This window comes from Hibiscus syriacus, unplaced genomic scaffold (assembly GCF_006381635.1).
Source record: "Hibiscus syriacus cultivar Baekdansim isolate YM2019G1 unplaced genomic scaffold, ASM638163v2 tig00111088_pilon, whole genome shotgun sequence".
Taxonomy (NCBI): Eukaryota; Viridiplantae; Streptophyta; class Magnoliopsida; order Malvales; family Malvaceae; genus Hibiscus; species Hibiscus syriacus.
The window spans coordinates 654,550-724,253 of record NW_024062978.1 but is presented as its reverse complement, the minus strand read 5'-3'; the positions used below and the strand labels follow the sequence as shown (position 1 = coordinate 724,253).

Below are 69,704 nucleotides of genomic sequence, written 5' to 3'. Positions count from 1 at the left end.
CATGTTACATGGCATGAGTTTGAGGCAGACCTATGTCATAGGTTCTGTGATAAGGTCTTTGCTGATATAGTGGAAGAGTTTACTAAGCTGGTACAGAAAGGGTTTGTGAAGGAGTATCAGGATAGATTTGAAGAACTACAACCTCATATGCTTTTACAGAATCCTACACTAGGTGAGGAATTCTTTGTCCCTCTGTTTATTATTGGACTAAGGGATGATATTAAACATAGAGTCAAGGCACTAGACCCTAAGACACTATCTGAAGCATGCAGGCAAGCTAAACTGTATGAATTGTCTGTTGAATTTGAAAACAAGAGAATGAGGCCAGTTTTTAGAAACCCACCCTACCTAAATTCCCTACCTGTTTCTAAGCCAACTCAGTTACCAATTCCACAAAAGAATTCAACCACTTTGCCACCAAAACAGAATTTAATGGAGTACAGAAGACAAAACAATTTGTGCTTTAAATGTGGTGAGAAATTTGTTCCAGGCCATCAATGTAAAACAAAACAACTGAACATGATGATTGAAGATGATATTATTCTGCCTTCAGATATTCTACCTACTGATTCATAACAGCAAGTTATACAAGAGGAAGAGAGCCTAGAAATATCTATGAATGTTATCACTGGGTGTATTGGTCATAACACCTTAAGAATTCAGGGCAGTATCCTAGGCAAACCATTGAATATTCTAATTGACAGTGGTAGTACTCACAGTTTTTTAACGCCACAGTGGGCTGAGGCTGGTATACAGGTAAATACACCTTATCCTTTGGCTATTACAGTAGCTAATGGTCAACAACTATATAGTACAGCAAGGTGTAATAGAGTTGAATGGCAAATGCAATGACACTCTTTTGTTCATGATTTCAGACTTTTACAGTTGGGAGGGAGTGATATGGTATTGGGAGTAGATTGGATGAAATTATTTAGTCCAATCTTGATGGACTTCAACAAAATGACACTCAGTTTTGTTCACCAAGATGGACAAATTGTTATACAGGGTCAACAACCATCTTCATTTTTTGCAGCAAATTTTAGGAGCTTCTTTATTGAAAATGACAGTTTCAGATTCTGTTATTTTGGGACATATTGTATTATTCTCTATGACAGAAGCCTCTAAACCTATTCCTGCAGCCATTCAGTCTCTCCTAGAAAGCTACAAGGATATTTTTGAGGAGCCAAGAGGTCTTCCACCAGTAAGAAACCATGACCATGGTATTTCCCTTAAACCTGATTCAATTCCTGTCAATCTCAGGCCCTACAGATTTCCACACAACCAGAAGGCTGAGGTGGAAAGACAGATTGCTACTATGTTATCTTCTTCTATTATTCAGCCTAGTAAAAGTCCATTTGCTTCTCCATGCCTCCTAATTAAGAAGAAAGATGGCTCTTGGAGGTTCTGTGTGGATTACAGGCAACTAAACAACATGACTATTAAGTATAAATTTCCTATTCCTGTTGTGGAGGACTTATTAGATGAATTACATGGTGCTGTTTATTTTTCAAAGATTGACCTCAAATCAGGGTATTGGCAAATCAGAATTAAGGATGCATATATTCACAAAACTGCATTCAGAACTCATCAAGGCCACTATGAATTTAAGGTGATGTCTTTTGGCCTTACTAATGCCCCAGCTACTTTTCAGGCATTAATGAATGAACTATTTAGTTCATTCCTTAGAAAATTTATGTTGGTGTTTTTTGATGACATCTTAGTTTACAGCAGTTCTATGGCAGCTCATATTGCTCATTTACAACAAGTTTTAGAGGTGTTACAAGCTAATCAATTGTTTGCAAAGTTCTCTAAATGTTTTTTTGGACAAACCCAAGTAGAATACTTGGGACATATTATTTCAGCAGCAGGGGTTGCTATTGATCCAGTAAGGTGGAAGCAATGAAGAATTGGCCTCTCCCTAAATCTTTGAAGTCTTTGAGGGGATTTTTGGGATTAACAGGCTATTATAGAAGATTTATTAAAGATTATGGTGCTATAAGCAGGCCACTAACACAAATGTTTAAAGCAGACAATTTTAAGTGGACTACTGCAGCTTTGACTGCTTTTGAAAATCTTAAAAAAGCCATGTCTACTGCTCTTGTTTTGGCTCTTCCAGATTTTACTCAGAATTTTTACTTAGAGACAGATGCAAGCTCAGGAGGTATAGGTGCTATTTTATCTCAAAATGGCAAACCTATAGCATTTTTTAGTAAGGCCCTTAGTCCTAGAAATGATACTCTCTCTATTTATGAAAGAGAATATTTAGCTATTCTATTAGCAATATCTAAATGGAGACATTACTTAAAGGGTAATCCTTTTATCATTAAGACTGACCATGAACCTCTAAAGTATCTTTTGGAGCAGAAGTTGACCACTACAATTCAAAAGAGAGGATTGACCAAGCTTTTGGGGTTGGATTATACTATACAGTACAGAAAAGGGAAATCAAATGTGGTGGCAGATGCATTATCTAGACAATGGGAGGATCAGGGACAGTGTTTGGCCATGGGCACAACTCTAATTATTCCAAGTTAGGTGCAGGAGGTGGAGGCTAGTTATAAAGAAGATTTATTGGCTACTGAGTGGATCACTAAATTGGCTGTTCATTCTACTGCTGATAATAAGTGGAGATATTCAAAGGGAATCCTTAGATATAAGGATAGAGTTTATATTGGGGAGGCTGGATCTCTTAGACTACAAATTCTTCAGACATTACATGACTCACCTCATGGGGGTCATTCTGGAAGTCAAGCAACTTATCAGAGAATTAAATCTTACTTCTATTGGCCTAGACTTAAAGCTATGGTGGTCAATTATGTTAAAATTTGTGCCGTCTGTCAACAAACTAAGGTGGAACATGTTGCTAAACCAGGACTGCTACAGCCATTACCTATTCTTCAACAAGCTTGGGAAGTTATCACTATGGATTTTTTTGAAGGCTTGCCTACATCTTTAAGGAAGAATTGTATTCTTGTGGTGGTTGACAAGTTTACTAAATATAGTCACTTTTTAGATCTATCACACCCTTACTCAGCAGCTGAGGTGGCTAAATTGTATTTGGACCACATATATAAGCTTCATGGCCAGCCTAAAATGGCCATTTCAGACAGAGACAAGACCTTCACCAGCCTCTTTTGGAGAGAACTAATAAAGCTCTTAGGGACTAAGACCCTCTTTAGCACTGCTTACCATCCTAAAATGGATGGACAAACAGAAAGGGTAAATCGGTGCTTAGAACAGTACCTCCGAGGGCTTTGTTTTTACCAACCAAAGCAATGGGCTAAATTGTTGCCACATGTTGAGTGGTGGTACAATTCTACCTACCATAATACCTTAAAACTAACACCTTTTTAGGCTCTGTATGGCTACAAGCCCCCTACCATGGTTTGGTATACAGTGTAACATCCGCAATACCGGGTTAGTGACCAAATTGTAAAGTTTCAGAATTTGGTGACTAAAGTATAAGAATGAAATAGTTAAATGATTATTGAATATATATGATGAAGGTTATTTAGTAATTATTAAAAGAAGTTAAGGGTTAAATGGTCATTTGACCAGAAAGATTTTTTATCTTTCTTTTAAAGGTGATATAAACGTGGGAAATGAGAAACATCCAGAGTTCTCTTCTCATTTCTTCTTCTTCATACGTGGGAGAGCCAAGCTAAAGGTGAGTTTTCTTGTGGATCAAATTCTTGATGAATTTAAGGTTGCTTATTGATCCTTAGATAATAACTAAGCTTAAGGAAAGCTTAGATTATCTTAAAACCATAAGATGAGGAGTATATGAAGAATTAAAGAAAGGAAGTAAAAAAGTGAAATCTTGAAGTAGAGTTCATTTCTTAAATTGGAAGTTAAATTTGAATTGTCAATGGTTAAATTAAGAGATTTGGAGTGATAGAATTGGATTTAGAACATATAGAAAATTTGGTATGATTCTTGAATCTCATAAGGAAGATAGGATTTTGAGGTTAAATATGATTTACATGGATATAAGTTGGTTCAAGTAATGGTAGTTGAGTTTAATGTCATAAGAGAGGCTTAAAATAGAAGAATTAAGGGAAGAGTTGATGATTTACGTGCTAAAATGTCAGTTTTGGGCAATGTACATCGATGCACATTCATTGTGCACCGATGCATCGATGATAAATCCCAGAAATTGTTTAAGGTGCATCGATGCACATGCAGTGCATCGATGCATTAATTTAAAAAGAAAACATCGAATAGGATTTATGCATCGATGCATAAGGAGTGCATCGATGCATCCCCATTAAATATAAACATCGAATAGGATTTATGCATCGATGCATGGTGTAGTGCATCGATGCATACCTTCATTAAAAGATAAAAATGACTCTTCTTTTAGCCCAAGAAATGATAGTTAGAATATATTAATTAGTATACTGATTAGTATCAATGAATTATTATGTAGATACAGAGCCTAAACAAGTTCCGGAACTTATCAAGTAAGATCGATCAAGGAAAGATAACAGATCGATATTGACTAGTGAGGCCAGGTGAGTGCGTACTATTAGAATATACGTATTGTATATGGAAATTTGACTTGCGACAAGTCTGTTTCCAATATGTTGAATATATGATTGTATGATTATGTTTGATATTACATGAATATGTTTAGTTGTATTACATGTTAGGTGGTATGAATTTATATGATATGTGTTATATGGCAATGATTTATGTATTATAGGAATTAGATGAGTTATATGAACCTGAGATATAAATTATAGGAGCATGAACTATGTAAAATAGCAATAATTTATATGATAACAAGAGAAAAGATATAAATTACATGAGTTAGATATATATATAGGAATTTGTATAACCAACTTATGAGATTAGATGAAAAGTGAGATAAGTTAAATAACATTGATTTATAGGACAATATAAGAATAATATATAAATGAGGAGACATTGACAGAAGTGATTATATGAACATGTAAAATAAGTTATATGGAGAGGATATATGAGCTGAAATGAACATATAATACATGAGTCATATGGTAAAGATTTATGAATCTATAGGAAAATGTTATGGGAACTATGTGATGATAAGTTATGAGAAAATATTTATATAGGTAACAAGCTATGTGAAATTAAATTAAGTAATATATGAAACTAGAATATAATTAATGTGAAATAAGTGATTAGGTAAAACTGTGAGAAGTTATAGGGCATTGTTATTCGAAGTATATGAAAGTATGTATATGGATACCTGTATAAGTTTATATGTTATACTATGTGCTATGTGATATACTTGATGTATGAGAATCATATGAGAATAAGATATGACAATGAGTTACATGCCATATGAACACAAGAGAAGTGTTATAAGCTACGTGACAGATGATTATGAAATCATATGAAAAGTGAAATGTACATGTGAATATGTGAAGTGATATGAATATAATGCCCATGTTATATGATACGAGAGCTATAGGTATAGTTGGCATGCCAAGAGTCGAGGGTTTTACCTATGTCTTTCGAGATATATGGACAGTATACCTATGTTCTAAGGAACATATGGACAGTTTACCTAGGTTCTTTGGGACCTATGGATAGTTGCCGAGGTTCTTTATGACCTCTGGATAGTTACCGGGGTCTTTGTGACCTCTGGATAGGTCCTTCGGGACATTGATCGAGCTGTGGTGATAGTATATGTGTGTACAACCTCAATATACTCACATACCTCAAGTTCTCACTAGTGTATATGGGTTAATAAAGAGATTAAACAAACATATTGAATGTGATATGTATACGATGGGTTTATAGATGGTTATCAAAGGTAAATGGTTTGAAATGTGTTACATGAACCATATGATGTTATGTGTGTTTCTTAATGATAATGATAGAGATTATGATAATGATGGTATATGTTTATGTATGCTTTATGTTATATGAAATATTATATGTTCTATATGCCTCACTAAGTCAACGACTTAGCGTGTGATTGTTTCACACGTAGGTTACAGAAGTGAGAAGAGTAAAGAGCAACGTGGAGCAAGACAGGTCAGTTCTTCTTACCAAAATTCAGATTAGAAGAAAGATAAATAATATGTATTTGAATACATAAAGTTCTAGTTGGCATGTATTCAAGATAATATATTGTATAAGCTCTGAATAGTTCGATAAAGGTTTTGAATAAGTTATATGTAATAATAAATTTTAAATTACTCACTATTTTATACAAGTAAAGGTTTTTGAAAAGTCCATGTGGCACTTCGGACTCGGATCCGGGTCGGATACGGGTTGGGGTGTTACATTTAATGGTATCAGAGCTATGGTTTAGCCGATTCTCGGCATAAACTAAAGTCCAAAGTGTCATAAAATGTGTATATGCCAACACAGAGTGAAAATTTCTGATATGATAGGGTAAGGAGTATGTTGTCTTGCCAATAGAACAAGATTTGTATAATATAGTAGAAATTGATTATAGAAATTGTCGAAGTGAATCGATAGCTGACAAATATGATGGTGATAGCAATTCACTTGCCCTGGGCAGGCAGGATGAAGAGCAGAAACCTCAGAAAGTGTCTTATAAGATTAAAGGTTGATTTCATAAAGTTGAAATCATATTAGAATAGTGAAAGAAGATCTTTATTATTTTGAATCAGAAAAGCGATATGGATTAGTTTTGTTAGTATGTGGATAAGATAGAATATGGTGAACAAGTGTCACCATAAGAATGTTAAAAAGATCTAATGACGTGGTGAGTACTTATAGAAGAACTCAAGGATAAGTGCATCAGTGACAAGTGTATAAGATGTATAAAGTCAGAGCTTATGAGTTTGACGAAGTGATAGTATTGAGCATAAACAAGAGTATGTTTATGATAAGGGTTTGCAGTTAAGATGGAAAGAGTTAGCGTTGGCTAACCAGAGTATGTGATAAAAATGTACTGGAATTATAAGATTATAAGATATTGTCAGGATATGATAACCAAATCTGAAATGGATCTGGATATAGTTGCATATTTGGATCATAGTAATGTGGTATAGTAAAGGAAAAGGAAGTAAGAATTTGTATATTTGAGTAAAGCTGAGGATTGATAAGAAGAGTTTGAGAATGTGTATATCGATGATCAGATTATAGGACACAGGAAGTCAGAATGTTGAGTTTGAGCAAAAGAAATTTCAGGATGTATGAGAATAGAGGTGAAATTGATAAGTTGAGTAAGCGAATTTTGAGATAATTTAGATTGGAAATGATGTATATGATTGGTATAATAGGGCTTGTGCCCTAGATTGAATAAAAGTTATTATCTAGCTGTCAGAGTAAAGGTGCTAGAGTTATAAGATTGGAGGAAAGATAAAGTGGAGTTAAACAAATATGATATGAATCTGGATGTGGTTATGTATCTTGATCATACAGATATGATGTAGGCAAAGAGATAAGCATTGGTATGTTTTAAAAAGTGGTTTTAAAGAAGAAAATACAAATACAAGAGATGATAAAGAATAAAGCTCGATATAAGAAATAGGGATATCAAAGTTATGAGGATGCAATGAAGATTGTTACACAGAGATGAATATAGGTGATAAGACAAGATTATGTGAACATGAAAGGAAAGATATGATTTGTGTATAAGAAATAAATAAAGGAAGAATGGAATAAAGAAATGAAAAGGGATTGAGTTAAAGGAGCAAATACGATAAAGGTTATATGGAATGTAGATGATAATTTTGATATAGAAGTAAGAAAAGTGTGTAAGGTTATATGAATAGATTCTTTAAAAGGGTATGTTGAATCATATTTAAAGAAGATTTAAGGTGTTTTGGTTAAATGATGATGGAAAACGAATTTGGTTAGAGATGGATTTAGGTTGTTGATTGATGAAAATGGATTGAAGTTACTGGTTGTTGTTTAAATGATAAGTGACATGATATGAATATATATATATATATAAAGGAAAAAGGTAATTGAAAAGCTAAAGGATTGAAAAGTAAGTTTCTGATGATGACAAGAAAGATTAATTAAATGAAGCAACATGAGAACTTTAGAATATATGTTTCTATCAAGATGTCCAGTGAAAATTCGAGGACGAATTTTCTTAAAAAGGAGGGAAGATTTGTAACATCCGCAATACCGGGTTAGTGACCAAATTGTAAAGTTTCAGAATTTGGTGACTAAATTATAAGAATGAAATAGTTCAATGATTATTGAATATATATGATGAAGGTTATTTAGTAATTATTAAAAGAAGTTAAGGGTTAAATAGTCATTTGACCAGAAAGATTTTTTATCTTTCTTTTAAAGGTGATATAAACGTGGGAAATGAGAAACATCCAGAGTTCTCTTCTCCTTTCTTCTTCTTCATACGTGGGAGAGCCAAGCTAAAGGTGAGTTTTCTTGTGGATCAAATTCTTGATGAATTTAAGGTTGCTTATTGATCCTTAGATAATAACTAAGCTTAAGGAAAGCTTAGATTATCTTAAAACCATAAGATGAGGAGTATATGAAGAATTAAAGAAAGGAAGTAAAAAAGTGAAATCTTGAAGTAGAGTTCATTTCTTAAATTGGAAGTTAAATTTGACTTGTCAATGGTTAAATTAAGAGATTTGGAGTGATAGAATTGGATTTAGAACATATAGAAAATTTGGTATGATTCTTGAATCTCATAAGGAAGATAGGATTTTGAGGTTAAAGATGATTTACATGGATATAAGTTGGTTCAAGTAATGGTAGTTGAGTTTAATGTCATAAGAGGGGCTTAAAATAGAAGAATTAAGGGAATAGTTGATGATTTACGTGCTAAAATGTCAGTTTTGGGTAATGTGCATCGATGCACATTCATTGTGCACCGATGCATCGATGATAAATCCCAGAAATTGTTTAAGGTGCATCGATGCACATGCAGTGCATCGATGTATTAATTTAAAAAGAAAACATCGAATAGGATTTATGCATCGATGTATAATGAGTGCATCGATGCATCCCCATTAAATACAAACATCGAATAGGATTTATGCATCGATGCATGGTGTAGTGCATCGATGCATACCTTCATTAAAAGATAAAAATGACTCTTCTTTTAGCCCAAGAAATGATAGTTAGAATATATTAATTAGTATACTGATTAGTATCAATGAATTATTATGTAGATACAGAGCCTAAACAAGTTCCGGAACTTATCAAGTAAGATCGATCAAGGAAAGATAACAGATCGATATTGACTAGTGAGGCCAGGTGAGTGCGTACTATTAGAATATACGTATTGTATATGGAAATTTGACTTGCGACAAGTCTGTTTCCAATATGTTGAATATATGATTGTATGATTATGTTTGATATTACATGAATATGTTTAGTTGTATTACATGTTAGGTGGTATGAATTTATATGATATGTGTTATATGGCAATGATTTATGTATTATAGGAATTAGATGAGTTATATGAACCTGAGATATAAATTATAGGAGCATGAACTATATAAAATAGCAATGATTTATATGATAACAAGAGAAAGGATATAAATTACATGAGTTAGATATATATATATATATATAGGAATTTGTATAACCAACTTATGAGATTAGATGAAAAGTGAGATAAGTTAAATAACATTGATTTATAGGACAATATAAGAATAATATATAAATGAGGAGACATTGACAGAAGTGATTATATGAACATGTAAAATAAGTTATATGGAGAGGATATATGAGCTGAAATGAACATATAATACATGAGTCATATGGTAAAGATTTATGAATCTATAGGAAAATGTTATGGGAACTATGTGATGATAAGTTATGAGAAAATATTTATATAGGTAACAAGCTATGTGAAATTAAATTAAGTAATATATGAAACTAGAATATAATTAATGTGAAATAAGTGATTAGGTAAAACTGTGAGAAGTTATAGGGCATTGTTATTCGAAGTATATGAAAGTATGTATATGGATACCTATATAAGTTTATATGTTATACTATGTGCTATGTGATATACTTGATGTATGAGAATCATATGAGAATAAGAGATGACAATGAGTTACATGCCATATGAACACAAGAGAAGTGTTATAAGCTACGTGACAGATGACTATGAAATCATATGAAAAGTGAAATGTACATGTGAATATGTGAAGTGATATGAATATAATGCCCATGTTATATGATACGAGAGCTATAGGTATAGTTGGCATGCCAAGAGTCGAGGGTTTTACCTATGTCTTTCGAGATATATGGACAGTATACCTATGTTCTAAGGAACATATGAACAGTTTACCTAGGTTCTTTGGGACCTATGGACAGTTGCCGAGGTTCTTTATGACCTCTGGATAGTTACCGGGGTCTTTGTTACCTCTGGATAGGTCCTTCGGGACATTGATCGAGCTGTGGTGACAGCATATGTGTGCACAACCTCAATATACTCACATACCTCAAGTTCTCACTAGTGTACATGGGCTAATATAGAGATTAAACAAACATATTGAATGTGATATGTATACGATGGGTTTATAGATGGTTATCAAAGGTAAATGGTTTGAAATGTGTTACATGAACCATATGATGTTATGTGTGTTTCTTAATGATAATGATAGAGATTATGATAATGATGGTATATGTTTATGTATGCTTTATGTTATATGAAATATTATATGTTTTATATGCCTCACTAAGTCAACGACTTAGCGTGTGATTCTTTCACACGTAGGTTACAGAAGTGAGAAGAGTAAAGAGCAACGTGGAGCAAGACAGGTCAGTTCTTCTTACCAAAAGTCATATCAAAAGAAAGATAAATAATATGTATTTGAATACATAAAGTTCTAGTTGGCATGTATTCAAGATAATATATTGTGTAAGCTCTGAATAGTTCGATAAAGGTTTTGAATAAGTTATATGTAATAATAAATTTTAAATTACTCACTATTTTATACAAGTAAAGGTTTTTGAAAAGTCCATGTGGCACTTCGGACTCGGATCCGGGTCGGATACGGGTTGGGGGTGTTACATACAGACACTCAAGTACATGCAGTGGCAGAGTTAATGAGAAGCAGGGAAGACATTCGACAATTGGTGAAAATTCAATTACAGCAAGCAAGTAATAGAATGAAACAGAAAGCTGATAAAAACAGATCAGAAAAGAGTATTTTAGATTGGGGATTTCGTTTACCTGAAACTGCAGCCGTATCGACAGACTTCTATCGCCCTGAGGAAAAATTTGAAATTAGCAGCAAGGTTTTATGGCCCTTACAAGATTATTGAAAAAATTGGGGAAGCAGCCTACAAACTTGACTTACCAGATTCTTCGCGGTTGCACCCAGTCTTTCATGTCAGTTTATTGAAGAAGCATGTTGGGCCTGATGCAGCAACTTCCACAGATCCTCCTACGATTGATGATGAGGGTCAGTTTCGGATAAAACCCAACAAAATATTAGGCAGAAGAATTGTTAATCGACACAATAAATCGATTACACAGTTGTTGGTTCGGTGGACTAACCTGGACGAGATGCACGACACTTGGGAAGACTATTCAGTGCTGTGAGGGCAGTTTCCGTCGTTTGATCCTTGGGGACAAGGATCATCTGATGGGGTGGGTATTGTCACGGTGGGAGAGGGAAGACGAGAGGGAGAAGAAGAAGGACGAGAGATGAGTATCGAAGGAGAATTGGGGGAAATGAATAATCAAGGGTTAGGGATTGAGATAGAATTGGGAAGTAATTACCTGAGAGCAGGGCACGTGAGGAGCACGGGGGGAATTAAAGTAATTACCCAGTAGATTCAGCAGACTGGTCCAGCAAATACAGGTGGAGCAAAGGAAGCCCAGCAGCAGCCCAATTCCTGTTATGATAACAGAATTGGTTAGAGAGAGGTACAGCTGGCATAACAGAATCTATTATGATTGTATGTAAATAAAGGCAATGTAAACAGAAAGAGGAGTTATGAAATGAATGAATGAATGAATGAATGAGAACGTTTTCTGTAATCTTGTCTTTCTGCTTCTAAAAACCCCATTCCTTCGATTATTTCTTCTTCTTTTACCCCATTCATAACACTCTGCTGTTTAGACCAAAGACCACACATAAATTCAGGAAGTACTGGAAATCTTACCACCATTTTGTAGGGTATTCGTGTGTGGTTCTTGGGGTTGTGAATGTATTCCAAGGCTTCAAAGTAATGGGGGAAGGCAGGTCCTATGCGAAGCTGGGTTATTGTTTGTGCTTGTCGACGTTGGTGGGTGTTTGTATAGCTCTAGAAGTGAATTCTTGGGTGATATTTTGCAGGAAATCTAAAGAAGAAAAGATGAGGAGAGAAGGGCTGATTTCAGGGTCGGATAAAGGTAGTGGAATCCACAGTGGAACCCATAGTGGAGTCCTTAGCTAAATAAATGGACACCGAAAACAGAAGAAAGGAGATTGAATACCGGAGATTAAATGGTTCTCTAAGCGTCAGGTTTGTAGTTTAATCTTTTTATGATATCAACAGGTTTCCCAGTTGTATTTATGGACAAATATACATAATGAAATACGTTGCTTCGCAAAGCAACAAGTTTTTGTTCTGTGCTTCTATGTAAAGTTGAAGCAAATTTTGATTTTCAATGAGATTTTTGTTTTTGGTTCATACTTCTCAATGACAAGTTTCAAGCATATTGTTGGAACAGATCATAATTCTTCTGCAACCTGTAGAACTTGTTTTGTTTTGTTGGAACATTTGCCAACTACACACTCTTAAAAAGAGCCGAAAGTACCAAACCTCAGTTTTCTTCATTAAGATTGCCGGCAAACCCCCGGCCCATCGACGGTGGATGCTTCCAACTAGAACAGTCACATAATCATTTAAATAATTGGTTCATGCATTTTCTTTTCAAAGTCAATGGGCTAAGTTCTTACAAAGGGGTATTAGGCATATTGTCCCCAATAGTTTCCTCCCCCCGTAATCATTATTTGTCGCCCTCGTATTCAAAGTAAATATTTTTTAATAGTATGGAGATTTTGTTTATAATTTTCTTAGTTTACCGATAACGTACACATCATGCAAATGTATCTTGATGTAGATGTAGATGTAGATGTTCGAACCGAAATCCTTTAAAAAGAATAACATTTCATTTCATCACTTAAGTCCCTCAATGGGTTCAAAAAGGTAAATGATTTAAAATACATTTTATAGGGATGAAAAAGGTTAGAAAGGGTTCATCCCCTTTTGGGTTATTATCTAGAGAACTTGTACTTGAGGAAATGACAGCTTGAGAATGAATAAGAGACTATTTTAGATAAATCTGAAAGCCAAATGGTCTAACATTATTATAATCTAAAAGCAATATTCATAGTTGAATGCAGCAGGGGAAGAACTTGGATCATGCTACATATCTCCCAAGCCATGCATTTGGCAATTTGCAAATATTTAAACCTTATTCTCTGCCAAATTGACACCTAAAACAAGGACTGCAAGAATGGCTATCACGCACGAAAGAGTAAGCAACTTGACATTGTAGATTGAATATAACAAACAACAGCAGCATATGCAAAACTAATTATGAACAAGGTTTCCGTATTTCGTGTCGATAGCAATTGAAACCATTCATTTCAGTGTTTCAAAAGAAAGTTCCAACCCTGTTAGAACAAAAGTTTCAACAGTCTTATTCGGAGGAACCCTAGATGGGTATCCCTTTCAATGTTTCACACTGATAAATGAACAAGAATCTCTCAGGTACATTCTGGCTGAAACACAAGCCCAAATAATGGAAGAAAAGGAAAAACAAAAGAAAACATAGCTGACAAGAACCCACAGCTTTACCAGAGCCATTACTGAAATTAAAATCTAATGGGAAAAAATAGTTTATAATTGTTATGCATCACCAGCCTTGCATGAGATGCATGGGACGTCTTCTGACTATATCTCGGAATCTGATTTTACATCTCACTCGAATACCAAAAATGAACCCTAAAAACATAACTCAAACCTCAAGCCTTAACACAACCCCTTATGATACCCAACTCTAAGAATGTATTGCTCCAAAAACAGGCACTTCATTTAGCTACAGATAACCAACTTTCTTAAAACTGAAACATAATGATTAACGTGGGAAATGAGCAGAACTCACTGATTGCTTGCATCACAAGTTATCTCCACCTACAGTATAGTGAGAACCAAATTAATCTCCTAGGTAACAACTCCTGAACCAAGAGAAAATCAAAATCAATCATTATAAAGAAACTAAGTATTTATAACAATGTTTTTGGGAGTACTCAAGGATCAAGTCTTACCTCTAGTTGATTGTCCCTGATTAACACTATAACCACCAACATAACCAGGAGAACTTTTACCCGGAACATCAGAAGTGGTACGAACAAGTCCATAACCATCTAGATCAGATGATGATGGCCAATTGGTATCCCCATAAAATGAAGCACCACCATAAGCATCTGCAAAGGCTCCATCATAGCCACCATTTGATGCTGCATATGATGATGTTGGCACCACATTAGTCCCAGTGTTTCTCTCATACCCTGCAGTCCCCAACCCGAAGCTGTTATCACCACTTCCATAACCGAAATTCACACTATTGCTAGAAACATTATTCCTTCCACCTTCACTGGAAATTGGAGAAGAACTCCAATTAATTCCACTATCTCCAAAGGCACTTGCTGCTATACTCCCACTTCCAGATCCTGCATGGGCACCAGAACTAGCATTTGCATTATAATTGAGCCCTCCATTTCCCCAAAGATTCCGGGTCACCGAGCTGAAAAAGGAAGCATTACCCACACCTACATTACTTCCATCATACCCAATAGGACTACCAAACCTATTTGTATTACCAATATAATAAGGGCTCATTCCTCGTCCATAGTTACTAAAATGTGTACCATTCCCAAAACTTGGATTCAACCCTAGCTCAAAGTTCATGCCCATTCCAAATTCAGAACCAAAAGGAGGAAACCCACTTCGACCACCAGCAACTGGACTGAATCTACGATCCATCCTAAGTCCATAGGCTCCAAGGCTATTAGGATTATATCCCTGAGTGTAGCCATTGAGAAAGTTGTTGGCCCTATTCAAACCATAGTTATATACACCAAGAGGGCTACGAGTCGGGCCAGGCAATAGCTCTTTAGGAACTGCTCGTTTAACCTCGACCATTTTACCATTCAGTTCATGGAAATTCGTTAGCAACACTTTATCCACTGCCTCTTCTGAATCATAAGTGATGAATCCGAAACCCCTAGGCCTTTGAGTGTTGTGATCATACATCACTACAACGTCTGTGACATTCCCAAACTGATCAAAATACTTCTTGAAGTCACTCTCTGTGACTGTAGACGCTAAACCTCCTACAAAAATCTTTCTTGTGCGCCCTGGACCAGGTGAACCCTGGATGCTACTATTACTTCTACTCATAATGTTCTGGTCATCCCTAGGAACTGCCTTTTTAGCCTCAACCTGGGCATGAGTAACTCAATGATGAAAATTAATCCTTTAGAGCAGAAACTATATCATCTCAATATATATGATTATTCTAAATTACAAGAATGACAAACATAATCACTATCTTTGCGAAGTAAAAGATAAATAAGACGAAGCATGAAACCGTTACACTCAGCTTAATTTTGAAATTTAGCAGGACACAGAACCATAACTGTATGAATTCCAGTAACTACAAGATCAGGTTCATAAACTCGATAAGGAATTGATTTTTTCCTCTCATAACTTCGGAAAGCTAATAGCACCATTGAAGAGTACATTGGGTAATATTCATATAAAGAGGTTTGCCTAAAATTAAAGATCAACAACTTACCATCCTGCCATCAATATTGTGTTTCTCCTTGACGACTTTCTCAGCAATGGCTGGGTCGGAGAAAACTATGAAACCAAAACCTCGAGCACGTCCTGTGGTCCGATCCTTCATGATCACTGCCTCTACCACTTCACCAAAACTGCTGAAATACTCCTTGAGGCGCTCTTCATTGGTGTCCCAAGATATTCCACCAATAAATAGCTTCTCAGACATCTTTATCTGCATTACAGAAAAACTAGTTTGATCAATACAAACCCTAAACCATCCGCAAATCTAAACCAAATACAAACTTTAACGGTCAAATTCATTACTGGATTGAAAGCAATATATAAAAATTTCATTGCAGCAACAACAGTAAGCCAATCAAAAACCAATCCCATATGGATCAAATTAACAATATCAAATCAAAATCATGTCTTTTGTTGACTATAGCAATCTAATTACAATAATGTAGATAGAATTCAATACCTTTTATCTAACAAAAAGTGTAATCCGAAACAAGATGAAAAATTATCTCCGATTCAAAGCTTAAAACAAACAGATCGTTCGACGGTCAATAAACGAACAACCCAGAATTTAGCTTCACCTTGAATTCAGAAATGAAAGAGGCAAAGAACCAAAACCCAGATTGATGATCAATCAGAAACCTGATATTAGCTGTAAAAGTTTATTGGAAATTTAAGCAAAGGATTTAGAACACGAATCCAGATTCATCAAAACAAAGAAAGAAACCCACCAATCAAAGGAAACCCAACTGTCAAGTCTTGCAAAAAAAACTAAGATCTGAAAGGAGGCACAATAAGAATAAGAATAGAGGAGGTTAATTCATCCTCTTTGTTCTCTTCAACTTGCCTTCCCCCTCCAAATAATATTTCCTTCTTCCAATTTTATTCTGTCCTTTTAACACCCAAAATGCAAATTCAATTAAAACAAATGTTCATATAAATAATAAATTTGTAGTTTTGGTAATATATAAATGCAACAAGGAAAATATAAGAAAACAAATTTGTTTGGACAGAGAAAGAGAAAATCTTATTTTTTGAGATTTTATTTAGAGACTATATATTATATAGTAATCTCTAGAAAGCCTCTTAGAAAGATAATGGGTGAGAGATTATAAGAAGGGGTAAATTAATATTTTATGCTAATTTTTTAAAAACATATTTATAATCTAAAAAGATTATAAGAAAGGGTGAGAGATTATTTGAGGCTAAATTTTAGATTTAATATCAGTTCATATTAAATTAATATCATTATTATATTATATGTTTGATTAAATTTAAGAAAATATTACAATTACACTTTTTTTCTGTATATCAATTTTTTATTTTCATATATAAGATTAAAATAAATAAATTTATGAAATGCATATTAATTAATATAAAATTTACAAATTATATGAATTATTATAGGATTTATTATTTTAAATACCAACTGTTTTTTTATGAAATACCAACTGGTTTTTTAGAGAGTTGTATATAATTTAAAAAATATTTTTCTATATAACAACCATCATAAATACAATATTCAAACAATACAGTAATTAATCACATGATGATTCATAAATCAATTTAAAAATATATATCAAACACATTTGAGGTTGTGTGACCGACTAGTGTTGGTACAAGTAGTTGAGATTCATGAAATTGAGTTTGTAAGGTTAAGTTTGAATCTTACCACTGTCACTCTTAGTGGATAATCTATAAATTCCTATGTAAATCTCAATTGAGTCTTAGTGGTCTTGGACGGGAAGTCACCCCTGACTTAAATTCTATTATATAAAAAAATAAAATTTAAAAATAAAACAAATAATCATTTAAATAATTATATATATATGACGAAAGAAAATAATTAACTTAAATGTAATTAAATTTAGTTACAGTTTAAATTAAATATTAATTTAATTAGAAATATAATAATTATATAACTTGTTTCAGTAGTTAAACCTTACATTGATGTCTTAGGGTGCGCTTGGTTCACGGAATGTAAGATTATCAGTGGGAATAAGATTACCGACGGGAATCAGATTACTGGAAATCTTGTATTTTCTGTTTGGTTCGTTTAGCATGAATGTAAGATTATAGTGTTTGGTTAAAAGAATAAAATATTATTGCAATATATATTTTATCAAATTATTTTTATTATATATTAATTTTTTAACAAGTTGAATTCTATTATAATATTACTATAATTAATTTATATATTTTTTAAAAAAAATTAAATTCATAAAATTTATATAATTTTTTTATAAAATTGAAAAGATAAATATGTTTAATGAAATGGTAAAATTTTATTTTAACCCCTAAACTTCATATAAAATTCTAATTATGGACTTTTTTTTATAAATCTAAGATAGTTTAAGGATAAATTTATAATTTAACCTTCGTAGAATTTTTATTATTCAACGACAGAATAATGATATTTTTGAAGAAGAAAAAAATTAAGGGTATTTTAGTCCAAAACATTGGTAATTCAACAATACCTAAAGGAAAGGGGTAATCTCATTCCCGGTAATATACTTCCAAAATACTATTGTTGGGAATAAAAGATTAGTTATACAAAGAATCTTAGGTTTTTTCCCCGCATCTTTTTTTTATTTAACTAATAAGGGGTTTAATATATAATTTTATGTATGACAGTAGAACATTGAACGTCCAAGTATAATCTTATATTTTTTTATATGGACAATAATATCAATCGAACTAAATGTAATTGATTATACAATTGAATGTTTTAAAAATATTTTTGAAGGTTATTATAATAATATGTTTTTCAAATATATTAAATTAATAAATAAAATTATGAATTATCAAGTTTGTATATATTGAACTAATTAACAACAGTAGAAGTATAATTTGTGTCGCTTTTATTCTAACCGTATTCCGTGCTTGTATTTTACTTTTAATATGGTTTAGCGGCATGTAACATTTCATGAAGGTGTCTTGGAGCCTACTTTTAGATATTTTTATCATTTACAATTATATTTTAATGATGAACTCTGTTTTCTATATTAATTTAATTATAAATTACTGAAAGAATGAATTCATTGCCTGTGTGTTACAATTATTATTTTTTTTTTTTTTGACATTTTCCAAACCTACTTTTGTACATGAAGAGCTTGGTCAAACAATGATGGAGGTCCCAAAGTCTGAAAAACTTTATTGCAAAAGGGGGGGAAATATGACCAAAAGATCAAATTCTAGTATGAAACACGTGTGCAAGGTCCCCAATCTACAAAGGAGTTTATATTCATTAACCGAACAAAAATTCGAACAAAATCCAAATTTAATTCAGTTGATTCATACAATTATTCGTAAAAAATAGGAAACGAAAACGAAAACGGCTTCTGAGAAATCATAAAAAAAACAGAGCACTGATTGCAAACATGGCTTCCATGTTGCATGCAACAAAAGAGGGTATTACAACAAAAACTAATTAAAAGCATCATGTACTCCATTTCAGAACAGCATAATGGAGAAAGAATGAGCATACGTTTGTAACTTATTTTGAGGGACCCTATATGGGTAACCCTTTCAATGTTTTCACTAATAAATGAACAAAGGGTCTCTCAGCTACATTTTGGCCGAGAGACAAACCCGGATACGATAACAAAAACAAAACAAAGCATGCCTGACAAGAACCCACGCTTTTGCCAGAGCCGTAACACAACATATAATCTATATCGTTATGCATCACCGCCTTACATGAGAGGCGTGATACATTTTCTGACTATATCCCGGAATCTGATTTTACATCTCACTCGAATACGAAAAACTGAACCCTAAAACACCAACTCAGAATTCAAGCCTTCAACACAAAATTCATTGTGATCTCTAACTCTAATTATATTGTTATCCCGAAAAAAAGCCACTCCAGTTAGCTCTAGATAACCAACTTTCTTTTAATGAGGGAAGTGTGCAGAATTCACAGATCACTTGCCTTACAAGTTGCCTTCATCTACAGTATTTTGCAATAACAAAAGTAATCTCCTAGGTAGCAATTCTTCAACAAAAGAATATCAAAAATCTGTAAGTACAAAAGAAACCAGATATATTCAATTTATAACCATGTTTCATGGAGAACATCAAAAAGCATGTTTGCTAAATAAAATAAAAAACTAAAATAGCATTTTGGATTCTTCGAAGGTCAAAGATAGCATTAGAGAACAACAAAATCATTGATATGACACATCAGAGAAGATTTAACTAATTCATTGCAACATCAGACAACCTAATCTTTGACTATAATGCAGAAAAGAGAAATCATGAAACTATGAACATAACAATAAGCCAATAATATAGGCTCTGAGCCTATGAACCTTTTTCTTAGCATATGAGCAGATTATTGTAGAATTCATGCTCTGATCCCATGCTTTGCCTCAGGCCATGGGATATTTTAAGGACAGTAATTTAACGATCCGAACCCTACATGGCATGCAATGCACAATAGCTGTGTGTCATATCAAAGATTTGTTACAAGATGGAACTGTACTTTAAACTTCTAAAGACTGAAGACATATCAATGAATGAATCATGTGGTCATTAACTAATTATTCAAAAGTTGCCTATCAATCTTGACCTGACATTCTCCTAAAACTTGCAAGCACGCCTTAAATTACTAAAAGGAATGCTGCCAAATATAAGACCTGGCCCAAAGAAAGAATGCTAGCAGAGTCTTCACATGGAAAGTTTTCCGTTATGCTCCTACAACACTTAACAAGATTGTGCTACTAATCTCCTACGAAGATCAATAAAAAATTAAACATTGAAAAGAACTTCCTCTAGCTGAAAATCATTTGCAGAGAGGATTTAGGAAGCTATGTAAGAAGTATTACCTCTATTTGTTTGTCTCTTATTAACACTATAACCACCAACATAACCGGGAGAACTTTTACCCGAAACATCAGAAGTGGCACTACTAAGTCCATAGCCAAAGGAACCAGAACCATCTCACTCAGATGCTGATGATAGCCAAGTGTTATCCCCATAAACTGAAGCACCACTATAGAGATCTGCAAAGGCTCCATCATAACCAGCATTTGATGCCACATATGCAGATGATGCTGGCACCACATTGATCCCATTATTTCTCCCATACCCTGTTGTCCCTAACTCAAAGCTGTTATCACCACTTCCATACCCGAAATTCACACTATTGCTAGAAACATTATTCCCTCCAGCTTGACCAGCAATTGCAGAACTCCAATTAATTCCACTATTTCCAAAGGCACTTCCTCCTATACTCCCATTTCCAGATCCTGTATATGCATTGGAACTAGCAGTATTTGTGTAATAATTGAGTCCCCCATTTCCCCAAAGGTTCTGGGACACTGAGCTGAAAAAGGAAGTATTACCTCCACTACTTCCATCATACCCAAAAGGACTACCGAATCTGTTTGTATTACCAATATAGTAAGGGCTCAATCCCCGTCCATAGTTCATATTACTACTAAAACTTGCACCATTTCCAAAACTTGGGTTTAACCCTGGCTCAAAGTTCATGCCCTATCCAGAACCAAAAGGAGGAAAACCACTTCGACCATCAGCAACTGTACTGAATCTACCATAACCTCCAACATCTCTTGGAGCATATCCCTGACTGTAGCCATTAAGAAAGGTGTTGACCCTATTCAGACCATAGTTATATCCACCAAGGGGGCTATGACTAGGACCAGGTGATAATTCTTTGGGAACTGCTGGTTTAACTTCGACCATTTTACCATTCAGTTCATGGAAATTTTTTAGCAGCACTTCATACACTGCCTCTTCTGTATCATAAGTTATGAATCCAAAACCCCTAGGCCTTTGGGTATTGTGATCATACATCACTACTGAAGATACTAATTTTTTACCCATATTATAAATATTATTATTATTATTATTATAATTATTATTATTACAATAATAATAATTATTATTACTATAATAATAATAATTATTATTATTATTATTATTATTATTATTATTAAATATATTAAATACATATATAAGTAATATTAAATTACAAGCCCAGTTAACCGGCCCAAAACCCAAACTGAAACCCTAAACATTTAGGGTTTCAGTTAGAGTTTCCTAACCCTAATCCCTATCCGCCTCTAATCCAGCCGCCTCTGCCTCTGCCTCCACCGCTGCCACGTCCCAACCGAAAGCTCCAGAAGCTCCAACACCAGCCTTCCACGCCATGGCTAGGGGGTGAGTCACCACTGGTAGTCCGGTGACTCACCGAAACCCATTCTTCGGACCGGTCCGATGACCACTCCGGTGATGGCTATAAAGCCATCACCCCATCTGCAATAAAAAAAACACAGAGAGACAGAGACAAAAAAAAGACAGAAAATACACGGAAAGAAAAGTAAAACAGAGAAATCAAATACTACCAACGATCTCAACAACAAACACAGCAAAGAAACGGAAAAGAAAGAAAAAGGAAGAAGAGAAACTTACCGAGGAAGCCGACCACCGGATCTCACCAAAACCTTCGAAAAACCGAAGGTATATTTTTAGATTTGCTCCGATCGGGAGCCGTTTAAAGGAAAAGATCATCGGAACCGTCATTAGGACGGTCCGATCTACGTTTCAAAGTAAAAAAAAAATTATTCCGGCCACCGGAGACGGTGGCCGGCGGCGGTGGTTGGCGACGGACGAACACCGGCAGACGGAGGTCGGCCGTCTGGCTTCTCTCTATTTTAGAGAGAAGCGAGAGAAAATTTTTTTCTCTCAAAGAAGAGAGAGAGAGGAGAAGGAGAAATGAAGGCTGGCCCTTCGGGCCAGCCGTTTTGGACCTTATATAGTCCTTCCCGAACGACGTCGTTTCGGGAAGGACTATGCGTGTAAATAGATAATAGTTAAACCCCATCCGCAGTCCTCCGAATTTGTAAACTTTACATTTTAGTCACTAAATCAAATTTATAATCCTTTTAATTTGATCTCTAAATTTTAATTTCATTTATTTTAGTCCTTTATATTAAAATAATATATTTAGGATAAATAACAGATTCAATCCCTTAATTTTAATAAATAATATTTTAATCCCTAGTTTATATTTTTAATTTATTTTATTATAATATCCGAATTTTAGATAATTTTATTTTAGTCACTAAATAAATAAAATAAAGAAATAGCATGTTTAATCCCTAATATTTTGATTAATTATGAATTAGGTTTTTAATTTTATTTTTACTATAATTTAGTCATTTATTTTAAATGTTTTCATTTATTTTAAATATATCGTTCTAGTTGTATTTTTATTGTTTTAATTTTACTTGTTTATTTAATTTTTATAGTCATAAATATATATATAATAAAATAAATATTTATTTCAAATAAATTATTTTAATATTTATTTTTCAATATCGAAGAAAAGGACAGTCTTAATACAACTGGATGTTCTATTCTGGTATTTTAAAATTAAATATTATAAAAAATTATTATTTAATTTTATGTAAATTAATCAATATCAAAGAAAAGAGCTGTCTTAAGGCACCTAGAAGTCCTTTTCTGATATTTTTTAAATAAATATTTTTATAATTTTGAAATAATAGGATTATAAATTAAATATATTTTAAATTTTTAATATTTTTAATATTTTTAATAATAGAGACAATTTATAATTAAAAAGTACCAATTTTGGGCGTTGTAGGGGTGCTAATCCTTCCCTAAACGTAACCGACCACGAATCCCTTTTTATTATTAAAAAGAACGAATCTTTGGTTATAAACGCAGATCAGTTCATTCTTTTAATTGATGTTTTCTTAAAAACTCTTTTAAAAGATATTTTTTAGGTATTCGACCTACCTGACCCAAAAGGCCGATGGCGACTCCCAAATTATTTTCAAAACCATTTATTCACATCACTTTTCCCGTCAAAATAAATATTTCGTGCCCGGGCGAAAACCGGTTACGACAGCTTGGCGACTCCGCTGGGGACCTGGTCAAACTTTTAAAAATCAATTATAAATTGTCTCTATTAATTAAAAATTAAAAGTTCATATATTTAATTTTTAATTCTTTCTTTTCAAAATTTTTATATTTAATTATTATTTATATGTTTTATTTTATTTGCAAGTATTTTATTTCATTATTTATTTTTCTGTCAAAGGTTTGAGCATTTCTCCTCACACACAACACTTGCATTGCATCACATAAAGCTTTATAATTGAGTTGTCCCTTTTAAGTGGGAGTGAAAGCGACGTCTTCGTGAGAATTTATTCTCCGTGTCAGACCTAGCAAGTAACTTTCGGGGTTCATATGCTCTATGTCTTCGTGAGAATTTATTCTCCGTGTCAGGCATAGAGAAATGTATCCCCTCAAATTGAACTCGATCCACTTTAGTCTGTGATGGACTAGGGTTGAGGGTTAGCAACCCAAGGGGGCACTAACAAGGACAATTTGAGTACCTTTATTCTTAGATCTGAAACCTTGCATATAAAAAAACCCTAGAAACTCTTCCGATCCGAAGTCATGCTAAAATTTTGTCCAAAATAGGTGTACACACAGGAGAAATGAATTCTAACTTTCTTATTTATTTATTTATTTATTTTCTTTACTGATTAAATTACACGTATATTTAAATTATTTAAATTTAGAAAAAGCATGTTTAAATAAAATATTTAGGTAAATGTTATTATTAAATTTTTATGTAAACTAATTCATTTCTTTTTGTGTGTTTTTTTTATTTTTTCTGTTTGCATAGCATCATACAGGATAAAAGGAATTGATCCTAGTGTTAATTGTCTCATTGGAAAGCCTTCATCTATGGATAAAAAGTGTTCAAATCAAGTAATTCTAAACTCAGAAGTAAGACAGTGGGCTGAGGACTTACAAAGACAAGAAGGAGACAGTCTGCAGGATGATTATGTATCTGACTTGGCCAGTTATGCTCCAGTTTCGCTAAAAAGAAATGATATGCAAGATTTGCGAAGCATTTGGGAAAGTTGGGATTCAAACAAAAAATTGCAGTTTTATCAGATTTACGGAGACATCCCATATTTGCTCTATGTCGAAGTTGATGATGAATTACTCAGAGCCCTAATTCAATTCTGGAATCCAGGGTACAATTGCTTCACTCTCAATAAAGAGGATTTGGTCCCTACTATTGAAGAGTACACAACTTTGCTACATATAGATGGGGCTTTGGAGAATCGAATCTATTCAAAGTCAATTAAAACTCAACCCTTTCGAGTTAAATTAGCAAAGATTGCCGGGGTACGAGAAGAATGGGTAGCATCCCGTACAAAACAAAAAGGCGAAAGCGAAGGCATTGCTTGGACCAACATTAAAGAACTTATTCAGAGTCATCCAGATATTAAAGTACGGTTCGATTTATTTGCTCTGGGTATGTATGGTATGGTCATCTTCCCAAAAGTGTTGGGATATGTTGAAGCTGCAGTGGTAGATTTGTTTGAACAGCTACCGAAAAAGATTAATCCTGTTTCTGCAATCCTAGCAGAGACCTTCAGATCGTTAAATGCTTGTAGAAGGCTAGGAGGTGGACGATTCTCAGGGTGTACCCAGTTGTTATATGTTTGGATCCGTAGTCATTTCTGGAGGACAGAAAAGGTTTCATACCGACGTTTTAATACGGATTACTCACCATTAAAAGAATTTCTGGAACAGGAATGGCCGAAAGAAATTAAGAAATATATGTGGATTAATGCCTTTCGAAATCTGCAAAGCAATGACGTTGTTTGGCGAGCCCCGTGGCAAATCCAAAGGGAATTCTTTTACAGATGTGGTGATTATAATTGGATAATGCTGCTCGGATTATGGGGAGGAATTGGATATGCACCACTTCTGGTTATAAGACAGTATGAAGGTCGCCAATTTGTACCTGTCACTGCTGGATTACAGTCATCTAAGTTCGCATTCCATAGCAAAAATTATAAAAGAAATATCATGGAAGCCGTTACAGCTTGGAAAACAACTTTTTGTATCCGAGCTAAAGCAGCAAAAGAAATGCTAACTCCTGATTATGAAGAATGGAGATCTGCCAGGAAAAATGAAAATATTCCTCTACCAGATCAAAAAGAGGATATCTCTATGGAAGATCGCATTAAGGTGGTTCCATCAGAGATTGAAATCCTGAGAGCTGAGTTTGAAGCAGAAAGAGAAGGCTGGTCGAAAGAGTTAGAGCAAATGAGACAAGATAAAGCTATGTTGGGGGTTGACATTGACTTTCATTCATCACAATGTGCAATGTTGAGAAAAGATAAAGAAAAAGTTGATGATGAATTCAGAGCATTACAGAAAAATTACCAGGAGTTATATAAATCCCGGAAAGCATCAAGACCAAGCCAATCAACGGTACAAATGACCAGAGAGTTGAACATCGAGAAAAGTCGAGTTGAAGATCTGAAAGGAAAGAATAGCCGTCTACTAAAAAGCCTTGAGAAAGGAAAGCAAAAAATGGAAGATTTTGAAGTCGACAGAAGAGAGCGAATTATAAAACACAAGGCTGAACACCGTGAGATCATGAATGAAATGCGAAGAGAAAGGGATCGAGCCAAAGATTTAGAAGAGATGAAGAATGACATCTTTGATAAATTTGAAGGTGAGAAAAATATCATATTCAAGGGATTTGAATCTGAAATGAACCAGTTGATTGCTGAACTTGAAGTCAGAGGCCAAAAGATGGAAGAATCCAATATTGAAAAAGAAAAATGGGAGCTGGAAAGGAAAAATTTCAACACCAGACTTGAGGTAGAGCAGGAAGTGGCTAGAAATTGGATGCAAAGATGCAGAAACAAGGATGTTCAAATTCAGAAGCTTAATCAAAGAACGCAAGAAGCACGAACAAAACTTGAAGAAGATTTGGATCAGTCTAGAAATAAAAACTCAGAGTTTAATGCTTACATTTTGCAACTTGAAGAATCATTGTTTCAAGAAAAGGTTCGTCTAGGACCTAATGACCTCAAAGAAAGTAATGAGGAAAATGCTTCACTGCGAAGACGCATTAGAGATCTTGAAAAAATTCTGCACAATTGTCAAGTCAGAATCACTGAGTTAGAGCAAACTCTTGAAGGAACGAATGAACAATGGCAAAAGTCAACTGATTTCTATGTGGAAAGAAGTGAAGAAAGAAGTAATATGGTGTTCGAGGCCATGGTACAAATGAGCGAAGTTGCTAGATATGTTGGGGAATTAGCTGTTGAAGCCAAAATAATTGAGCATCACGCTGATCCAGTTTCTAAGTACGGAAAGAAGGTGTCATGGTTAATGAAAGAAATTATAGAGCTTAATAGGAAAGCTATGCCTTATCTGTAGTTATGAACTATTATAAAGAAACTTTTGTATGCCGATGAAAGTTGTTCTATGACAGTTAACTTTTTGGGATCAATACCTTTTTTGCATACATTCATCATTCATTTCATGATTTTCTTTAGGAATATTTTTTATTATTAAGATAAAATTCATTAATTAAAAATTGAAAAAATAATATTAAAAGATTTTTCAATCGCAGTTATTCTGGCCAAAAGAGAAATACAACATCACTACGGTACTAGACAAGCTACTAAGAGAATTATGGAGGATAAAATACAACGTATTGAGGAACAGCATAATAAAGAACAAGCAGAAATGATAATGAAGCTAGAGAAAATGAAAGCCAATATTGCAAATTCACAAGATAGTATGATGCAGAAAATAGAGGATATGTTCAAAAGGCAGGCTATCAGTGGGAAAATGCATGAAAATCTTGTATCTTTCGACCAAGAACCCATATATCCTCTAGGTTTTCCACCAGAACCAATTTATCACTCTGGTACTACACCTATACAAATCAATGCTCGTACATCAGCATTTCAAGAAGCCAAACCACATGAAAATCAACAAGTGGATCATGTATCTTCAAGCAAAAATCCGCTTATATCAGATGTGAAAATAGGGGATTTTAATACTGAGCATTTAATCCCAGATTTGAATGAGCTGAATGAGAAACAAAAAGTAAATGAAGAATTGACCAGACAGATCAAGAGCTTAGAAGAACGAATGAAATCCGTGGAAATAACGAATCATTTTATGGGTTTGATGCTAGTGAGTTGAGTTTGGTTCCAGACTTAATCCTCCCCATCAAGTTCAAAGCTCCTGAATTTGATAAATATGACGGTACTACATGCCCTTCATCCCACATTACTATGTTTTGTCGAAGAATGGCAGGATATGTGAAGGACGAGAAATTGTTAATTCACTGCTTTCAGGATAGTTTGACAGGACCGGCTTTAAAATGGTATACTCAATTGACCAAAGCCAACATTAGATCCTGGAAAGATCTGGCTAAAGCATTCTTAGAGCAGTACCGCCACGTAACAGACATGGTTCCTGATAGATTGACTCTCCAAAATTTGGAGAAAAAGAATAATGAAACATTCAGACAGTATGCCCAGAGATGGCGTGGCACAGCAGCCCAAGTTCAACCACCTTTGTCAGAAAAAGAGGCCACAGTAATGTTTGTCCATACTTTGAAAGCTCCTTATTTAAATCATCTAATGGGGAATGCAACCAGAAATTTTGCAGATTTGGTCATTTCTGGAGAACTCATTGAAGATGTTTTGAAAAGTGGCAAAATTGAATCAAATGAGGGATCTAGTTCCAAAAGACCTATGTACCGGAAAAAAGAGAATGAAGTCAACAATACAAACTCTTACAACAAGGATTCATCGAAAAGTGTTACAATAACCCAGCCAAGGGTTAAGAAAGAGGAAACAAACACTAATCGAGCAGATTCCAGAGTATCTCGAAAGGAAAATGAAAGGTTGTCTTTTACACCTTTACCAGTACCATATGCTGAGATCTATGATTCACTGTTAAAAGCAGATGTCATACGGCCTTATCCTTTGGTTCCCATGCAACCACCGTTCCCTCCTTGGTATGATACAAAGGCACACTGTGTTTATCATAAAGGAATCACGGGTCATTCTATTGAAAACTGTTTGGCATTCAAAAGGGTGGTTCAAAATTTGATCAACACTGGGAAGTTGGAATTCAATACACCATCTGCATCAAATCATCCATTGTCAAATCATGGAGATAAAAACGTGAATGCAATTCAGGAAGATAACAGAAAGAAAGCAAAAACTGATATTTCTGAAATAAAATCTCCTTTTGTTTGGGTATTCCAACAACTCTCTTTAGCCGGTATAATTCCACAACAATTCAGGCCAAAGCAGAATGAAGGCAAGAATTATTGTGAATATCATCAGGAGAAAGGGCATAAAATTCAACTATGTCCTGAGTTTAGGGATTTGGTGCAAAAATTGATGAACAACAGAGAAATAGAATTCTTTGAAGAAGAACCAGGGAAAAAAGAGGATGATGTTTGCTCATCAGAGGATTCTAAACCTAATCAAAGAATAAATGATCCTGTGATCATTAATGTGAAATCATCTACGGCGATTCCTGCACCAATAAAGCCGAAAGTAGTTATCACCACTCCTCTACCATTTCCATACAAAGATACCCGCAGGGTACCTTGGAATTATACTACCAATGTTTCAATGGTAGGAGGATCTGTTTTTCTAGAAAAAACAGAAGAGAAAAAACAGAGTTTGGGTACAACATCGAAGTCTGAAGCAGTGAGCGAAGTCGGTTTCTTTACGAGAAGTGGGAGATGTTACTCTCCCGAAACATCCAATGCTTCAGAACAAGTAAAAGCAAAAGGAAAAGCCATGGCAATACCTCAGAAGGTATTTGAGGATGAATCCCCTCCAGCATTTAATGAGCCTGTGACAGAAAAACAAGCTCAAGAATTTTTGAAATTCTTGAAACATAGTGAGTATATTGTGGTTGAACAACTACACAAACAACAAGCGAGAATTTCTATTCTTGATCTATTGATGAATTCAGAAGCACATAGAAATGCTTTGATGAAAATTCTCAATCAAACATTCATCCCTGAAGATATATCCCTCAATAAACTTGACAGAATTGTGGGACATATAGCCGCTGACAATTACATAACGTTCACGGATGATGAAATACCAGAAGGCGGAATGGGGTCAGTAAAAGCTTTGAACATCACGACACATTGTCATGGTCATGTGTTACCAGGAGTATTGATTGACAATGGATCTGCTCTCAACTTGATGCCTCTAGTCACACTTCAAAGAATGCATGTGGATCAATCACACATGAAGAGTTATCAGAATGTAGTGCGAGCATTTGATGGTACTCAAAAAGAGGTGCTTGGGAAAATGGAAATACCGTTGTTAATTGGCCCAGTCGTGTACAATATTGACTTTGTGGTGATGGACATCCACCCTACATATAATTGTCTATTAGGGAGGCCATGGATTCATTCAGCAGGAGCCGTTCCTTCTTCATTACATCAGAAATTGAAATTTGTTGTTGATGGACAACTAATATGCGTAGGAGCTGAAGAAGAAATCATTGCGTCGGTAACAAGTGATGTTCCATATATCAACACCAATGATGATGCTCTTGAATGCTCTTTCCGAGCTCTTGAATTTGTAAATGCAACCTTTATTGCAGAAGGAAGCAAAATTCCATATCCCAGATTGTCTGATTGCACAAAGATGACGGTACAACAAACTTTAGGCATCGGAGCTAAAGTTGGGAAAGGTTTAGGAAAGAATCTTCAAGGGATTTCAGTTCCTGTCAGTATACAGATGAAGAAGGATCGTTTTGGGCTTGGATTTAAGCCCAATTTTCAGCAAAAGAACAAAGAGATGAAAAGAAGATGTGAAGACAGAAGGGCAAAATTGAAAGGGGGAGAAATCCTTTGGGAACACATGTCATTCCCACAGTTGAAGACCATATTTAGATCAGGGGGAACAATTAATGTAGAACAGCAGCTTGTTGAAGCCTTTAAAGAAGAAAAGTTGACGAAAGATCAAGACATAATTGAAGAAGCTATGAATGGATTATTTATCAACATGATCATGAATGACAACAAGACTGGCAAATACTTGGATAGGATTCGCCCATGCTTTCCTGGAGAAACACTCAACAATTGGACCACTGAAGATCTTCCTATAGTTTTTAATATTAACGCAGAGTAATATTCAGAACTAATCTTTATGTTTAGCTCAAAAATATGAAAACTTTTTGTTATCTTGTAAAAGAAATTATGTTAAATATAAGAAATTTTCTTTAAAATTTTCAGATGGCAATCATTCTTTACATTTTATTACATTTTTACATTTCATAAATTTACTATATTCTTTCGGAAATATGTCCGATTTAAATTTGCAGGTGTCACCATGTTAATAGCATGTTTATTCCTAAATTTAATCTAGTGATAAATTTAGAGCAGCCTATATGTCTGGAAGAAATCAATGGGTGTGAGGATGAATTAGAAGGTGATGTTCCTACTAAACTATTAAGATTGGTAGAAAAAGAAGACAAACAAATTCTACCCCACAAAGAAGAGATTGAGACTGTGAATTTGGGAACAGATGAAGAAATGAAAGAGATGAAAATTGGTACTACTCTGACAATCCAGATAAAACAAGAATTGATAAATCTCCTTCAAGAGTTCAAAGATATCTTTGCCTGGTCTTATCAAGATATGCCTGGTTTAAGCACAGATATAGTGATACACAAGCTTCCAATCAATCCAGAATATAAACCGGTCCAACAAAAGCTCAGACGAATGAGGTCAGAAATGTTGTTGCAAATCAAAGAAGAAGTGATGAAACAGATCAATGCAGGTTTCCTACAGGCATCTAAATATCCAGAATGGGTAGCCAACATTGTGCCCGTACCAAAGAAGAATGAGAAAGTTCGAATGTGTGTGGATTACAGAGATCTCAACAAAGCTAGTTCGAAAGATAGTTTTCCATTACCCCACATAGACACATTGGTGGACAATACTGCAGGACATGCATGGTTTTCATTTATGGATGGATTTTCAGGATATAATCAGATAAAAATGAATCCTGAAGACATGGAAAAAACAACATTTATAACCATGTGGGGCACATTCTGCTATAAAGTGATGCCATTTGGATTGAAAAATGCAGGGGCAACGTATCAAAGAGCCATGGTAACTTTGTTTCATGACATGATGCACAAAGAGATTGAAGTATATGTAGATGATATGATTGCCAAATCCCGAACTGAAGAAGAACATATTCAAAATCTGAGAAAACTTTTCCAGAGATTGAGGAAGTATCAATTAAAGCTCAACCCCGCAAAATGCACTTTTGGGGTAACTTCCGGAAAACTTTTGGGATTTGTGGTCAGTAAAAAAGGAATCGAGATTGATCCAGATAAAGTAAAAGCAATTCAAGACCTTCCACCACCCAATACAAAAAAAAGAAGTTCGAGGCTTTTTGGGAAGATTGAATTATATATCTCGATTCATTTCTCAATTAACTGACAAATGTGATCCAGTGTTCAAATTACTTCGAAAGAACAATCCTGAAGTCTGGAATGAAGAATGTCAAGAAACTTTGGATATTATTAAGAAATATTTATCCAATGCCCCCATTTTAGTATCACCAATGCCTGATAGACCATTAATTCTTTACTTGACGGTCTTCGAAAATTCGATGGGATGTGTACTAGGACAGCATGATGAATCCGGAAGAAAAGAAAAAGCTATTTATTATCTGAGCAAGAAATTTACTGATTGTGAAATTCGATATCCACCAATACAAAAATTATGTTGTGCCTTGGTGTGGGCTACTCGAAGACTCAGACAATATATGTTATACCATACTACTTGGCTGATATCAAAACTTGATCCTTTGAAATTCTTAATGGAATCACCAGCTTTGACAGGCAGAATGGATAGATGGCAGATGTTAGTATCTGAGTTTGATATTGTATATGTCAACCAAAAAGCAATAAAAGGAAGTGTGATAGCTGATTTTCTGGCCAGTCGTGTATCAAATGATTATCAGCCTTTGAACTTCAATTTTCCCGATGAAGATTTGTTGTGCATATCCATGAATGAAGGAGTCAGAACAAATGATACATCTGCATTTTGGAAGCTTTACTTTGACGGAGCATCTAATGCTTTGGGACGAGGAATTGGGGCAGTGTTAATTTCTCCAGAAAATATTTATTATCCCTTTACAAGTAGACTGGAGTTCTTTTGCACCAATAACATGGCGGAATATGAAGCTTGTGTCATGGGATTAAAAGCAGCTATAGAAAGAAAAATCAAATGTCTCAAAATATATGGAGATTCATCTTTAGTGGTGTATCAATTGCGAGGAGAATGGGAAACAAAAGATCCCAAATTGTTGGAATATCGAAATTTTACCCTCGAATTAGTGAAAGAATTTGAGAGAGTTACCTTCAATTATCTCCCTCGAGAAGAAAATCAAATGGCAGATGCTTTGGCTACTTTAGCTGCTATGTTTCAGGCAACTAAGAAAGTTGATATGATGCCAATCAAAATGCAAGTATATGAAATTCCTGCACATTATTATAGTGTGGAAGAAGAGGTAGATGGTAAACCATGGTATCATGATATCCTGCAATATATCAAAAATCAAAGTTATCCACCAAATGCATCGGAAATTGATAAAAGAACCTTGAGAAGAATGGCTGCTGGATATTTTCTTGATGGCGAGGTTATGTATAGAAGAAGCAATGATCAAATGCTATTGAGATGTTTAAATACCATCGAAGCTCGAAGCATCATTAAAGAAGTACATAGTGGAATATGTGGAACACATGCAAATGGTCTTTCCATGGCCAGAAAAATAATGAGATATGGATACTATTGGGCTACCATGCACACAGATTGCATTGATTATGCAAGGAAATGCCATAAATGCCAGATATATGCAGATAAGATTCATGTACCCCCATCTCCTTTACATGTAATGACAGCACCCTGGCCATTTTCTATGTGGGGAATAGATGTCATTGGAGCAATTACACCAAAAGCATCGAATGGACATTGCTTCATCCTTGTGGCAATTGATTATTTTACCAAATGGGTTGAAGCTTCTTCATATGCCAATATTAAGAGGTCCACAGTCTGTAAATTCATAAAGAAAGAGATAGTTTGCCGATATGGTCTACCAGAAAGGATCATTACAGATAATGCTCTGAACCTGAACAACAAAATGATGACCGAACTTTGTGCACAGTTTAAAATCAAACATGCAAACTCAGTGGCGTATCGTCCAAAGATGAATGGGGCAGTCGAAGCAGCAAACAAGAACATCAAGAGAATCATTACAAAGACCACTGAAACTTACAAAGATTGGCACGAGAAGTTACCTTTTGCTCTATACGCATACCGAACTACTGTTCGAACATCTACTGGGGCAACGCCTTTTTCTTTAGTCTACGGGATGGAAGCAGTCTTACCAATTGAAGTTGAGATTCCATCGCTTCGAATATTGAGAGAAATAAAATTGGATGAATCTGAATGGATCCAAGCTAGATTTGATCAATTGAACCTTATTGAGGAGAAAAGATTGAAAGCTATTTGCCATGGACAGATGTATCAAAAACGGATGATGAAGTCTCATGACAAAAAAGTACATCCAAGAGAATTCCAAGAGGGTGATCTAGTACTAAAAAAGATCTTGCCTATATATAAAGATTTCCGTGGGAAATGGATGCCTAATTGGGAAGGGCCATACGTTGTGAAAAAGGCATTTTCCGGAGGAGCATTGATCTTGGCAGAAATGGATGGAAAAATTCTGAGAAATCCAATAAATTCGGATTCTGTCAAGAAATATTATGCTTGAAGAAAAAAAAATGAAGAAAAAAAAAGAAGAAAAAAAAAAAAAAAAAGAAAAAGGGGAGGTCAAGGTGAAAACTCGCAAAGAGCATCTTGTAACCAAAAGGAAGGATTTGAGTTGAAAACCTGAAAAGGCGGCTCAAATGCAGGTTGATATTAGGCATCTGGCAATTGAACCCTCTTAAGATTTTGACAGTTTGGGAGAAACATCACATCTACAAGCATTTCGACAACGTTTGAGATCTTCCAGACAAAAGCTTACATTATTTCTCTAAATTGTGTCAAACTTGATTAATTTAGAAATACTTATGCTTATAATTTGTTGAGACATTTGAATTTTTATCATTCTTATATTTGCCATAACTTTGAATACAATTCTATCTATTTCAAGTTCAATTTATTTGAAATTCAATTTATTTTCGAAATTTCAATTTATTCTTCTATGAATTAACATAATTTTGAAATGAGTTAAAGATTTCTGAATATCACTTTATGTTAATACTTTTAAATACATGGAATACAAAGTAAGCAAATCATCACCATCTTAAAGCCATGAACAATAAGGTTGTTATGCTGGATATAACCGACAACAAGGTCGAATTCGACAAATCTACTCATCAATTGCTCCAACCGATCACCATTCAGTTCTTGCACATCTGTTTTCAAAAATATACTAAGACAGTAGAAGACGACCTTTGCAGCATTGATCTCAGAGAAAAGAGACAGGACATTGATACCACCATGGAACATGTCTCTATACAGATTATTGTGCATGGTTTTTAGAGAAACCTAGAAGCATTTCCACCTCATCAGGTTCAAGTGGAACAACTTTATTCTTTCCAACCCATACTAGATTCCATTTTCAGCACTTATCAAGAACATACTTTTGGACACTCGAAAATGGCTTTTTGTCATAAGCTTCAAGAACCTTACAGATCCTTTCTGTCAATTTGACACTTCTTGTACATATTTATAAACGAGTTATTGAATTTGAAAGATTAATGTACTCATAACATCTTCTGGAAGTGTTCTTTGAGTTATCTGATCTGGTTTGGCAGAACCAATCATTGAAATTGAAAGATGAATGTGCTCATAGCATCTTCTGGAAGTGTTCTTTGAGTTATCTGATCTGGTTTGGTAAAACCAGCTATTGAATTTGGAAAGATGAATGTACTCATAACATCTTCTGGAAGTGTTCTTTGAGTTATCTGATCTGGTTTGGCATAACCAATCATTGAAATTGAAAGATGAATGTGCTCATAGCATCTTCTGGAAGTGTTCTTTGAGTTATCTGATCTGGTTTGGTAAAACCAGCTATTGAATTTAGAAGATGAATTTGCCAATAGCATCTTCTGGAAGTGTTCTTTGAGTTATCTGATCTGGTTTGGCAGAACCAATCATTGAATTTGAAAGATGAATTTGCCAATAGCATCTTCTGGAAGTGTTCTTTGAGTTATCTGATCTGGTTTGGCAGAACCAATCATTGAATTTGAAAGATGAATGTGCTCATAGCATCTTCTGGAAGTGTTCTTTGAGTTATCTGATCTGGTTTGGCAGAACCAATCATTGAATTTGAAAGATGAATGTGCTCATAGCATCTTCTGGAAGTGTTCTTTGAGTTATCTGATCTGGTTTGGCAGAACCAATCATTGAATTTGAAAGATGAATGTGCTCATAGCATCTTCTGGAAGTGTTCTTTGAGTTATCTGATCTGGTTTGGCAGAACCAATCATTGAATTTGAAAGATGAATTTGCCAATAGCATCTTCTGGAAGTGTTCTTTGAGTTATCTGATCTGGTTTGGCAGAACCAATCATTGAATTTGAAAGATGAATTTGCCAATAGCATCTTCTGGAAGTGTTCTTTGAGTTATCTGATCTGGTTTGGTAAGAACTACTGAACCAATCATTGGAATTAAAAGATGAACTGCATGATCGTCTTCATTAAGAAGTTTCTTTTCAAGCTTCTTTTGCTTATTCCTTTCCCAAAAATCATAGCACAAGTTTCGTCTTTGCTTATAACTGGGATCATTGCATAATGGCTTCCCATCTTTTATCGGAAGAAGTGCGTCAGCATCTTTAGTCATTTGAACAACACATATAAAATCTATCAATTTTGCAATTGATGAATCTGGACCACGTCTCTACATGGCTATTGAAGTTTCAGCCCCTGAGAATCTCATTTTTGTCAAGTATAACAGTTTATTCTCCTCATCAGAATCAGAATTCAAGATTTCTCGATATTAAAAGAACTATCGATATCTGTGAAATCATCTGAAAAGGTCACTTCATAATCAGATGAGTTGTTATCAGAATCAACATGTTGCCTGAATGCAAGCTTTTCAAGAGCCTATACTATTGAGTTTTATTCTCAAGAGGTTTTTGTGACATAATGTCTACATCTACATTTGTCAAAAATGATAGATTCTCTGATTTGAAGAAGAAAGATCTATTGGGTTTTTACAATTGAAGAAATACTCAATTCACCAATCTGAAATCAAATAACTTAACATTCATGCATCATATTTTAGGTGTTTACAAAAATAGGTGCATTTTCATTCATTTTCATCTATGTTGAATTCTTAACAGGAATTTCAAAGATTTTAGCAAAGATTCAAATCTATCATTTGATGGATTATCTTTTCCAGAGAAAGTTCATAATGAGAAGAACTCATCTGAAGAAGGAAGAAGAAGTTCATAATGAGAAGAATTTGTTCAACCTTTTACCTGAATTCATCATTTGATGGATTATCTTTTCCAGAGAAAGTTCATAATGAGAAGAACTCATCTGAAGAAGGAAGAAGAAGTTCATAATGAGAATAATTTGTTCAACCTTTTACCTGAATTCATCATTTGATGGATTATCTTTTCCAGAGAAAGTTCATAATGAGAAGAACTCATCTGAAGAAGGAAGAAGAAGTTCATAATGAGAAGAATTTGTTCAACCTTTTAACTGAATTCATCATTTGATGGATTATCTTTTCCAGAGAAAGTTCATAATGAGAAGAACTCATCTGAAGAAGGAAGAAGAAGTTCATAATGAGAAGAATTTGTTCAACCTTTTACCTGAATTCATCAATTGATGGATTATCTTTTCCAGAGAAAGTTCATAATGAGAAGAACTCATCTGAAGAAGGAAGAAGAAGTTCATAATGAGAAGAATTTGTTCAACCTTTTACCTGAATTCATCAATTGATGGATTATCTTTTCCAGAGAAAGTTCATAATGAGAAGAACTCATCTGAAGAAGGAAGAAGAAGTTCATAATGAGAAGAATTTGTTCAACCTTTTACCTGAATTCATCATTTGATGGATTATCTTTTCCAGAGAAAGTTCATAATGAGAAGAACTCATCTGAAGAAGGAAGAAAAAGTTCATAATGAGAAGAGCTTGTTCAACCTTTTGCTCAAATCCATCACTTGATGGAGCAGCTTTTCCAGAGAAAGTTCATAATGAGAAGAACTCATTTGAAGAAGGAAGAAGAAGTTCATAATAAGAAGAATTTGTTCAACTTTTTGCATAATTCTATCACAGAAGGAGATAGATTAGCATCAGCCTTTCTAGAGAAAGGTCATAATGAGAAGAACTCATCAAAAGCTTATTCAACCTTTTGAATGACTCTATCACAGAAAGAAAGAGGTCAACATCATCCCCAGCAGAAAGTTCATAATGAGAAGAACTCATCTGAAGAAAGAGAAGAATTTATTCAATATCTCCATTATGATCAAGTGAAGCCAAATGGATAAAAAAAAATTTTATCTTTTCATCTTTGCCCTATTCTTGTTAACACAAGAATGAGCAAAGAGGGGCAGCTGAAGATACTAATTTTTTACCCATATTATAAATATTATTATTATTATTATAATTATTATTATTACTATAATTATTATTATTATTATTATTATTATTAAATATATTAAATACATATATAAGTAATATTAAATTACAAGCCCAGTTAACCGGCCCAAAACCCAAACCGAAACCCTAAACATTTAGGGTTTCAGTTAGGGTTTCCTAACCCTAATCCCTAGCCGCCTCTAATCCAGCCGCCTCTGCCTCTGCCTCCACCGCTGCCACGTCCCAACCGAAGGCTCCAGAAGCTCCAACACCAGCCGTCCACGCCATGGCTAGGGGGTGAGTCACCACTGGTAGTCCGGTGACTCACCGAAACCCATTCTTCGGACCGGTCCGATGACCACTCCGGTGATGGCTATAAAGCCATCACCCCATCTGCAATAAAAAAACACAGAGAGACAGAGACAAAAAAAAGACAGAAAATACACGGAAAGAAAAGTAAAACAGAGAAATCAAATACTACCAACGATCTCAACAACAAACACAGCAAAGAAACGGAAAAGAAAGAAAAAGGAAGAAGAGAAACTTACCGAGGAAGCCGACCACCGGATCTCACCAAAACCTTCGAAAAACCGAAGGTATATTTTTATATTTGCTCCGATCGGGAGCCGTTTAAAGGAAAAGATCATCGGAACCGTCATTAGGACGGTCCGATCTACGTTTCAAAGTAAAAAAAAAATTATTCCGGCCACCGAAGACGGTGGCCGGCGGCGGTGGTTGGCGACGGACGAACACCGACAGACGGAGGCCGGCCGTCTGGCTTCTCTCTATTTTAGAGAGAAGCGAGAGAAAATTTTTTTCTCTCAAAGAAGAGAGAGAGAGGAGAAGGAGAAATGAAGGCTGGCCCTTCGGGCCAGCCGTTTTGGACCTTATATAGTCCTTCCCGAACGACGTCGTTTCGGGAAGGACTATGCGTGTAAATAGATAATAGTTAAACCCCGTCCGCAGTCCTCCGAATTTGTAAACTTTACATTTTAGTCACTAAATCAAATTTATAATCCTTTTAATTTGATCTCTAAATTTTAATTTCATTTATTTTAGTCCTTTATATAAAAATAATATATTTAGGATAAATAACAGATTCAATCCCTTAATTTTAATAAATAATATTTTAATCCCTAGTTTATATTTTTAATTTATTTTATTATAATATCCGAATTTTAGATAATTTTATTTTAGTCACTAAATAAATAAAATAAAGAAATAGCATGTTTAATCCCTAATATTTTGATTAATTATGAATTAGGTTTTTAATTTTATTTTTACTATAATTTAGTCATTTATTTTAAATGTTTTCATTTATTTTAAATATATCGTTCTAGTTGTATTTTTATTGTTTTAATTTTACTTGTTTATTTATTTTTATAGTCATAAATATATATATAATAAATAAATATTTATTTCAAATAAATTATTTTAATATTTATTTTTCAATATCGAAGAAAAGGACAGTCTTAATACAACTGGATGTCCTATTCTGGTATTTTAAAATTAAATATTATAAAAAATTATTATTTAATTTTATGTAAATTAATCAATATCTAAGAAAAGAGCTATCTTAAGCCACCTAGAAGTCCTTTTCTGATATTTTTTAAATAAATATTTTTATAATTTTGAAATAATAGGATTATAAATTAAATATATTTTAAATTTTTAATATTTTTAATAATAGAGACAATTTATAATTAAAAAGTACCAATTTTGGGCGTTGTAGGGGTGCTAATCCTTCCCTAAACGTAACCGACCACGAATCCCTTTTTATTATTAAAAAGAACGAATTTTTGGTTATAAACGCAGATCAGTTCATTCTTTTAATTGATGTTTTCTTAAAAACTCTTTTAAAAGATATTTTTTAGGTATTCGACCTACCTGACCCAAAAGGTCGATGGCGACTCCCAAATTATTTTCAAAACCATTTATTCACATCACTTTTCCCGTCAAAATAAATATTTCGTGCCCGGACGAAAACCGGTTACGACAACTACCACATCTGTGATATTCCCAAATTGATCAAAATACTTCTTAAAGTCGCTCTCTGTGACCGTAGAAGCTAAACCTCCTACAAAAATCTTTTTTGTGTGGCCTGGACCAGGTGAACCCTGGATGCTACTAGTGCTTCTACTCGTAATGTTCTGGTCACCCCTAGGAACTGCCTTTTTTGCCTCAACCTGAGCATAAGTGATCCAATGATTAAAAAACTAATCTCAACTCTCTCTCAACCTAAAACATTATACTAAATTAAGAGAATTACAAACATAACCGATATCATTACAAGGAAAAAGATAAGAGGAATGAAATTATTTCCCTTGGCCTATTTTTGAAATAAAGATGGACAGAACCAGAAATATATGAAGTCCTAGGATTTCAATATCGGTTCATGACTAGGAAAAGGAATCAAATTTTCATCTTTTGCTTCAATAAGCTAAATGCATCAAAGAACAAAACACAACATTGGACGACATTAATCTAAAATGCTTTGTATAAAAACCAACAACTTACCATCCTTCCATCAATATTGTGTTTCTCCTTGACGACTTCCTCAGCAACAGTGGGGTCAGAGAAAACAATAAAACCGAATCCTCTAGCACGCCCTGTGATCCTATCCTTCATGATGACTGCCTCTACCAATTCACCAAAACTACTGAAATGCTCCCTGAGACGCTCTTCATTAGTATCCCAAGATATTCCACCAATAAATAGCTTACCATTCTCGGACATCTTTCTCTGCGTTACAGAAAAACTAGTTCATCTAAACAATGTCCAAACCATCCGCAAACGCAAATGAGAATACAAACTATAACATAAAATGTCCAAATTCATTATCAGACCCAATGCAAGACAAACATTTCATCCAAATAACAACAAAAAGTAAACCAATCAGAACCGATTACCCAATTATTCATTCTCCGTGAATCAAATTAACAACATCATATCAAAATGATGTCCTTCATTGATTATACCAATCTAATCACAATAATGCGGATACAATTCAATGCCTTTTATTTTAACAACAAAAGTGTAATCGGATACAAAATGAAAATTTTCTCCCTGATTCGAAACCAGAAACAAGCAGATCCTTCGACAACCAATCAAACTACTATCATCGAATTTAACGTCACCCGGAATCTAGAAACGAAATGGCAAAAGCAATAACAGAACCCCAGATAGATGATCAGCCAGGAACCCGATATTGTTGTAAAAGTTTATCTGAAATTTAAGCAACAGGTGAAAAAATTGTATAGAAACCCACAAATCAAAGGGGATTCACGTGCCTAATCTTGCCAAAAACAAAACTAAGATCTCAGAGGAGGCACAATAAGAATAAGAATAGAGGAATCCTCTGTCTTCTCTTCTATTTTGCCTTTCCCCTTCCAAATAATTCCTTTTTGTCAATTGTGTTGGTCCAAATCGTAATGAAAATTCTTAAATACTCCAGCTTTTAACACCCAAATTCAAATTCAGCTAAAACCAATATTTGTACAAATGTGTATTATCCATGATTTCAACCCCACTTCCATCCTGTAGATTAAAAGGAAATAAAATATATCTAAACATAAATATGGAAAACCTCCTAGTTAAATATGTATAATGTTTTGTGTATCAAAAAAAAATATGGATAATGTTTAATTAAACCTTTCATTTTAACTAATTTCTTTTCAAATAGAGAAACTCACATTGGATAAGGAAATGTGGTCATGATAAATGGGTCCCCAAGCTATAAGAGTTACTTACATACTAGGGCCTTTAACTATAATTTGTATTTAAATTAGTCTTTAAATTTTAAAATATTGTATATCAGTCCCCAAACTATGACCTAAATTAATCTATAAACTTTAAAATATTATATATCAATCCTCAAACTATCAATATCATTCTATCATGATCCTTGTGTTGATGCATCATTAACTCTAATAATTTTTGAAAGTCTTGATAATTGAACTCGTAATATTTAAAAAAGTTGATCTATTTCTGAAGGTCACAAAATTGAAATCGCGATTTTTTAAGAAAGTTAATCTATTTTTGTCACAAGTTCAATTATCAAGACCTTCAATTATTTAGCTTACTCGATCATCACAAACCCTAAACATGGTTTTCATAAATTAAATTTAAGTTTTTTTCACAAACCTGTCTAGCTCAGTTGGTAGAGTGCAAAGCTCTTAACCTTGTGGTCGCGGGATCCAGTCCTACTGTGAGGGCAATTCATAACGGAAGTCTTCCACGGAAGATGCTTTCAACCTGGCGTTGGGGGTAGCCTACTACCATACCTCATCCTTCCCCGACCACAATGTTCTCATCGACAACGCGGTGGCTTTTCTTGATGTTTTGAAGATTCCGTCATTAAACCGCTAACATACGCAACATTTTATCGTCACATTTTAAGTTAAGGTGATTACAAAGTAATATATGTTCTAAATACTCTCAATCATTTGACTCATTCGACAATAAACGTTCAATCATCCTACTGTAGCTGCTGGTGCTCAAACCTATGACCTCTAGAAACAACAACGATTCCTTTAACTACTAAAGTAAGTTGGTTCGTGTTAAATTTGAGTTAATTAAGTGTAAATTATATTATAAAATTAATATTTATGAACAGAATAGATATATTGAAAAACAAATGAGCATACATCGACTAGAGTAGGGATAATAAAATCGGAGAAATGATCACGTGCGTCAACTTTAATATACGGCTAAAAAATAGTGTTATCGATTTTGTTATTATTTAAATATTAAATCGGTAAAAAATTACCAGAAATATTATTATTTCTACTGGTTTTGTTATTATTGGGCGTTTTATTAGTTTTGTTATTGTTGGACACTTTACCGGAAATGTTAAAAAACATTGATATTTTAGGTAATTTTTTATTAGTTTTGTTATTTAAATAATAACAAAATCGGTAACATTTTTTTTAATTGTATATTAAGGATATCACACTGTAGAAGTTCCCATAAAATTGACCTCGAAAGAAAAATATATATATAAATAAATATCATCATTAACTAATTTGATAAGAAAACAAGACTTGTTAAACGAAAAGACAGATTTTCGAGTTTGTAAAATAAATATGCAAAATAAAAATAGTTGATGATCGAATAATTTATTAATGTTGATTGATAGTAAGGGGAGAAAAGAGAAAATAACAGAGAATTTAACAAAATGAAAATGAAAATGAAAAAAAAAATTGAAAAACGAAAGAAGAAATAAGATAAGAAGGAATTTGTTGACAGTGGCCATTAACGATGACAATTCACAAAGTCCAAAACTTTAAGAAAAAATTATTAAAAGTTATAAAATAATCTGATTGTAAAAAATTATTTTATTAAGTCTTTCAACTATTAAAAGTTATAAAATGATCACCTGACTATTAATTATGTTCTAAACTCGTCTTTTTTGTTAAAACTTCGACGATAATCTGAGATGTACGTTAACCTGTTAACCGAGATATAATAAATTTTGATCTCTTAATCTGACTATCATCAACATGTTAGCGTCCAACTCAGACGATCGTTAATTTTTTAACGGAAAAAATAGATTTAAAACATAATGAATTATCGAGTGATCATTTTATAACTTTTAATAGTCGAGGGATTTAACAAATCAAATCCCCATAGTTAAAGAATCATTTTGTAACTGAGAGTCAATAAAGTATTATACTATATTCAGAGAACAATTTGAATACTTTATCCTAAAATCTAAACATATAATTTTATTTAATAAATTTAATATCAATCCCATTAAAGTAAATAATTCCTAGTGCTGAAACTCGAAACTTTAAAGAATAACACCGATTTTATTACCACTAAGGTGATTCGATTCATGCCATTAAATAATTGATTGTTTGATATAATATTAGAATTTTAATAATTGACATTAAACAGATGAAATAAAAGGTGGGCAGGAGTCGTGGGCATGAGGTAAGCCTAAGGTCGAGCCACATGAATCTTGTCCCGAGTTTGTATTTTCTTCAAAGAGAGTCACGATAATACTCTTTGATTTTTGCGAGGGTCTGGGGAAGGTAAAAGACAAAGTTGATGGCCTAGTATTTCCTGGAAAATGTGTTTTGACTTACCCACTTTGGCTACTGCTACAGTGATTTAATGTAAACTCTTTGACAATAGTTTACCTAATTTCATATGCATATTTGTTGTTTTGCTCCCAATATTCAAGAGTTAATGTTGGGGGGTCACCATCTGTAGGGGCCAATCTTTTTTATTTTGACATGGTGGAATTGATTCATAAGTTTTTCTTTTTTCTGAATTCGCCATTTTATACTTAATTCATTGCACGGTGCAGATCGTCGTGCCCTTCTAATTTTCTCTCTGACCCCCAACGAAATCCACCATGTTTATCTTCAACCTTCCTCTTCTTCTTCATCTCCGAAGCTTGTAAGACTCTGAGTCAGCCATGGATTTGGACCCTGAAAAGCATGGCAAAAGAAGGAAAACCACGACGGAAGACGATGGACAACAACGGCCAACGGCGATGGAAACTCTTCCGAACGAGATCATCGTCGACGTACTCTCGAGGCTTCCGATCACGTCTTTGGTGCAGTTCAAGTTCGTATGTAAACGATGGCGTGCTTTAGCTCAAGACCCTGTTCTCGCCGATATGCATCTCTCGTTGAAATCCCATGGAAATGATCCCTGCCTTGTTCTTCACTGTGACTTTCCTATACGAAACCAGCTTTATTTTCTGGATTTATCGGCTTACAGTCGAGACGAAGACAAGGCAAAGAGGTTATTTGTACCTTTCCAAGCTACCATGCCTGAATTTGATGTTGTAGGGTCCTGTAATGGTTTGTTATGCTTGTCTGATTCATTATACAACGATGCACTTTATGTCCACAATCCTTTTACCATGGATTACATTGAGCTACCGAAATCTAGACAGTACCCTGATCAAGAACTCGTTTTCGGATTTGGATTCCATCCGAAAACGAATGAATACAAGGTAGTTAAGATAGTTTACTATAGGAACACTAGTACTTATAGTTACAGTCGTGCCCGGAGAACCTTTTATTCGCAATCTGATGTTCAAATTTTCACATTGGGAAGCTCTTCATGGAGGAATCTAGGGAAAGTGTCGTATCAGTTCGTAAGGCAGCCTTCGGAGGCTTTGGTTAACGGAAGGCTTCATTGGGTGAGTAGGCCTAGACGGTACCATCCGGCTCGCCGGATTGTATCATTCGACTTAGCCGATGAACAATTCCGGGAAGTCCCGAAACCAGATTGCGGCGGTCTCAATAAGTGTAACTTTCATCTGTCTGTTTTACGAGGTTGTCTTGCCGTCGCTGTTTATGGGAATTATGGTAAGTTGGAGATATGGATCATGAAGTGTTACAATGACAAGGAATCTTGGGTTAAAGAGTTCACAATTGGAGCTTACACCCCCAAGTGTTTGAAGCTAAATTTCGATCGAGATAGACCGTTGAAGATATGGAAGAACAACGGCTCCAACGGTAAAGCCGTTCGAGTTCTTTGCTCGCTCGAGAACGGCGAAGTGTTGCTGGAGTATAAGAACAGGGTCCTGGTGTCTTATGATCCAAAGAAGGGGAAATTCAGAGAGCTTGTGGTTCAGGGGATACCTAATTGGTTCCAAACAGTTGTTCATACAGGCAGTTTGAATTGGCTTTGATTGTGAGGTCAGTTCATTGATCTCTTTTAGCTATGCATTTCAATGCTTTGTTTGTACTTGTTCAATCCAGCTTTGTTTCTTACATTGATACACCTCATTGTCATTTATGAACATTGTTATTACATACAACCCAAATTTGGCAATAAACAAGTAGGCATTCAATGATATAAAACCTAATTCAAGAAGAAAAAAAACCAAAATGGACTGCCGTGTGAACAGGGTTTGTGAAGCTCCAACCTGACCTGCATTAAATAATAATCAACAACTTGCAAGTAACCAAATGGCATTTGTTTTCTTGCTTGAATCATCTCCGAACTGTCCTTTTCCATGAATTTAGACTTAGTTCCATCAAAAAAATGAAGGATCTTTTGGATCTTGAAGAGCAATATACTCCCTTTCTTTTCTTTTGTTTACCAACCGATCCAAAGTTGAAAAAATATTGCAGTAAAGTCACAAAGGGGGCCTATGATGTGTCCTCTAGTGGCTCATGGTAAGAGGAGAGTTTCCCATCAAAATGGGACTCTTCACCCCGTCCAAGTCTTTCTCAAAGTAACAATCATTTCCTGTTTTACTTTGAATTTTTTAAAACTATTAATCTATTATGTAGGCTCCAATGGTTTAAAATGTCAAACTCGACTCGAAATAAGTGTTCAATCGTACATGAGATTAAGTGAAACAAAAGCATGCACCAAAAAGATACAAGAATAATGTGTACCTCAAAATTTAGATAATCCGAAGGTTTCTCACTGAACCACCTAGAAACTTGTGATTAAAAGCCTAGATGATTGGGAACAAGAACTCAAAGCAACTTGGCCACCGAGTAAATAATCCTTAATTACCCTTCAAGTAAAACAAAACCCTAGGCATAACTAAATGAAACTCTAATCTTACATCATGCAGAAGCCATGTTTATGTCAATTAATGAAATCAAACTTTTATTCAAATAGATAATCCTCACACAAGATGATATAATACTTTACACATGGATGGACCGTATGGGTTGGAATATATATTTCATTATCTTTTACTGGTAATTTATTTTTGTTATTAAAATTTTTTAAGTTAATTTATCTGAAATATTATTAGTTCAACCTTGTCATAAAATCTTGCATCTGTGCTTATTTTACACCATAAACGCCATGATGTTCACTATGATTAATGTATCGGCGAATGGTCCATCAACACCATCCATATCATCGCTTATGATCGTGTGAGGTGACCTGGCTCTGCCCACCACCATTGCTCCTCAAATGCTCCAACAAAAGTTTTTCACCAGTCAGCTGCTCAACCAATCCTTGCATTTCAAATTGTATCAACAAAAGCAACAGTGAGTCCAAGAGTCTTATTTGGTTTACGCTAATAAGCTAGGTATTAGAATCTTAACATTTGCGACCCCTTTCCCTAGTTTAGGGTTGAGATTAGTACCAGTAGTAAAATGTCGACAGTCATGGAGCCCAACTCTTAAATCAACCCCCCATGTGTTGCTGAACTCAGAGGCTTTATCGACAGCATCCCCTTCACTATATCCAACAAACCAACATCTGCTCCTCGGCAGCTTCCTTGACTTCCTCATAAGAACAACTCCTCTTACAAGTGTTAATAGCATGAAGGAGAAAGACATCCCAACATTTAACTAAACCACAATCAAATGTTCTGTTCTTAGCTTGGTTCCAAATCTGGTAAATTGATGAATTGTAAGAGAATTTAAGTAAAATTCAGCAAGAACTGATCGCTAACCAGGCACTGCTCTACCAGATAGAACAGCAAGTGCTGTTTATATTATTTTGGTGTTATTAAGATAAAATCCATCGCACATAACTCGTTATAAAAGGAATATTTTATTTTTTTTGGTACATAAGGCAAAACGACCACGTTTAAGGGTCTACCATCTTAGAAACACATCCTTTTGCTATTTGCCTAAAGCATCGAGAAAAGCTCTTCTGGTGAGTCTTCTAGTTCGTGCAACCCCTCAGATCTTTCTAATGCCATTTTAATCAACCGATCAACGCCTCAATTTCCTTCTCTTTTTTAGGTCTTTGCAGCTCTCTTTGTTTAACGCTTCAACTGCCCATTTAGCATCAGATTCAACTATGAGTTTACTCGCTCTTAAGGTTTTGGAGATGATCATCCCTCGACCTCGACGGATTCCTCAAATTTCTGCCATTACACTGGTGGATTTTTCGACATTTAGCATGAGCCCGTGGATCCAACTGCCACTTTCATCTCTGATTAGACCTCCCTCCGTTGTCAATCTGGTGTTAGTATTGTACGCCCCATCTGTGTTTAGGATTAAGGAATAATCTTTTTATTTAATAAATTAAGAAAAAAAATAAAAATATATAGAGACCCCATAATAATTATACGTGAATATAAAATACAATGCATAACTTATAAAGAAAAAGACGATCACAGCATATGGTCATGTTATGAGTCACCGCATTGTGTACAAACTTTAAGAGAAGAAACAACGTGGCAATGGGATGGAAGATCTCAGATTTTAAACAGCATATATACATGTGCACTAAATCACATTAAAGAACAAAAACTTAGGTTTTGGGAGTATTGGAGCAACAGTAAGAAATAGAACAGTGAACAAATGCTAAACAAAAGGACTAAAATTTATTATAATCAAGAGATTCAAGACAACATGCAGGCTTGACACACTGCCTTTTGTAATAAAAGCATACAAGCAAAACCAAAAAAAAAAAAAAAAACTTGAAGCAAACATGGTTTAGGACCTAACAAACCCATCCCAAATTGCAAATTGAACATGAAACTCTCTCTCTCTCTTGGCATACGCAATGCACGTCAGTATAGCCGCTTTGCCAGTTGCTATCGGTTGGGCCTCGACCATCCATCCTTATTGAACTACATAGGAAACCTAGTTGACTCAACATGCAAACTCAGAAAACTGCAGTCATCACTTGAAAAGGCTTCCATTACTCGGTCTTCTCTGCTGGTTCAGCTTCTGTTTGGACTTCTGCCTTATCAGCTTCCTCTTTGGGAGCTTCGATAGCGGCCTCTGCTTCTGGTTCAGCTGGTGTCTCACTAGACTCTGTAGTTTCCTTGGTTTCAACGGTTGGCTCAGTAGCTTCCTTGCTCTCCTCGACCGCTGGTTCTGCCACTGTTTCCTTAGGAGTCTCCTCCACTGGCTCCTCAGTCACGACCTTGGATTCTTCTACCACCTCTTTGGTTTCATCTTCTACTGAGGCTTCTGCTTCAGTAGCCACTGGTTCCTCGGTAGCCGCCGCTTCCTCTGCAGCTGCTGCAGGCTCGGTTTCCTTTGGTTCTTCGGCAACAGGCTCCGTCTCTGGTGCTTCGGCAACTACCTCTTCAGCTGTGGTTTCTTGTTCCTTGACTGTTTCTTCAGTTTTCTCCTCATGACGTGCAATTTGAGCCGACACAACCTATAAAACAACATATAAACCATAAAACCAAGCATTTGAAAGATGAAATCTAAAAGAAAACGACGCAGGAAATGGGTTTTCGATAACAAACATCAAGATCATGATGGTTTGCTTCAAACAAGACCAGCTGATGAATGAACACAAAGGAGTCGATAAACAAAGCTTAATAAGAAATTTGAATACCTCAGCAGTAGCCATAGTAATCCCAAGGAGATGTAATTAGAATTAGGAAGAAAATTCCGGAAGGAGAAGAATAGAAGATTACTCTATAGTTCTTGTGTTTGTTGGGCATGGGTGAATGAAACGAGAGTTCTTTATATAGAGCTAATAGAGGGCTAAAAGTTGATGAGAGGTGGTGGGTGTCATTGAAGAATCTTGGATTTGACAACTCATCTCACAGAGTACAAGGTAACTCACTGATTACCTTATCTGGCAAAGGGTTTTCAATTTAGAACAGAAACAGGTGGTGGAATTGACTACTAGTGCTAATCACAATTAAGAAAGGAAAAAAGTTGAGCCGACAATGCAACAAAAAGGTGGTGCAACCAATGGGTTCGATTTACTTGAAAGGAACGAATAAAATTTTGATGTGGCAGGTCACTTGGACATATCTCCATAGCCCCTTCACGTTATTTTTGCAGCTATCTATTTTCTGTGCGTTGTTGTAGTTTTGTGGATCACTTTGGCTCGCTTGGCGTATATCTATGATTGGAGGCGGCCGTGGTAATGGAAAGGTAAGGAGTTGGCCAGTTAGGCCAAGCGTGGATTTGCTAGTTTCTGCAACGGCGGTGAGGATGGGGACCATCGACATGGAGCCCACGTGGAGACATGCTGGCGTGGAAGCACAGACCATGTGAGAAGATGTTTCTTTCTTCTCGTGTCGTTATTTGGGTGATTTCCATGAGGGGATTGTTGCCCCGTATCCAGGATTAACGTAAAATTTTATATTTAGTAATGAATTTAAATTTATAAAATTTAAAAAATGAATAAAATTTGAGAAGAGATGAAAATATATTTTTAATTAAAAATACATAAAAAAAATTAAAATATATAATAAATCTAGGATTTTAGAGGAGACGATCATTCTCATCCGCGTCTGTCTAAATCCATCCTTACCTTCGTGCATAAATTTGATGGAATCCCTTTCCTACCGATGGAACCATGTTATGTTCACCTTCTCTCTCATTGGGACGTTAAAATGAGTTGATTTTTAATTTAAATCATAAATTTTAAATAAAATATTAATTTAATTATTTTATCATTATTATTGACGATTATTAAACTCAAAAATTTTATGTCGACTCTTTTTTAGTCTATTGAGCACGAATCAAATGTATAATTCATCAAAAAAACTATTTTGAATTTTACAAATTTAACTTAAAATATTGACTTCCTTTAAAAGAATTGAATAGAAGTTGATAGTCTTATAAAAAGTAAAAATATACAAAATTACAACAAAAATTTATAACTATCTTAGTAAATTAAATGTATAATTTAGACATTTTCCTATAACATTGAAACTAGCAACTTTAAAATGGTAATAAGTTAAAAATGTTAAAAGTTCAATCAAAAGATTCGTACGAAAACTATATATGAACAAATCGGATTGCATAAAAGGGGATTAAGTTATTGAAAGACTACCAATAACCGCAAATCAGAGTCGAGTGTCCTGAGAAACTATCAACGAACGCAAAATCACGTATCCAAAATCAATTTGATGGTCTATAACAGGGAAAATCAAAATGATTACAAATAAGTGTCATCATAATTAGTCGTGGCGTCGTTAAATCTAATCATAAGAAAACATGAAGTAAAATGAAACGTCCAACAATCGATAAAAAAGACGAAAACATACTAAAAAATGTAGAGAAAAATATGTCACAAATACATAATTATTCTTATTAAAAAATTTAAAAAAGAAAAAAAAAGAAACAACAGTCGACAATCAACATCAAAACTCTTGTTGTCATCGCATAAACAAAGTCAAAGAAAAAAAAAAGTTGATCTGCTCCATAAAAAACAACATAAATCTAAAGATAAAAAAAATGTAAGACCGGGAATAATGTAAAGTTATACTTTTCATTCTTCGACTTCCTTTAATAGGGACGAATGCAAGATTTTATGTTGAGTGCGAACTTTAACTTATAAAATTTCAGGGGCGACCGCTCCCACTAGGCCCATCCATGTTTAAAGTTAAATTATAATAATAAATTCATCATTAATATTTTTGTATAGTAATAATACTAAACATTTAAATTGATTAGTGAATTTACATTTTTCTTTTATTGAACAGTTGATCATATAATGGCTTTATCAATACATCTATTATTTTACGGTGTACAACAGTATATGTTCTTCTTCTGCCTTTACTTCTTACTTCGTTACTTGAATTCAATAAAAGGAAGTAACTTTATGTCTTCTTCTACCTTCTTTCTTTCTTTCTTTCACTCTCCTTTTTATGCTGACTTGAACATACAAATATACAAGGACTAAAGTTTGATACAAAATATTTAAAGCCCAAATTGCTAGCGGACTAACTACTCCGCCAGTTAACCAATCCAACTATTTGATACACAACTCATTGATAATCCATTTAGAGCAGTAGGCTCAGCTGATATAACAACTCGTTCACAATTTAAAATGCAATCTACGTTATCTTAAGGGTAAATTACGCATCTAGTATTTAAACTATCAATTTTGTTCCATCCAGCTCAGTTGGTAGAGCACAAGGTTCTTAACCTTGAGGTCGTGTGATCGAGTCCCATGGAGGGCGTTTCATAATTTGGAGGTCTCTTACGAAAGCTGCTCTCAACTTAGTGTTGGGGGCAGCCTACTATCTTACCTCCCCTTACCCCATTATATATGGGAACAAGGGACAACCATTTTTTAATTTTGTTCCATTTAAGTATCTAAATTTTCAATCTTTTCAAAATCATACTTAAAGTTTAGTTTTTGTTTCATTTTAATATCCTTGTTCAAAATTTATGTTAAATTTTGAAAAAAATTGAAAGCTTAGTACTAAAACGGACTAGAATTTATAGTTTAGGTACTAAACGCAATGGATACTAAAATGAAACAAAAACTACACGTTATGTATAATTTTGAAAAAAAATAAAAATTTAAATACTAAAACGGACCAAAATTAATAGTTTAAATACTAAATATGTAACTTAACCTATCTTTAACACGAAACCTTTCTCGTACGAATGCTTAACAACACAAAGCGTGAAAATAAAACCAGAATACAATAGAGGTTATTTAAGTTCGGATTTGTTGTTATCTCTTGAGGTTTGAGTTCAAGCATCGCATATACCAAGAGTATAAGTATTTATTATGGAATGACTAAAAAATTTTAAACACATATTACCTTGTAATAACACATATTTATAGAAGAAACATATCCACTCATAGCTACAAAATCAAATCCTATCTTCAATATAATCAATTTCAGTATCGTCCAAATTCTTGAAGATTTCGGCCGCACAATTCTTCCTTAATGCATGCTTCTAATTATTCCCTCAATCTCTTTAATCACAAATCATAAACGAAAAGATCATTAGTACTCCAAAAATTACAGATCAAACCACCACATATTTGATTGCAACCGAGTTAGCGACTAGTTGCAGTAGCATGTAATAATTTGTTAATATTGTATTTTCATATGGTTTACTATTAGTCTGTAAATTTTCATCTCTTGAGGTTCGGATCACCACAAGGCTCAACGCCCTACTCTTTTTGCGGCTTTCCCTCTCCTCCATTTTGAGTTTTTCAACATCCCCAGCTCCCACTCTTTCTGTCTTCTGTTTATCCTAAACACAATTCCTAGGCTATACCTTTGTTCCCTTGTACTATTCTCTTAGCTACCACTGCCACTTCCAATTCTCCACTTTTGTCTCACAATAAATAAAGGGTCGAAATTGAATCTCCGCTGTTGATGAGTTGATTTGTTTTTGCCCTTAGGGAGCTTTTGTTTTTTCCTGTAAATATGGGGTTAGTCGATGGCAACAAGAAGAAAGAGAAGGATGATCCTCAAGAAAGCGACGGTGAGTCCTCTTTCTACACCACCGATCAGGACGATGATCTCGATGATGAAAGCAAGCTTCATTTGGGTCCTCAGCGCACTCTCAAAGAACAGCTTGAAAAGGACAAGGCATCGTCTTTGTTTCCGATGGATTTTATCAACTTCTATTTGAATGCATTGAATCCGTCGTTTGTAGGATGATGAGAGCTTAAGGAAGTGGAAAGAACAGCTTCTTGGAGGTGTGGATTTAACTACATTGGATGTACCGCTTTATTCCAAAATATATGCATTTACATGACTCACATGAATGAAAATGGATAGAATTGAATATGTATTTGTTTCCCTGCAGAAACACTTGATCCTGAAGTGAAGTTTATCAGCGTGGCGATCGTGTCCCGGGAGAGGCCGGACATAGTCCTTTCGATCCCGGAAGATGGAAATCCACAGGGCTTATGGTTTACACTCAAAGAAGGTAGCCATTATCGATTGAAATTCTCCTTCCAAGTCGGCAACAACACCGTATCTGGTCTCAGGTACACCAACACCGTATGGAAATCAGGTCTCAGGGGTAAGCTAGCTAGCCTCTTCCTTCTTCACTTCCCCCCCCCCCAAAAAAAAAACAAAATATTCCTAAAATGAGTCTGTTCTTCAGTTTTCAACACGAAAGACATGATCGGAACTTTTAGTCCTCGGCCAGAGCCTTACACACATGAAATGCCAGAAGAAACTGCCCCTTCTGGGTTTATGGCTAGAGGATCATACACTGCAAAATCAAAGGTTTGAAAATCAACCTAAGATTGATTACAGAAATACATAGGTAGTGTTCTGTTACCTGGTTTTATGGAACTGTTCTTGCCAGTTCATTGATGATGACAACAAGTGCCACTTGGAGATCAACTATACATTCGACATCCGTAAAGACTGGGCCTCGAAGGATTAAAGACACAACTCGATGATGATCGATGCTCTTACGCCGCTATATTTTTCAGCTATTGATTTAAACATGTCTTACTTGCAGACAAATTTTGTTTTAACTGCTGGTTTCCCGATTATCTTAACCATATCTCCTTCATTGTTCTTTGAGATAAGTCTGGATGTATTTCTTCTTCAATTCTTCGGCACCATCGAAGTGTTGCCGACATTGTTTGTGCCATTGATTATGGAGTAAAAGTCAAAAGTATAGAAATCAAAATAATGGTCAATACTACTTGCCATGAGAAAAGTACATAAATTAACCACTGGTCAATGAATCCCATCATGAATATTGAAATCGCTAAATCGAAACTTGAACCGGGTTTGAGTGAAGGTTTTCAGTCTACGGGTGACTAAATATTTAAATTTAATAATAAAAGTATACTGATATTGATATACAATTATCTACTTTATCATTTTTAAATAAAAATAAAAAATTTAAACAAGTTGAAATTTAATTTATCCTATTTATAATATTAGAATTTAAATTCATATAGTATTATTTAAAGAATGTCACTAGAGATGCACATGAGATCATGACTCGACAGCTTTCAATCCTATCCACCAACTTCCCACGAGTATATAACATGAAGCAAAGACCGAAGAGTCAAAGGGCCGAAATATTGAAGCAAGAGATGAGCTTGAAAGGGCAGTGACAGCCAATTTCGACGCTTACCTCTCAACTTCCCCCCCCTCCAGCCATCCACCAACTAAAATATTCATAGAAGCTTCCATGAATCCGTGCATTTCCTCCATCATCATCATTGTTTCTTTTTCCTCTTTGGGAATATCATAAATGCTAAATGCAATTAGGCATGAGTTGTAAATCAACTTAAAGAAGCATAACCCTTGATTAAGCCTTGGCATCTACACATTTCTCTAACTAATTGTTGATTGGGATCCGTGATGACATAAAAGCAAGTGGGTGTCAATAATCAAATAGATTAGTTTGATAATTAATCCTTGATGTTGATTTAATCCAATCCATGGCTTTAATTGTGTGCAAGAATTCATCGAGTCTTAAAACAAAGCATTAATTGTGTCATTGCGTCTAATATTTGAACATTACGAAGATCGTATGAGAATCTTTTGATGATGAAAAAACAATGATAAATTATATGTTTAGTATCTAAATCATCAATTTTAATTAGTTTTAATATCTAAACTTTTATTTTTTAAGGAAATAATAATATACGTTTTAATTTAGATTAAAAAAATTAAAATGTTGTACCCATTTAATATCATCTTTACAATAAAAACATAAAATTTAACCACGAAAGCTATCCACCAAAGCGATATTAAATGAGGCCTACACGATTACACCCCATTAAAAGAGCATAATTGATGCATTACCATTGCCATAGGCCCACGTTCGCTTTGTCGTCTTCTTTCAAATTTGTATGTTTTAGAAGCAAAAACTCTCTTCTTTATATAGTCTCAGCCTGTTCCAATCTGCAGTATTGGCAGCCGAATTCCAAAGCTCTGAGATTTCTCTCTGAATTCCTCTTTAGTCAGGTTGTTGTCCTTCATTTGTCAGCTTGCATTCAAAATTGGTTATTTTAAAGCTGCATTCTTTCATGTTGGTTCAAGATTCAAGTTAAATCTAGATCTCTTCTTTGTTTTGCTTTTTTATGGACGTACATTGTGAAACTGTAGATTCCTTTGCTTCCTCCTTTTTCTTCATTTTGGTTGTTGAGGAAGTTACTTGGCTTTTCTGGGAACTTTCCAGTTTGAAGTCAAATGCAAAGTGAATATTAGATTCGATCTGGGTTTTTGTTCTGAAATTTGATGACTTGGGAATTTGGTTAGCTCAAGAACTGAAAATTTGTTCATATTTTTTATTTTTGAGGTTTTTTTTTCATTTGATTTTTACATTTCTATGCCATCATCTGTAAATGCCCTGTTATAGATCCTGATTTAAGCTCTCTTGTTTTCCTTATTATTTGCTTTGCTGGATGAGTTAGTCAAGATCTGATTTTTCATTAGTCTCCATCTAGAAAGAAAATTGGAGATTTTGGTTTAATTTACACTGAATTCCTTGTTTTTATACATAAGATGGAACCCATAGATTCTGATCTGGAGTAGGGTTTTGGTCTTAGGGATTTTTATGTTACTTTTTTGTTCATGATGTAAATTTATTGTAAATTTTTCTCCATTTAGCTGCAATAACTGTGAAGAATTTGTTCTTGTAGGAATTAGGAGTGTTCATTGGAGCAAAACAACATTTCTGGGGGGGAAATGCAGTTTCCCAGGACTTTTTTGATTATTTCTTCTGGATTGCTCCTTTGCTCCTCTTTCACATATGGGCAAAAGGCTAGTCCTCCAGCTCCGGTGGCAATGACCCCAACTCCGACACCAGCACCAGCTCCAGCTCCAGCACCGGAATATGTAAACATCACTTATTTCCTCTCCGTGGCCGGTCCGTTTCAAACATTCCTTAATTACCTCGAATCAACTAAACTCATTGACACCTTCCAAAACCAAGCCAACAACACTGAAGTAGGCATTACGATTTTCGTACCCAAAGACAGTTCATTCAAGGGTCTTAAGAAGCCATCATTGTCCAATCTCACCAATGACCAGCTTGAATCACTCATCCTTTTCCATGCCTTGCCCAAGTACTATGCCCTTGCCGACTTCAATGAGCTCAGTACAAAAAGCCCTGTCAGTACACTTGCTGGTGGCCAATACACATTGAATTTCACCGATGATTCCGGCACCGTGCACCTCGATTCAGGGTGGAGCAGAACGAAGGTCTCCAGCGCCGTACATTCGACCGATCCAGTCGCGATATATCAGGTCGATAAGGTACTTCTTCCAGAGGCTATCTTTGGTAGTGATATTCCTCCTATGCCAGCACCAGTTCCTGCTCCTGTTATTAGCCCTGCAGCGGATGCTCCATCGGCAGATTCGAAAGAAGGCAGTGCTTCCTCGAAGTCTTTGCCTTCGAGCTCGTCTTCAACTAGGCTTGTGGGGTTGAGCTTGAGCACTTGGAGTCATCTGGTCTTGGCAATCTCTGGTGGATTGGTTCTGCTTTTCTAAGATAAAAGACTTCATTGGGCGTAATTTATGTTCATGGATGAGTTCCTAAATTTACTTCGTTTTCTAAAACCATTTTTTGTATGTTATTAAGATTGTGTTAAGAGGAAGAAGGAACATTGCTATGTTATAATTACTATCTGAATTTAAATGGCGTTTTGCAGGAATCTCTGTTTAGTTGCTTAAATTTCATACCATTCGTCTTCCATGGAATTTTTCAAGTTCCATTATGTTAGTTTGCATGATAATATTAAAACTTATAAATAATTATTTTTGTCAAATAAATAAAAAGAATATATTTTTACGCAGTATTTTAAAGTTATTTCACTATCGTAGCAATTTTTTTACTATTTATAATAACGAATAAAATTAAATAACAGTCCATATAAATTGAGAAAAATATTATACAGAAGTAAAATAAGAATTAGATCATACTACTAAAAGTATATTTTAAAAGAAAAATCCAGAGTTTTAATTTAATTTAAGGAAAGCGGTTTTATCGTTGTCTTCTCTCTCTTTCACTCGGTCATATTCACATTGCAATCGGCAGTGTTCGCGGGATATCTGAGGACTAATTCCAATATCATCCATACAAGCATTTCTCTTTCTCTCTCTCTTACAACTTCCAATCCTACGAAAAAATCGAACAAATACAGAAAAAATGGAGGAAACCACCCTTCTATCTTAGTTTCTCTTTCTTCTCTCTGTTTCTCTTAAGGTTCTTCTTCTTCTGTCTTTTACATTCTTACATGGGTCGCTTTCTGTTTCGATAAATGTGATGTCTTTTTTCATATAGGAAGGTTGTTTTCTTAATTTTTCCTATTCAATTATATGTATGCATGCACGCCAGTTTTTTTTACATGTTTTCTATCGGGTTTCTTTTGATTTCTGCATTTGTTGGATCTTTTGTTTCGTTGAATTTTCATTGGCTTTAAGTGGTATGCAATCTGAACGTAAATAATATTTGATTGGGTGTGTGAATAGGGGTTAAAATTTGGTGTAAAAAAACAAGGCAAACCATGTCTAGTTATCAAGGTGTGCTTGTTTCTGATCAATGGCTTCAAAGCCAGTTCACTCAAGTCGAGCTCCGAACACTCAAATCCAAGGTAACCTTTTCTTTTCCTTTCTTCTTTGATTCTTTGCATAATTTGTTTGTATGAAAGTGAAATAATGCATCCTGTTCTAAACGATTACAATTTTGATTCCTAATTCTTCAAAGTACCATTTTTTTTGTTTGCAATAACAATTGCAGGTTACCTTATATTACAAGATTATATGGTGTATTGGAAATCTTTGTTTGACATGGAACTTGGATTGTTGTTTTTGGTTGTTGTTGTTGCATTTAGTTTTTCTCTTCGAGGACTCAACAAGGTCGTGTTACTCTGGCCGAGCTGCCACCAGTTTTGGCCAGTTTGAAAGCTTTCAGTGAAATATTCAGCGAGGACGAGATCAAGACTATCTTGGAAGAGGCACACAGTGACTTGGGCGAAGAAATCGATTTCGAGGCCTTTCTTCGGGTAAGTCTTTTCAGCGTAGCATCTTATGTGCTTTTCCTGTATGCCATTGCTAATTATTCAATGCATGAAATGCTGTGAATTAATGTTTCCTGATGTTTGTGATACGATCATATGATTTTCTCCTTGTATCTTGCTTAGAAGCAATGCTTGGATTTGGTGAATTGGCAGGCTTATTTAACTTTGCAAGATCGTGCAATCGAAAAATCAGGCAGTACTCGATCCTCATTTATCAAGTCCACCACGACCACTTTTCACCATGCTATTAATGAATCAGAGAAGGCTTCTTATGTGAAACATATCAATAACCATCTGGCAGAAGATAAATTCTTGAAAGATTTTCTTCCAATTGATCCTGCCACAGACGCTTTATTTGAGCTTGCTAAAGATGGAGTTCTTCTTTGGTTGGTTCACTGGACCTACTTAGACTTTGCTTTTATCCTTATTGAATCATGATTTGATGTTTGTTGACGTTTTTAGTTGCTTTCATGCAGCAGGCTTATCAACATAGATGTTCCTGATGATGTTTGTTGACATTTTTAGTTGCTTTCATGCAGCAAGCTTATCAACATAGCTGTTCCTGGGACCATAGACGAGCGAGCTATTAACACAAAAAAGGTTCTCAATCCCTGGGAGAGGAATGAGAATCATACTCTTTGCCTTAATTCTGCTAAAGCTATTGGTTGCACTGTGGTTAATATTGGCACACAAGACCTTGTCGAAGGAAGAGTAAGTGATGATTGTTTTCAAGTACTGATTTAGGTGTCATACTTGCTTTTTAATATAACTTGTACAATATTTTAACTAATCCAATCTTCTTCCTCCCAGCCTCATCTGGTACTTGGATTGATTTCTCAAATTATCAAGGTATTCAGCTGAAACTTCCTTTAAACTCATTTAATGTTTGTATTTGTAATTGTCGAATCACAAAAGCCACACTAATCGTATCTGTTTCCTTAAACCATCAATGATTCAAGGGATACATTTTTTGTCGTTACATTGCTAGTATTGTTTACATGGTTGTGACTTTCAGATTCAACTACTAGCTGATCTCAATCTGAAGAAAACTCCTCAACTTGTGGAACTGGTGGATAGCAGCAAGGTTGGAGCATGTTAATTGGTTATTCCTTCTTTGTGACGATATCAGATTCTGGATAAAGTTCGTTTTTCAGGTTGGAAACAAATTCTGTTAACCTTTTGTATAAATTTTGTAGGAGGTGGAGGAGCTTATGACTTTAGGACCTGAAAAGGTGTTACTGAAATGGATGAATTTCCATTTGAAGAAAGCTGGATATCAAAAGCAAGTTACAAACTTCTCTACGGATTTGAAGGTGGGAAAACTCACTGATTTTGATTAATCCTGCTTGTGGAATGTCAAATTTATACACAAAAATATGTTTATAATCATGGTTTTCAGTGTTGTATTAATCTTTAGATTTCGGCCTTAAGTTCCATGAACTGGTGAAACAAATGCAGGGTGTGTAAACGTCTCGGTCTCTTAAACTTTAGAGCTCCTCCTATGGAAAAGGATTTGCCTGTCTATACCATTTTCAGTTTTCTAATGTGAATGATGTATATCATAAACCTATTTATTTGCAGGATGGAGAGGCATATGCACATCTGCTTATTGCACTTGCTCCCGAACATAGTACGCGTGAAACTTTGGAGACGGAGGATCCAACAGAAAGAGCAAACAAAGTTCTTGAGATAGCAGAAAAATTGGATTGCAAAAGATATCTCACTCCTACTGATATTGTTGAGGGCTCTGCAAATCTCAATCTTGCATTTGTTGCACAAATATTCCAGCACAGGTGAGAAATAATGTTTTCTTTTCCTTATGTCTGAACTAAGTTTCCATTATCATCTATATTAGCTTAATAGCTTGTCCCTGTTCATTTTAGTTTTCAAAACTTCATTTTCTACTATCACCTGGTGATGTCATGTTGTATATTGTCTGGTTTATTTCTTATATGCACCGGCGTGTTCCCTTTGGGACACATGATTGTATGTATTTAACTAGCATATGATTTTCTCCTGCAGGAATGGCTTATCAACTGACAGCAAAACGTCGACCTTTGCTGAGATGATGACTGATGATCCAGAAACATCACGCGAAGAGAGATGCTTCCGCTTTTGGATGAACAGTCTTGGTATTGATTCGCATGTCAACAATGTTTATGAAGATGTTAAAAACGGGTAACGAGCTCTTTTCGCTTCTAACAGCGGTATCAAGTGGTCATTAAATCTTCTTTGGTATTCACCCTTTTGTGTCTGCAGATGGTCTCTGTTGGAGGTTATGGAGAAAATATACCCTGGATCGGTTAACTGGAAGCTTGCGAATAAGCCTCCTATAAAGATGCCATTTAAACAGGTTGAGAATTGCAATCAAATAGTACAGATTGGCAAGGAGTTGAACTTATCACTCGTCAATGTAGCTGGCAACGATATTGTGGCCGGAAACAAGAAACTTATACTAGGTAATATCTTCCTGCTTCCATTATTCTCTTTCTTCGTTAAAGTTAAGGCTGTTATTTTCTTCTGTAAGAGAACGTTAATATTCTTATTTTTCCTGTTTTGCTTACCTCACTTTCAGCATTTCTGTGGCAACTGATGAGGTTTTCTATGCTACAACTCCTTAAAAACTTGAGAGCTAAAGAAATTACAGATGCCGACATTCTGAACTGGGCTAACAGAACAGTAAAGCAGGCTGGTCGAAAATCTCAAATGGAGAGCTTCAAGGTAGTAAGCAACAAAGCGAAATCCATGTCTTAATATTCTGATATGGATAAAAGCCTTATGCTAACACACTGGTTTTTACTGGACTATTGCTCTTAGGATAAAAGCCTTTCGACTGGCATATTCTTCCTCGAGCTTCTTAGTGCAGTGGAACCGAGGGTCGTTAACTGGGGTCTAGTTACCAAGGGAAGAACTGGTATGGTGTTATTCCATTATTATATTAATGTGTCATTTTCCTTATGTTATATGGCACTTCTGCAATACAACCTTCCATGGCTATGATTTATGTTATATCAATAAAGAGGTGTATTGTTTTATTGTCATTGACTTGCAGATGAAGAAAAGAAGATGAATGCAACTTATATAATCAGTGTTGCGCGGAAACTTGGTTGTTCCATTTTCTTGTTACCTGAGGATGTTATGCAGGTATATATTTCAGAAATTCGAATATTCGATATCCATAATCCCTTCTCTATATCTTCTCCGATTTCAAATTATCGACAATGTCATTAACAGGTGAACCAGAAAATGATGCTTACTTTGACTGCCAGCATCATGTACTGGAGCCTACATAAGCAGGTAGCAGCAGGAAATGAAAACGTTTTGGATGACTCATCTGAGACACCTCTGCCGGAAGGAGAGGTGACAGCACCCTCTGGTGAAATGTCCGATTTGGCTGTTGATGACTCGGTTTCAGAATCTCTATCAACTGAAGAATAGGATGGTGATGAAAAATATAGGGAGATTTCTAATTCTTTTCCCTTATTCTTTTGCTTCGAAAGAACCAGAACTGGAGGGTCTACTCCTACTTCCGGTTCATTGCTTTTTTTTTTTTTGTAGACCACAGGAGAAAAAGAAATGGGACTAATATAAATTTATTATTCATTGGATTGCGTTGATTATGCTTGAATAATGAGTTGCATAACATTAGCCTTCTTTCAAATCTTTGTGATAGTCTTAATGGCAAATCCCAGTTGAACAGCGTGCATCAATATGGAATCAAAACTCAACACTGAATTCATTAGCAAAGTAGCTTGAACTGTTTATGGGCTACAAAATTTACATTTTACCTGGTCCTTGGCAATGACAACAAAAGAGTATAAAATTCATATCCTTCTGGTTCTTTCATTACTTCTGATTCAAGAAACTGTTATTTGTCATCAGTTCTGAGAGAGTTTAGTCTTTTTAGTCTCTGATCAAGCTCTTTCATTACTTCTGGTTCTTGCTTTTTCCTCTGTTTTGATATCGTGTTTGTAGTCATAAAACCGATCTTATCAAACGCAACCTGTAGACATAACAAGGTCCATGTCATGGGTATATTATAGATTTCCAAATTATCCTTCAGGGTCCATGGATAACGGGGGGGAAAGCATGTAAAGTTATAAGACCATTAGAAGGTTGGAAAAAACAAATGACAAACTGTCTTACCGTCAATAACTCATCAGGATCGAAAAGGTGATGGGTAGTTCTTTGTAATATATTAATAACATCACCAACCTGATGCGTGAGAAGTAACTCATCTTCCTTCATCTGCAAAAGCAGATCAAAACCTTTAGTGATTTTTAGGAAAATCCGTCGAAGTTCCCGACTTAATTGGAATGTGAAGAGTGAAAAGGAAATTACATTGGTACCTCAAATATAGCCAAAGCTACATTAAAGAGACCCTTTGCCCCCTCGTAGAAAAGGACATCCCACACCCGCAGAGTTGTCTGGACAAATAACCCAACAAAGATACAAAAAAAAAAAAAAAAAAGTCGGAGAGCAAACTCGAAGAGACTTGAGATTTGAAGTGAGATGCCAGCCGGAAGTAAATGGTAATGATATATCGTTCAAACCTCTGAAGGCAAGCTTTTAGAAAAGAGGCAAAGGAATCACTCAGTAGCGACGAGGGAGATATCAAACTCCAATGCTTCCAAATGAGCAGCGATCCTGCATTTTTGTGATCCGATTTTTAATAAGGTAAACTTGAACTTTAGTGCATAGCTAAAACATATTGCTTTACATAAAGAAAATGATAGACAAATAAATAAAAAGAAAATAGTTCAATCGTCAACTACCTCGATCACTTCTTGGCAAGCAAATCTTAAAAAACCCTTTGCTCAACATGGCATCCTGATAAATTATTTGTATAGCAGTCATTAACTAAAACATTCTCGAGGAGGATGGCAAGCATCCAAAATGCATCTTCCTCTGTTTTCATAACAAGCAATAGCAATGCAGCAACATAATTTAAGCCCTACACCAAGAGCATATAAATTTCAGTGACTCAGTAAAGAGCAACGGTAAGCAAGAAATATGACATAGGTCTCATATCATTGCCACAATCATATAACAGAATTGGATTAAATCACCATCTTCAGATTGTTGAAACCATAAGAGTGTACTTTCACGTTAACTTTCATCGTAGACTGGAAAATAGACTGATGGGCACAAGACATGAATGGTTTAACTCCAGCCGAACCACTGGAAGGGAAAGAACCCTTCAAGGGAGAAACGGCAAACTGGACAAGGGTGTATTCTTTACACTAAAAATAAAGAAATGCAGGATGGATTCGTAGCAAATCCTTTCTATGCCAATGGTACTAGAAGTTTTCAAAATGCTGAAAGAGAAGAGCTATTGTCGATAAACTCACCTGACAGTAGCCTACATCAGAATCACGAAAAGAATACCCCACAAGCACACGCTGGAGAGCTGCATGTCCCTCTGGAGTGTCCAACCATGGATGACCAGGGAATGTCCGTGGAAGGTCCTGCAAGTATATAATAGAAAGGCTCAAACAAAAATTTTCAAAAGCACAATTCTAGGTTATATCTATCAACAATTTCATGTTAAACCATCACATCATTGTAATTTTCACCCAAGTATTTATAATAGAACTGACCTGGATCAGTTACAACACAAACTATAACAGATTATTATACTCTATCAAACATAACATCACATAAGCTAGGAGGCATGAGTTTCGAACATGGAGCAGCAGGTTGTGTAATAGTCTAGCAGGGCGGGTAGTAGCAAGGCTTATAACCACCACCGCCGGGGTACGTAGGATATCCGCTACCAGAAGGAATGGGATCCGGAAGATTTGTACCACCATAACCAATGGGGCGCGTAGGATATCCATTTCCACTGTTTCCGTATCCCCTGTTACCATAATACCCATACTTGGACTCTCCAAGGTTAGCTTTGGTTTTTTGGGTACCTGCAAATAAACTCATTTTGTCATTTAACCGAGACGACAAGTTAAAAACAAACAATTAGTAATTTAGGAGGTGCTGACCATGGTTCTTTTCGGTGGTAGCTTCGGCAAGGTCTCTGGCTGCCACTTTCGAGGAAAGGAGAAGCACAACAAGTGCAGCTAAAAGAGCAAGGAAAAGGAAGCTCTTGGAATTGGAACCCATATCTGATTTCCTTTCTTTTCTAAGGATGCTTAAAAGAAGGCAAACTCTGTCTCTATTTATAGGCACCGTGAGTCTGAGACGGAGTGTAACGAACGCACAAACATTACCCTTCCACGACGCAATGTAGGTGGGCCGTTGAAGAGTCGCCGAATAGTACATGAAACCGTCAATTTATGCTGTGTAAAATATATAGAGCCATGCCAATCAGTGTCAGATGCACTAAGCCCCATAGTGGTAAATTGCATCCCATTATTTTAAAAATGTGGTTAAATTTAATTTAGTGCATCCCACAAGGGTCAACTGATGCCAATGCCGTTGATGTTCGTCTCACCCACAAACGTAAGATTATTATACCGTGATTTTGTGTGGTGTATACAGATTACCTTCATATTCATGTGATGTAATACCTTCAAATTAATTAAAATTTTGTAACTAAATAAAATATGAGATCATAAGCATGAGCAAAATATAAAAATGATTGTTATTCCGTGAAATCTTAGGTTTGAGAGCTAGGAATATCAATGATATAAACATTCAATGTCAAATAATAAAGAGTTATCTATGAACAAATAATATATTGTACTTACTTCATATTATACTTGTATGTTACTAGGGTTATTTATAAGATCATAAATATACATGAGTTTATTATTTATTTATTGATATTTTATCTTGTGAATAGTATTATCATCACCCATTTTCTCCAATATAATTGTATGTTACTCTATAAGATCAAAATCGAATATTCAAGATCTCAACATCTAAATTATTGTTTTTAATTTATTATTTATGATGATTTGATATGATAAATATTGAAATATTTAATTTACTTTAATTTTATTGTGATTTAAAATATCAAGATAATTTATTTTATGTGAATTTTAAAAATCGTTTCTAACTTTATATATATATATATATATATTATATGTAATTCTGTGATATCAAATATTAAAAATTGAGGTTGAGATTAACAAAATGTTAACCCATTTCATAGGGCGTATACTTTTGCGATTGTCTTATCCAAGTCAACACTGTTGGTAGGACTCGACTTCTCGGTAAAGTTAATTTAGTCATCCTTTTGTCTTTGATTGATAGAAAACTGGGTAAATTACACTAGTTATCATTTAATTATTGTCAAATTTTATTTTGATTGTTGTTTTGATTTCATCAATTAGATTATTTAACTATTTAAATGTTTCAATCAAATTACAGTTCTTAACTTTTAAGGGAGGAGGTTGCATGAAATTAAAAAAAAAACTTATTATAATTACGTATTTAATCCTTAATATTTATATATTCTCATTTTGGTCATAATTTAATTTAGTTAAAATAAATTTAATCTCTAAATAGATGATAAAAAGTGTCAATTCCTAATTAAAGTTTTTTAAATTTTTATTTACTTAATCCATTAAAAGTTTCATCCAAGAATTGTCAATAGCGCAAGGCTCTTAACCTTGTGGTCGTGGGATCGAGTCCCACGAAGGGCAATTCATAATTCAACCGGAGGTCTCCCACGAAAGCTACTCTCAACCTGGCATTGGGGGCAGCCTACTATCTTACCTCCCCCTTATCCCATTACATATGGGAATAGGGTTAACCAATTTTATTTATATTAGAAATGACCATCCAGCTCAGTTGGTAGAGCACAAGGTTCTTAACCTTGAGGTCGTGAGATCGAGTCCCATGGAGGGTATTTTATAAATTGGAGGTCTCCCACGGAAGCTGCTCTCAACCTAGTATTGGGGGCAACCTAGTATCTTACCTCCCCCTTACCCCATTACATATGGGAACAAGGGACACCCATTTTTAATTTTATTTATATTAAAAGTTTCATCCAACAAGATGGTGATACATGTCACCACGCTATTAAAGAGAGAAAATCAATGGGAGAGAATGCAATAGAGAGGATCTGGACTTGAACATCACCACTCAAATGAACCACCATATTGTTTTGTACTACAATATTTTTTATATAATTTATTCCAGTTTATGACATAAAAAATAAAAATGACACTAAGGGGATTTGAATATGAGATTAAAAGCATAAATAAATCCACATAACCACTAAATCAAATTACATACTAAAAGAAAGTTTTTAGTATGTTTAATATATTTGTGAATTTTTTAATGTAAAAAATATTTTTAAATTTTATTTATTAATTAAAATTTAATATTATATATTTATGAATTATAATTTAATATTATTAAGAATTATTTTTCTATTAAATTATATTAATAATTTATACATTAAAAGTTATGAATTATTTTTCTATAAAAACATAATTTATTATATATATATAATAATTTATTATAGATATATAAAACAATTAATAAACATATATAATATTAAATTATAGTTAATAAATAAAAATTAAGAATATTTTTTATATTAAAAATACGAATATATAAAATATATTAAAAAATTTCTTTGAGAATATAATTTAATATTATATAATAAATTATAATTTAGAGGAATAATATATAACAAAATTTTTTAATATACTAAACACATTAAAATTATACTTTCTTATATTTTTGGGTGTAACATGTTTTTGCACTTTCTTTTTTATATGATCATTTAAATAAATTTATGTTACTTTAAAGATGGTGAGCAATGAATTAAATTTGCAAACTTACAATTCTTTGAATATCAACTTAATTAAAAAACTATGTAAATGATTCAGAGTTACAGATCTTTGATAAAATAACATGATTTAAAAGTGGCAAAACAATGACTTTGACCTTACCCAAGAAGATACGCACAAACACCGTACCCTTCTCTTGCAAATAACCAATATAGCCTTCTCCTCTCATAATGGATTGAAAAAGAGGCTTGGTATTTAGATATACATAGGTGCGGACAACATGGGGCATCTTTTGCATATAACATTACTATACTTTTTGTTTAAAACATTCAGTGATGATAACGATCTTCACGGATGGAATAATCGAGTAGGTGAATCTAGCTCAAGTTAGTTGCTTTGAAATTGAACTCTAAAGATGAGATTTCTTGACTTTCAACAACACCTAGACTATAACAGGTTCTTCTTGACAAACTTAAGAAATTGGATCCGTATACCCAGATTATAATATTATATATATACAATAAAGCTTGAATTGTCCCTCTAGAACAATTGGTTAAACACCCCGACTTTATGGATAAGATTCAGCTAGCCTGATAAAGGTGATTATAATATATATACAATAAAGCTTGAGTTGTCCCTCTAAGGCAATTGGTTAAACGCATCGGCTTTTTAAATATGATTAAGCTAACCTGATAAAGGTATTTATATATTGAGCTGTCCCTCTAGAGCAATTGGTTAAACACCCCGACTTTATGGATTTAGCTAGCCAGACAATGGAAAATTAAGTCAAATTTATCTAAATAAGGAGTTTCGGTAAAAATGGACTAAGGGAGTTAAGAAATGCCTGTTATAGTCAATTTCACACGAGCACTCAAGTATTTCATTTTTAGACCGATATTTTTGCACTGCCTTTTTTAGGAGAGTTTATAAAGCTTGAACAAATTGAAGATTTCAGAAGACCGAAATAGAAGGTCTAGTAATTGATCATGCTAGTTGTGTCATTTTGTCTGCATCCAATTAAAATGCCAAGCCAAAAAAAATGCATGTTGCAATGACCGAGAAAAAATGACATTTTTTATGGCTGAAACCTTAGAAAATAGGAGGCCAACCTAAAGCTAATCCATCAATTTGGATATTTGTCAAGGAGCTATAACTCTAAAAGCACTAAAGAGCTATTGATTCATTTGATATTCTTTGAACTCATGTTTATAATTTGATTCGATTGTGAGCCTGAATTAAGGGGAAATGTTTTACAGAATTCTTATATTATCATTTTTTCTTTTTTTTTCTTTTTTCCTCCTAAAATAAGAAAAAAGAAAAAACATTTTCAAACAGGACAGTCTCAAATGTGAAAGGCTACAACCCGAGAAGAAAAATGAGGCATGATCGATTCAAAGGACCAGATCGGCAGACAAAGCACGAGACTCCATAAAACAAAACTAATTCATATTGCATGCATCTTAGACATACTTAAGAACATCATGTTCATCATTTCAACATACATAATTTTTGCAACTTTTAGAGTCAAGTTTCGACTTCAAGACGAAGGATACTCGACTCAAAATCACCTTTAAAGATCTATGGTGGTTGCTTGACGCAACATCGAGAAGCTACGCCTCAACTAACTTGACATATTCAACTTCCGATGGGTTCGAGAGCCAATTTAGAACGAATCTCGTTCAGCATAACTCAAGGCGAGAAGGGTTATCTGTCAACCAAGACCTTCGAGTTTGATTACACTCAGCTCAAAGGCACATCAAATTTACAGCATAGCTCAAGGCGAGAAGGTCTATCTGTCAACCAAGGCCTTCAAGTTCAATTATACTCAGCTCAAAGGCACATCAAATTTACAGCACAACTCAAGGCAAAAAGGGCTATCTGTCAACCAAGACCTTCGAATTCAATTACACTCAGCTCAAAGGCATATCCAATTTACAGCATAACTCAAGGCGAGAATGGTTATCTTTCAACCAAGACCTTCGAGTTCGATTACACTCAACTCAAAGGAATATCCAATTTACATCATAACTCAATGCGAAAACGGTTATCTTTCAACCAAGACATTCGAGTTCGATTACACTCAGCTCAAAGGCACATCAAATTTAAGCATAGCTCAAGGC

General features: G+C 34.6%; 6 protein-coding genes and 2 pseudogenes across 12 annotated transcripts; 4 read left to right on the top strand and 4 right to left on the bottom strand.

Annotated features, from left to right (window-relative positions):
* Positions 1 to 13,595: 13,595 nt before the first annotated feature.
* On the bottom strand, positions 13,596 to 41,355 carry LOC120152436 (RNA-binding protein Musashi homolog 2-like). 5 transcript variants are annotated; one of them, XM_039164653.1, is made up of 5 exons: positions 41,272 to 41,355; positions 40,966 to 40,999; positions 15,758 to 15,948; positions 14,226 to 15,402; positions 13,596 to 14,091 (listed from the first exon to the last, which is right to left on the bottom strand). In XM_039164653.1, exons 2-5 carry the CDS (start codon positions 40,991 to 40,993, stop codon positions 14,075 to 14,077), a joined length of 1,413 nt encoding a protein of 470 aa, XP_039020584.1. In that variant the 5' UTR covers positions 40,994 to 40,999; positions 41,272 to 41,355; the 3' UTR covers positions 13,596 to 14,074. The 5 variants fall into 5 exon arrangements, with proteins under 5 accessions (XP_039020584.1, XP_039020583.1, XP_039020585.1 ...); XM_039164652.1 differs by lacking the exon at positions 41,272 to 41,355 and adding an exon at positions 40,768 to 40,769 and having other exon boundaries at positions 15,758 to 15,961; positions 40,981 to 40,995; XM_039164654.1 differs by lacking the exons at positions 40,966 to 40,999; positions 41,272 to 41,355 and adding an exon at positions 16,226 to 16,606 and having other exon boundaries at positions 15,758 to 15,976.
* On the bottom strand, positions 19,234 to 21,301 carry LOC120152438 (uncharacterized transmembrane protein DDB_G0289901-like). 2 transcript variants are annotated; one of them, XM_039164655.1, is made up of 2 exons: positions 20,592 to 21,301; positions 19,234 to 19,760 (listed from the first exon to the last, which is right to left on the bottom strand). In XM_039164655.1, the coding sequence occupies exon 1, from the start codon at positions 21,256 to 21,258 to the stop codon at positions 20,707 to 20,709; it is 552 nt and encodes a 183-aa protein (XP_039020586.1). In that variant the 5' UTR covers positions 21,259 to 21,301; the 3' UTR covers positions 19,234 to 19,760; positions 20,592 to 20,706. The 2 variants fall into 2 exon arrangements, with proteins under 2 accessions (XP_039020586.1, XP_039020587.1); XM_039164656.1 differs by lacking the exon at positions 19,234 to 19,760 and adding an exon at positions 20,427 to 20,494.
* A 3,196-nt stretch (positions 41,356 to 44,551) lies between the features above and the next one.
* On the top strand, positions 44,552 to 46,001 carry LOC120152206 (F-box protein At3g07870-like). The gene has a single exon (XM_039164476.1). The coding sequence runs from the start codon at positions 44,682 to 44,684 to the stop codon at positions 45,909 to 45,911; it is 1,230 nt and encodes a 409-aa protein (XP_039020407.1). The 5' UTR covers positions 44,552 to 44,681; the 3' UTR covers positions 45,912 to 46,001.
* A 2,510-nt stretch (positions 46,002 to 48,511) lies between these two features.
* On the bottom strand, positions 48,512 to 49,610 carry LOC120152468 (fruit protein pKIWI501-like). Its single transcript, XM_039164686.1, has 2 exons — positions 49,502 to 49,610; positions 48,512 to 49,318 (listed from the first exon to the last, which is right to left on the bottom strand). Exons 1-2 carry the CDS (start codon positions 49,514 to 49,516, stop codon positions 48,851 to 48,853), a joined length of 483 nt encoding a protein of 160 aa, XP_039020617.1. The 5' UTR covers positions 49,517 to 49,610; the 3' UTR covers positions 48,512 to 48,850.
* Positions 49,611 to 50,022: 412 nt separating this feature from the next.
* LOC120152348 lies at positions 50,023 to 54,303 on the top strand (annotated as a pseudogene).
* Positions 54,304 to 55,664: 1,361 nt separating this feature from the next.
* LOC120152467 (fasciclin-like arabinogalactan protein 7) lies at positions 55,665 to 57,513 on the top strand. Of its 2 annotated transcripts, none has more exons than XM_039164684.1 (2): positions 55,665 to 55,826; positions 56,504 to 57,513. In XM_039164684.1, the coding sequence occupies exon 2, from the start codon at positions 56,550 to 56,552 to the stop codon at positions 57,351 to 57,353; it is 804 nt and encodes a 267-aa protein (XP_039020615.1). In that variant the 5' UTR covers positions 55,665 to 55,826; positions 56,504 to 56,549; the 3' UTR covers positions 57,354 to 57,513. The 2 variants fall into 2 exon arrangements, with proteins under 2 accessions (XP_039020615.1, XP_039020616.1); XM_039164685.1 differs by lacking the exon at positions 55,665 to 55,826 and adding an exon at positions 55,991 to 56,115.
* Positions 57,514 to 58,010: 497 nt separating this feature from the next.
* On the top strand, positions 58,011 to 62,320 carry LOC120152469 (fimbrin-5-like). The gene is made up of 16 exons (XM_039164687.1): positions 58,011 to 58,068; positions 58,147 to 58,150; positions 58,335 to 58,456; positions 58,697 to 58,867; positions 59,036 to 59,268; positions 59,422 to 59,593; positions 59,693 to 59,731; positions 59,898 to 59,966; positions 60,079 to 60,195; positions 60,464 to 60,675; positions 60,905 to 61,060; positions 61,142 to 61,341; positions 61,458 to 61,603; positions 61,700 to 61,796; positions 61,935 to 62,026; positions 62,117 to 62,320. Exons 3-16 carry the CDS (start codon positions 58,370 to 58,372, stop codon positions 62,318 to 62,320), a joined length of 1,995 nt encoding a protein of 664 aa, XP_039020618.1. The 5' UTR covers positions 58,011 to 58,068; positions 58,147 to 58,150; positions 58,335 to 58,369.
* A 274-nt stretch (positions 62,321 to 62,594) lies between these two features.
* LOC120152466 lies at positions 62,595 to 65,019 on the bottom strand (annotated as a pseudogene).
* Between the last annotated feature and the right edge of the window lie 4,685 nt (positions 65,020 to 69,704).

Bases quoted from the DNA above. Each gene is read 5' to 3' on its own strand.
- LOC120152436 (XM_039164650.1), bottom strand. From the start codon at position 15,982: ATGCAGATAAAGATGTCTGAGAAGCTATTTATTGGTGGAATATCTTGG. The intron at 15,403-15,757 runs GTAAGTTGTTGA...ACTCATGCCCAG, and splicing joins ACAATATTGATGGCAGGATG to GTTGAGGCTAAAAAGGCAGT.
- LOC120152438 (XM_039164655.1), bottom strand. From the start codon at position 21,258: ATGAACTTTGAGCCAGGGTTAAACCCAAGTTTTGGAAATGGTGCAAGT.
- LOC120152206 (XM_039164476.1), top strand. From the start codon at position 44,682: ATGGATTTGGACCCTGAAAAGCATGGCAAAAGAAGGAAAACCACGACG.
- LOC120152467 (XM_039164684.1), top strand. From the start codon at position 56,550: ATGCAGTTTCCCAGGACTTTTTTGATTATTTCTTCTGGATTGCTCCTT.
- LOC120152469 (XM_039164687.1), top strand. From the start codon at position 58,370: ATGTCTAGTTATCAAGGTGTGCTTGTTTCTGATCAATGGCTTCAAAGC. The intron at 58,868-59,035 runs GTAAGTCTTTTC...GTGAATTGGCAG, and splicing joins ATTTCGAGGCCTTTCTTCGG to GCTTATTTAACTTTGCAAGA. The intron at 59,594-59,692 runs GTAAGTGATGAT...TCTTCCTCCCAG, and splicing joins AAGACCTTGTCGAAGGAAGA to CCTCATCTGGTACTTGGATT.